A 69,829-nucleotide genomic window follows, 5' to 3' on the forward strand; every position below is an offset into this window, starting at 1 on the left:
GGCCTGATGCTGCACAGAGGAGGCCTCTCTTCCTGGCCTCATCCGGTCTCTGTTGGCAGGTGGGGTCTGTTTCCTCCCTCAGGCTCCAGCAGACCTTTCGTCCATAAGGTCCAAGGTGTTTTTATTTTATTACAGATACAGGTAAGGAAAATGGGTTAGACTTTGGGCAGGTACTACACAGGTTACACATGAGGATATGGCCCTAGATAAAATACTTTCAAAAATGAAACATAATGTCCAAGGTCCCAGGCAGGGCTCTGCCCCTGCCCAGAAGACACTTTTTCTCCAACCTGGAAGACCTGCCCCACCCCAACTCCTCAATGAATTAGGAACAGAGTCACACGGTGGTGGATGCGCCTCCTCGTAAGTGTGGAGTCTGCTGTTTCATGCACTGCAGCTGTAGAGGGAGATCTTGACTGTTGCTACGTGTTGTAGGGTGACTGTGTGGTCTAGCGCAGGGGTCTCAAACTCGTTTCATACAGAGGGCCAGATAGCATTCATGATGCCTGCTGAGGGCTGGAAGTGATGTCATCAGGCAGGAAGTGATGTCATTAAACAGGTCATAACCAAAAATAAGAACCTTTTCTCAGGAAATCATTAGCTTCAAATGACAGAAGAGGAATTACGCAAATCTTGATCATATTTCAAGAGAAAGGAGAGCACAATTTTCATGAGGGCTGCCCTTTCAGCAGCAACATCTCAGCACTGATCAGCAGCTGAAAGCCTGAGGGCTGGACAAACAGTGTCCTCGGGCCACATCCAGCCCCCGGGCCTTGTGTTTGACACCCCTGGTCTAGTGTATCTTCAAGCAAAAGGCTGCTGCACCACCCCCACCCCACCCCCACCCTGCACATGTGTTTCTGCCCTTGTCTCAGCAACAGGCCCTGGGAGCAGCAAGCTGCCTTTTTGCTGTGTGCCCTAGGAAGGGAGGGGAGCTGGGGCAAAATACAGGGACAGCAGGCCCAGTGCAGTGCTTTGGCTGAGATTGGGCAGCTGCTGTTCTGGCTGCAGACCCGACTACACCCGACGCTCCTTCCTTCCTCCATGAGGTCACCTACTGCATAGCCCATATATGGAGCAGGAAGGGTGCCGGCAATCCAAGTCCCTTCTTTGTCACCCATGCCAGGTCCCCCAAAGCCTCTACAGAACAGACTCCGTCTCCGCTCCCCATCCACGGTCTGGCATGAGTGTGCAGGTTCCTGTTAGCGAAAAGGGGAAGAGGGCCCTGGAAACCAGCCACTGAGTCACAGCCAGCCGCTCTGACACACCGATGGTCACAGGGAATCCCCTCCACCCCCACCTCAGCCAGGCACCCATGGAGGAGCCCTTGCCTGGTGGCTGCTGACAAAATCCGCGAGGACCAAGACGCTGCAGGGGCTTCAAATGGGATCGAAAGGCCTCGATGCTCCAGAAACACTGGCCAGATCGCAGGTGCCCCTGCCCTATTTGGAATGCCTCCCCCTTCCCAGGCAAGACACAGCACTGGGGATGCTCAGCACCCTTCTTCAATCACGGTTGCTCAACACAAGCACAAAACACAGCTGTTCATTCACTTCACAGCCAAGCTGTGCATACCCTTTCCAAGAGGGGCAGGATCAGAAAACAGGCCTCTTTCTGTGTGTGTGTGTGGGTGGGGGGGGGGGCTGGTTACTGGCAAAACATGGAGTGACACAAATCCACAAAAACCAGCACATAAGAACCTCAGAAGAGCCTGGCTGCAGGCCAACCTAGTCCAGCTTCCTGCATCTCACACTGGCCCACCAGGTCCCTCATCCCCAGATGCTGCATCCTGCCTGGGAGGGGGGAGGCATTCCAGAGCAAACAGGGCACCACCACCTGTGCCGTCTGGAGGCACCCCCCCAACCCCAAGTATGCATCTCAACCCAGAGCATTGGGTTCTCTGCATTCTCTGTGCTTCTCCTTGAACATAAGAAGAGCCCCACTGGATCAGGCCAAAGGCCCTTCTAGTCAAGCTTCCTGGATCTCACAGCAGCCCACCAGATGCCCCAGGGAGCACAAGAGACAACAGACACAACCTGCGGCCTGGTGCCCTCCCCTGTTCACTTCCCCACAGGCAGCTGTCCCACAGGCAAAGACACCACGCAGCCCACAAGAAAAGCCTACAGTCTGCCTGGAAGTGACCAGTGTGAGCCTGGCTGCTGCTCAGTGAGGTTGTTGACCTGCTCCTTCCAGTCAGGCCCTTGCGCTCTGGAAATTCCATGGCAGTCAGTGAACCAACCACTGCAGCCAGACTTGCTACTGGCCTGTCTGTTGGATCACTTGCAAGAGCACAGCATCCCTGCTGGGAAGAAATGGTTGGCAACCCAACTCAAGTGTTTCCCTTTCAGAGGCTGCTCTGTTGCTGATACAGTTCAATAAAAAGACTGAGGGTGCAATCCTAGGAGCGCAGCAGTCGCAAACGTGACTTAAGGCATGTTTGCACCTCCTCTGGAGTCAACTGGACAGGCGCAGGGATGCGCGCCCGCCCACAGAGGCTGAATCCAGTCTCCGTGCTGTCTTATGGGGAAGCCTTGCATCAGCCGAGCTTGGCCAACGCAAGGCTCTGGGGAGGATGGGGAGGAGGTGGGAGGGAGGTGTTCTGGGGCAGGGGGAGGGTGGTCCCAGGGGCAGGTGGGGAGTGGGAGGTGGGGCTGGGACCTGGCAGATATAGCCGGATCCTAGCCCCTGTTCCTGAGCAGTGCGGAGTGGCTGCAAGCCGCTCCGCTCTCCTCGGACTTATGCCACCTACAGAACTGGTACAAGTCTAAGGAGACCCATTGGAGCTGCAGTAGCTTACATGGGGGTAAGGGGAAGAGTTTCCCCTTGTCACTGGCTGAGCCACTTTGGGCCCCTATCTTGCGCTGGATACAGCGCAGACCTCCTGGCCTGCCTGTTCCAGCGCAAGATAGGATTGCGCTGTGAGTGAATCACATGTGTTGTCTCCTTGTGAACAGACACCTTTGTTGTTTCTTACCTCATCTGACCACAGGTTTGGACACTGCAAGGGGGAGAGACCCCCAGTACTGGCCCTATACTTGCCCCCCACCCCTGATGGACTCCGTGAGTGCTGCTGGGCATGGTGTTGTCCAGGCCTGCAGCAACCGTGTGATGGTGGTGCAGAGACCGAATAGGACTGGGCTGCAAATATCCTGCCCTAGACTGATTCACCTGCCAGACGCCGTGCACTACCCCACTTTCTGGGTCAGCATCCCCATGTCCCTGTATTCAGACTGGGGATCTCTCCCCACTTACGCAGGTTTCAACAGAGCTATCATTCTGGTCCTCCCCAAACAGAGTATCACAAAGGCTGAGCTGCATCTTGAGCCCTCCTGGCAGTTACAGCTCGTTCTACATGCCCAGAAAGGACCAGCTGCCCCTGCAGCTCCCATGAGCCGGAGTGCTGCTGCCTGCTGGGCCAGTTTCTGGGGCTGGTTAGCTCAGGATTGTCCACGCAGACGGGCTGCTGCTCTGCAGGGGTCAGGTAGCCCTAGCTGGAGATGCCGCCTAGGACTGCTGCACACAAGGCAGGGGCTGCCTCAGCACTGAGCCCCGGACTCCCAGCCCTCTTCCAGAAGAGGGAAATTTTTGCTTGAAACCTTGCTTGACTGCCAGCCGCCTTGTCCCCTTGTTTTATCCCACAGGTGGGACAGAAATGTTTTTAAACAAATACATTCCAGCAGATGCAGCTTTCCTCCCTCTTGCACCTGCCCACAGTTCCTTTTCTCCAGGGAGGCAGCACAGACGTTGCTCTTTCTCCCAGGATGTCTTGCTGCAGTCTGAGATGCTTTTTTGCAGAAGCACAGTTGGAAAAGCATAGTTGACAGTGCAACCTTATGCATGTTTCCTGAGAGCTCAGTCACACTGTGTTCCGGAGGGGGGGGGGGGAACTCACTTGAACTCAAGTCTTCTGAGAACTGCAGCTTCAGTTTGCAAAAAAGAAAAGAAAAAATTCCTCCTCGGCTCCACCTGAAGGCTGTAGAGAGGGGTGTTCATTGTGCCAAGCGACGTCCTAGACCTCCACAGAACGGAATCCTGGGCTGGAACAAACAAGGTGAAGTTCAACAGGGACTGCCCTTAGGCACAAATAATCAAAGACACAGCGCAGAATGGGAGATGCTGGCTTGGCAGCACAACGAGCAGCAGTGACCACAAGAGGAACAGGAGTCAGCCGAGTGTCGCGGCTGCAAAGGCGGCAAATGCCATTTTCTCCTGCATTAGCAGAACTGTAGCTTCCAAGTCCTGGTTCCACTTTGCTCTGCACTGGTCAGACCTCACCTGGAGTGCTGTGTCCAGTTCTGGGCACCCACTTTAAGAAAGATGGAGCCAAACGGGAGCGGGTTCAGAGGAGAGCGACAAGGATGATCCAGGGGCTGGAGGACAAGATCGGCGACAGTGTCTGGAACCTTTCTTCATTCCACAACCCCAGTCAGTCCACCAAGTCTGAGACTGTGGACCCAGCACCCTCCTGCCACCCCCACCCTGCCCCCCACCTCTTGTGCCTGCACAACAATGTTGTGAGGCAGCAGCCAGAGCAGGGCCAGCCTGAGGAGATGCAAAGCAAGACAGCAAGAAGAAGCTGTGCAGGATTAGATCAAGAACTCAGTTTTGATCAGCCAGGACCATTACTGGATTGGATCCAAGCCCTCTCTTGGCACTGGCTTTGAAGGGTTCCGCAACACCCCCGAAAGAGGCTCCATGATCCTGTTGGGTCACGACCCACAGGTTAAAGAAGACCCACAGCTCTCTGAGGAAAGGCTAAGGGAACTTGGTATATGTGGCCTGGAGAAGAGAAGGCTGAGGGGGCTGTGACAGCCCCCTTCAAATCCCTGAAGGACTGGGCCAAGGAGGGGGTAATGATTTGTTCTCTGCTGCACAGAGAGTAGGACTAGATCCTTCCTAATCCTCGACAAGCACTCAGACCTCCCGCACTTGAGCAGACTGCCTTCAAACGTGCAAAATTGGTTCTCTCCTGACACCTACATAAAGGCAGAACATGGATTTACGTGTGCATTTGAGGGGGTGCTGGAGGTGTGTGCAACAGCTAGTAGCCACCAGCCATGAAACAAGTGATTCAGCTGTGCCAAAGCCTAGCGAGCCTGTAATCATAGTCAAAGGCTTGGGAGGACCTTCAAGGCCATCTAGTCCAACCCCCTGCTTTAAGTAGGAACACCTGCTCTGGAGCATCCCCAAAAAGTGGCACCCAGGCCTGTGCTTGAAGACCCCAAGTGAGGGAGAACATACTACTCCCCTCAGTAATCAGCTTCCTTGTCAAACTGCCCAAGGAATTAAGTCGGATAGAGGTGAAAAAAGAAGATGTTTCAGACCTAATTGACAAATTAAAGATCAGAAAGTCACCCGGCCCAGATGGCATCCACACAAGAGCTTTTAAGAGTTATCCACTGCAGAGTGGCTGTGAACATCCTAAGAAGTGGACTGGATTGGACAAATTTCTGGAGGAAAAATCCATCACAGGTTACAAGGCATGATGGGTCTGTGCAACCTCCTGATTTTAGAAATGGGCTATGCAGTGGTGGCTAAGTTTGCAGACGACACCAAACTTTTCCAAGTGGTGAAGACCAGAAGTGATTGTGAGGAGCTCCAGAAGGATCTCTCCAGACTGGCAGAATGGGCAGAAAAATGGCAGATGCGCTTCAATGTCAGCAAGTGTAAAGTCCTGCACATTGGGGCAAAAAATCAAAACTTCACATATAGGCTGATGTGACAGATCAGCTGTCACGTCTAGTTTTGGAGATACAGTATAGCCTCATTAGTGAATGGTTCAAGCAGCTTCCTCATGAGGAAGCTGCTTGAACCATTCACTAAAGAGGCTATACTATATCTCCAAAACTAGACGTGATAGGACAAAACGGATGCCATTTTTGGAATCAGCACCCCAAATATACCCAGGAATTGGTATAGCATTTAAGGAAGCAAAATGTGTGTTGGCCTGTGTTATTCGGAGGACCGTCTTCCCCCACCTCCTCCTCCTTCAAGGGGCAGCCTTCACGGAGCAGTTACTGCAGAAACACCTTCAGGTGTCCTGTGCATTCTTTTCACAATGAGTCTGTCTGCTACTCAGGGAAGTGGGAGGTCCAAGATAATGCTTTTGAAAATAAAGGCAAGTGACTGACGTTTGCTTGGTCACACCACCCAATAATAATAATAATAATAATAATAATAATAATAAAATTGACAAAAAAGAACATGAAAAAGTTAGTAAATATCAGGATTTAAAAATTGAAATTCAAAGATTATGGCGCAAACCAGCAGTGGTTATCCCAGTGGTGACTGGTACACTGGGTGCAGTTCCAAAAAGGCTTGAACTGCATTTAAAACATCTGAAAGTTGACAAAATTACTATTGGTCAGACTCAAAAAGCTACCCGGCTTGGTTCAACAGACATCATTCGCAAATATATTATGACGTCCTAGGCCCCTTGGAGGGGCCTGATTAGTAATTAATGCCAAGTCCAGCTAAAAAATGGGCAACTGTGATATGCATGATGATGATGATGATGATGATGATGATGATGATGATAAGACTCAAGCCTTTGGATACCTTGGATTGGAAAACATGAAAACTTATGACAATACACTATGCTTTACACCCACAAAGTGATTTGGACAGATTGTACTTGCCTGAAAATTGAACTGCAGAGGGCTTTGGCCAGTAAAACAAACAGTGGAGGAAGAGAAAGATGCATTGACTGATTATGGAAAAGAGAGTCAGGAGCAAGCACTTGTTGAAGTAAAGAATAGGAACTTACTAAAAGCCTAGCAAATGAAACAAGAGTATAAGAAAAATGCTATAAAAATAAGAACTGAAAACTGGCACAAGAAACCACTGCGTGGCCAATATATAGAAAAGATCAAAGGTAAAATAATTTTTAAAACCTGACTTTGATTAACATCTGGAACTTTAAAGAAAGAAACAGAATCATTAATATTAGCAGCCAGGAGCAGACTATTCGAACAAATGCAATAACGGCCAGAACTGAAAAATCATCAAATGATGCAACATGCAGATTGTGCAAAGAAGCCGAAGAAACAATTGACCATATACAGGTCATCCCTCGTTATCCACTGGGGTTCTGTTCCAGAACCCCTAGTGGAGAAAAATAATCTGTGAATATAAAAACAATGGGAAAATTGATTGACAGACCCACTTCAGGTTCCCCCCCCCCCCCAATGCTCCTACTGGAATAAGGTCTTGCCTCAGCATCCACAGGGGTTTGATTCAGGGACTCCTTGCTGATACCATAAAATGTGTTAAATAAAAGCAGTTTAAAAAAAAAAGTGTGTCCCTTTACAATTGTAGTTTAAAAACAGCTTTGCTTACTGTTGTAGAGATAGGTATTGGCAACCTTCAGTCTCGAAAGACTATGGTATCGCGCTCTGAAAGGTGGTTCTGGAACAGCGTCTAGTGTGGCTGAAAAGGCCGATTCGGGAGTGACAATCCCTTCCACACTGGGAGCAAGTGCAGTCTGTCCCTGGTCTGTCTCCCTGGCTATGGGCCTTCCTTCTTTGCCTCTTAGCCTCAGACTGTTGGCAAAGTGTCTCTTCAAACTGGGAAAGGCCATGCTGCACAGCCTGCCTCCAAGCAGGCCGCTCAGAGGCCAGGGTTTCCCACTTATTGAGGTCCATCCCTAAGGCCTTCAGATCCCTCTTGCAGATGTCCTTGTATCGCAGCTGTGGTCTACCTGTAGGGCGCTTTCCTTGCACGAGTTCTCCATAGAGGAGATCCTTTGGGATCCGGCCATCATCCATTCTCACGACATGACCGAGCCAACGCAGGCGTCTCTGTTTCAGCAGTGAATACATGCTAGGGATTCCAGCACGTTCCAGGACTGTGTTGTTTGGAACTTTGTCCTGCCAGGTGATGCCGAGGATGCGTCGGAGGCAGCACATGTGGAAAGCGCTCAGTTTCCTCTCCTGTTGTGAGCGAAGAGTCCATGACTTGCTGCAGTACAGAAGTGTACTCAGGACGCAAGCTCTGTAGACCTGTTGTAGAGAGGCAGTCAGCAATTTGAAATGCAAAGGACCCCCTACCTTTGCCTGGCTCAACTGAAGAATGAAATGATTGCTTGCATGACTGTGTCTCTACACCAGTATGAAAAGCAATTATTTTTTTAAACTGATTTTAAAGGGATGCATTTTTCTCTTTCAGGGAGAAGGGATCCCTCCTAAAAGGATCAGCACATTCCTTCTCATTTGCAGTGGCCATTTGTTTTGAGTCAAATCCATGCATAAAAAATCTGAGTATAACAAGGTTGGACCTGTACTTAGTTCCTGCTAGAAGATTGCACAGACTGATTATAAATACAGAGCAAAAGCCCAGCACACATTGTTGAGCCATTGGGGGGGGGGGGGGGAGACACAAATTAGTCCAGCCACCTATCCACCAAACACCAGATGAAACACAGGTAAGTTTTGAGCCCTCACCAAAAAGCCATGTGGGAGGGATAGTTCTTAATTTCCCTGGAAGATAATTTCATCATTGAGGTGCCACTAAAGAGAAGGCTGCCCCCAGACCACTATCCCTCTAACTTGGGACAGATAGCCTGGACCCAAACTGTGAAAGGCCTTAAAGGTTGCAACCGACATCTTGAATTGGAACTGGAACCAAATGGATAGCCAGTGTAGCTACTGAAGCAGTGGTCCAAAGCATCAAGCCATCTAGCCCCTGTGACCACCCAAGCCACCACATTCTGCACTAATTGCAGCTTCCAAACTATATTCAAGGGTAGCCCCACATGCACCGCATTACAGTTGTCCAGTATTAAGTTATTAAGGCATGGACTACTGTGGTCAAATATGATTGGCTCAAGTATGGTTGCAGTTGGCACACCGGTTGAAGCTGGACAGATACACTGCAAGCCACCACTGCCACCTGGTTCTCCAGAGAGAACTGCGAGTTCAGCAGCACTCCCAGACTGTGCACCTGTTCTTGCAGGAGAGTGCAACCCTGTGCAGAGTGGGCCGTTGACTCAGTACTATGGCCAAACAATATCTACTGATGATAAGAACATAAGAACAGCCCCACTGGATCAGGCCATAGGCCCATCTAGTCCAGCTTCCTGTATCCCTCAGTGGCCCACCAAATGCCCCAGGGAGCACACCAGATAACAAGAGACCTGCATCCTGTCACCCTCCCTTGCATCTGGCATTCTCACATAGCCCATTTCTAAAATCAGGAGGTTGCGCATGCACATCATGGCTTGTACCCCGTCATGGATTTTTCCTCCAGAAACTTGTGCAATCCCCTTTTAAAGGCGTCCAGGCCAGATGCCATCACCACATCCTGCGGCAAGGAGTTCCACAGACCAACCACACGATGAGTAAAGAAATATTTTCTTTTGTCTGTCCTAACTCTCCCAACAATCAATTTTAGTGGATGTCCCCTGGTTCTGGTGTTATGTGATAGTGTAAAGAGCATCTCTCTATCCACTCTGTCCTTCCCGTGCATAATTTGGTATGTCTCAATCATGTCCCCCCTCAGGCGTCTCTTTTCTAGGCTGAAGAGGCCCAAACGCCGTAGCCTTTCCTCATAAGGAAGGTGCCCCAGCCCCGTAATCATCTTAGTCGCTCTCTTTTGCACCTTTTCCATTTCCACTATGTCTTTTTTGAGATGCGGCGACCAGAACTGGACACAATACTCCAGGTGTGGCCTTACCATAGATTTATTCAACGGCATTATAATACTAGCCGTTTTGTTCTCAATACCCTTCCTAATGATCCCAAGCATAGAATTGGCCTTCTTCACTGCCGCTGCACATTGAGTAGACACTTTCATCGAGCTGTCCACCACCACCCCAAGATCTCTCTCCTGATCTGTCACAGACAGCTCAGAACCCATCAGCTTGTATGTAAAGTTTTGCAAATTGATGCACGCTGTTGAGGCCTCGTCCATCAGGAGAGTGACTGGATGGTGACTCTAAGAGGACAGCTGGTCCCAGCTGGTGGACTAGCTCAGGCAGGCTCAGGGGCACCAGCGTGTGCACACACACAGAAACCACCACTCCCCACTGCCATCTTCTACAAACAGGGTGCTGGGGGGGTACCCAGGGTCACTGTCTCCATCCTTGTTTTAACTTCTGCCCCACTCGAGAGCCTGGCAGCTTTGGTTTCATTTGGAAAGATGCTGTTTATGTTCCTCAGCCATCAGAGATGCTGCCTTGGACCAAGAGGAAGAGGAGCCACCAGGGACTGCCCTCACCCAGGTCCCCTGCAGAGCCTCCGCACCAGGGCAAGGGTGGCAGAACTCACAGCACTGGGGGGGGGGCTTCTTTCCTGGCACACAGTAAGATTCCAGCCAGGCTTGGGCCTGAGTCAAAACCAAGAGGAAGTCGACATCTTCCACACATGATGGCAGCTCAGCAGCACCAGCGCTCAGGTTCCCACGTCAAAGCTGGCCTGTGCAACGGGGCAGCAAGGCTCCCGGTCTGGGGGAAGCCACTCTCTTCTCTGTGCCTTCCAGAACAGTGGCCCTGTGGGGCATGTCTACTCAGCTCCTTCCTCCAGTACCGTTTTGCCTGCCTGGAGAAGGCAAGAGGGCAGACCAGGTGACTAAGGTCTCCTGCCGACAGAATGAGCCGTGATTTCACTGGAGGTTGGCTGTGTGCTGTCATGACAGCACCGCCTGTTGATGAGGAGGGCAAGATGTGCTCTTTAAATGACAGCAGGCTCTCATCAGAAGGAGCCAGGACTGACTTGTGGCTCCAGCAGTCTGCAAACGAGGCTTTGACAAGGAGAAATTTGTCCTCATGATGTGCTGGGCTGGGCAGGGTGCAGTGTGTTCGCATGTGCTCCATGCAAAGCATGTGGTGGCCTCCTGGCCTGCGAAGCAAGGAAAAACCATTGCCCTTCCAGGTGACCTCAGGGACTTTCAGCTCAAGCCACTCCCCAAGGTAGGTGCACCAGCAAAAGTTCATTGACTGACGTGGCCCTGAAGCCAGCAGGACACCAGACAACCGGAGGCGGAGAGGAGTGGGAACAGGCAGGGGCGGAGAGGAGTTGTTGTTACACATCAGATCCTAACCCCGTTCCTAACTTGGTGAGGGCACTTGGCGCACCCGGGGGGCACTGGGCTCCCACAATCCGTACAGCATAACATCTTGTCAGCGATTGTCATCAGAAATGATGAGAGCCCAGCTCTCATCCCTAACCACCCCAACAGGCAGCAAGGACCGTGTGCCCCCCCAGGTCGGCGCAGGGGAGAAGGGACTCCCACGCCACTCCAGGTGGATGCCGCACCTCTCCCCCCTCCCACCCACCCCATGCATCAGGATTCTCACACGTCTCTGCTGTCAATCACATGGCCCAAACATTCCTTCCTTCTGCAATAGCCGGGAGCAGGGAAGTGCCTGCTCTCCCTTTGGGGGAATGCCAGGCTCCAACCATTGGTTCTGCTGGCCAAACATTCTTCTGAACCCTGCTGATTCTTCAGGACTGCACCTTTGCCACATGGGGGGGGGGTTCCCTGGACAGGGAGAGGCAATCTTCTGAGGCACAACATGCTTGCCCCAAACAGGGTGTCACTGCCTGTATCCCCTGGAGGCACCAGAAGCAAGCGTGTGTCTCCACCCAGATGATGGTGTGGTCAACTCTGTGTTTCTCCTTGTTCCCTGCTGTGGCAGCTGTTCCACAGGCAAAGACACCAGGCAGATCCCAAGGAAAGCCGACAGCCAGCCTGCCCGCCTGCTTGCAGTCGCCAGTGTGGGCTCAGCTGCTGCTGAGCTGCTGCTTCCAGGCAGGCCCCTGTGGCTTGGCAAACTCCAGTGCGCTGACTGGTGCAGCCAGACCTCACAGGCACCTGTGACCTGGGAGTCAGTTGGACCCCTTGCGCTATCCTTGCAGCGCCTTCCCACAGGTGTCAGCAGGTGCGACTGCTGCGGCCTGCTTGCTCATTCCTCGTGGCCAGCAAGGAGGCATCACTTCAGCAGTGGGCACTCAGTGGTGCTGTGCCTGCCCCCCTCTGCTTGGATCACCTGGTGGGGCTTCTCTGGCCAGCAGCTTTGGGGCTGGGTGGACGTGGCCACTGGCTCCTTGGTGTCTGGACTCTGCTCCATGGCGGTGTCAGGGTTTTCTTGCAGGCTGGGGGTGTTACTGGGAGAGCCTCTGCCAGTGTGACTGTGAGGGCAGCACCAGTCTGGCATTGCCTGGATGGGCTTAGGATGCAGCGCTCATTCCGCTGGTATGGGATCTGAGCAGGATCAGGCCATGCTTGTGTAGCACAGGCCAGGCAGGCAGGAGCAAGCAAGGGCAAGCAAGGAAACAGGTCATGTGACACGTGTGCACAAGCACGCGCACACACGGGTTGGGGCATTTTCAGACATGACACATGTCATTCTCACACATCTCCCTCCATGTCGTGATTCCACTTATGAGGACGTGCGTTTGGTCAAAGAACTGCCCTCTTTTCCTTGCCTGCGTGTCACGCGGCCAGACCTCAGAGCAATGGGAATAGGCTCCCTGTCGCGCTGCACCACTTGCCAGCACATTGACCCAGGTGCTGTGAGGCATAAGGGAGCTCTTTGGCTGTGGCTGCAGAGGCAGATGGACTCTGATCCAGGACAGACCTGAGTCCTGACCAAGCACCTTTCTGTCCAGAATCAGATGCAGTTAGGTGAATGGTTGGGGCAGGACTGAGGGGTCCAGGTGGCTTCCTGAGGGCCTGCTACTAGAGCTGGCAACTCACCCACTGCTCTGGTTGCCCTCTGGAATGGGGAAACGGCTTCACAGAGCAGAGGGTGGGACTGCCCTGTGAGACCTCGGCCAGGCCACAGAGTCCAGTCGGCTCCTTGGTTTACTGAGGAACTTCAGGCAGCGGAAAAACTGGGCAGACGTGGGGCGCAGCTGACTGGACACAGGCCAGAGTGCAACCGAGTGCCTGCTCTGCAGCAGGGATGGCCGCTCAGAAGGACTTCTCTGTAGAGTGTCCTCCACAGGAACCCTTCCACATTGTGTGGGGCTGGTTTCATGCGCTGAGATCGAGGAGGTTCTCCCAATGCACACTGTGATGCATTCATGAAGCGCTTTGCAGATCAAGTCACCCAGAATCAACTCAGCTCGGATTCCGCATGGACTGGAGAGGTCCTTCAGGCAACTGTCTGTCCAGTTATCTGGGTCTCTTTTCCATTCATATGGCCTGAGGATGTGAACCAGATTCTCTGGAGTGCGAGTCCTGCTGCTGGTCTTCTTGGTCCTTGCTCTGCATGGTTATTACGATCTGCCCAGGACTGGCTGAATGAGTGGGGAGGACAATAAATATAACTTTCAGGGGTACTGCCAGAAGCCTTAAGGGTTGTGGTGGTTCGCCCTCTCCTGAAGAAACCTTCTCTAGGCTCAGTGGACCTAGATCATTTCCAGCCAGGGTCCTACCTCCCGTTTTGGGGCAAGGGAGTTCTGAAAGAAGCAAATTGTCTGGACCCCTTTCAATCCAGTTTCAGGCCTGACTATGGGGCAGAGACAGCCTTGGCTGCCTTGATTGATGACCTGCACTAAGGACTAGACAGGGGGAGTATATCCCTGTTGGTCCTGCTGGTCCTCTCAACAGCCTTCAACACCATCAACCGTGGTGGCCAACTGGCTTCTGGACTGACTGGCTGTGTTGGGGTCTGGATGGGTGCACTCTTTTTGCAGTGGTTCCACACCTTCCAGAAAGATCGGACTGAGGTGGTGAGGCTGCTGGGGAGTACCTGTTCGGCAGCCTGGTCATTGACTTGTGGGGTGCCAGGGATCTATTCTGTCCCTCCTGATGTTTAATGCCTACTTGAAGCTGCTGGGGGAGGTTGTCAGGGACTTTGAGTGTAGCCTTGTTTTTGTTTGATTTCCCGTGTTGCCTGCTGCTGTGTCTTCAGAAAAACATCCATTCACGGCACTTGTGTTTTCCATGCTGCCAGCACCCCGCAAGTTCCCAGGCAGCCTCCTCGGGGAGAATACATGGAAACGCCAGTGGAAACCAGAGTCGGCACCTTGCCCAAGCAGCCCGGTGTGAATGGCGGGGGGGGGGGGGGCCTCCTGTAGACCAGAGTGCTGCTTGTTGTGTGAAGCTCCTGAGCCCCCCCAGTCCCAGCCTCAGCGTCTCCAGCCAGGCCCTCTTGTTGACTTGTTTTCCACACTGTGCTGATGTCTCCCCTTTGTCAACGAAGCTGAGTGATGAATCAGCAACCCTGAGGTGGGCCAGGAGCCAGAAGCCTGACACTGCTGGGGCTGCAGGAGACCAAGGCTGCAGACAGGAGACTCAGGGAAACCACAAGGCCTCTCCAGGGGGCAGGAGGAGGGCTCCGCTCCAAGCACCGAGGAAAGAGAGGGAGGACTCTCACGGAAGCTGCTTCCTCAAGAACCAGGCAGCTGCTCTGCCCCCGGCCCACACCAGGCCCAGAGAGCACCGCTCAGGGCATGCGCCCTGAGCACACACGGGCACAGGTCAGCATGGCCCTCCAATCTGACAGAGGCTGCCTGGACAGACCAAGGAAGTGTTGCCAGCCACTCACTCCCCAGGGAGCAGCACCTGTCCCTGAAATGAGGAGCCTCCTCCTTTTCCTTCAGGAACCCAGGACAGCACTGAGCTCTGGGGAGGCTGGGCTCATGCACAGCTAGGCCTACCATGGGAGGGGCTTCTTCCCCAGTTGGGTTTCCACTTTTCTCAAGCTGGCTGTCAAGTTTGAAAGCCATCAAGACAACTAAGCCCAGCAGCAGCAAGAAGCAAAATGCTGAGCAGAAGAAAACTGAAAAGCCACCCCCGGTTCCCAGAATCACCTGGATGGCCACAGCCCCTGGAAGGTAGCTGACGTTTTCAGAGGGCGTCACACCTGGCAGTCTTGACAACAGTCCTGTAAGGTAGGACACCTGATATTCCCCTATTGTGGTTGGAGACCTGAAGCAGAAGTGGTGGTGGCTGTCCTCAGTTCCCTGGGCAGCGAAGTGCCAGGTTGCTCTGGGTCCCAGGCAGGCAGGCCCACTGGACACACCTGCCACTGGGGGCTCCAGGGCCAGTCTGGCCAGTGCCAGTCCAAGTCTGGGGTGGAGGGGAAGTCTGACAGAGCCTGAGCCATGGCTCGACACAGCTCTCCTCCCCCTCCCAGAAGTTCTCTTGCACAAGCCCCACTCAATGGGAGCGCCACCAGAACGTGGTGGTACCGTGGGGCGCGGGGAGACAAACAGCAGCGCGGCTCCTGGGTCGGGGTTCCTTCCATGGGGTCACCAGAACCAAAGGGAAGGCACATCTGCAGCTGCTGCAAGTTCTCAGGGTGGTCAGGAGCCTCCACTGCTGCCACCGTTTTGTCTTCGTAGCCGTGTGGTTGGGCAGGTGAGGCAAAGTGAAGCTGACAAACAGGCTGGAAGTCACCCCAGTGGGTCACCTGGTCAGGTGAAGTCAGCTGGAAAGACCCAGGAAAGTCACCTAGGTCTCCACACTCCTGGCCCAAGACACACTGCCCACCCGGCACACCAGCGCCTGCTTCTGGAGCTGGAGACTGGCACCAGCTCCCCAGCAGGTTTCCTGACTCTGGAGCTTGGCTCAGCTGCCTGGGGCCCAGGCATGGACCACAGAGGCCAGCTGGGTCAGCAGCCCTCAGGGCTTCCCTGGCTTAGTGGCAGGAAGGAAGAGGGGACTTGGTAGAGCTGGGAACACGTCTTGGGAACATGGGGTGGCGCAAGAGCGGGAGAGAAGCTGAGGGCAGATGGTGATGGTGGAGCCAAAGAGGTGACTCACGGGTCTCAGGGGTGGCACGAGGCAAGAGTGGAGGGGCACAGAGTGGGGGGCTTTCCCAGCCCAGGGCAGGAGCAGCTTCTGCTGGATCTGAGAGTGGCTGAGCCGGTGACATGATCTGAGCAATGAGCAAGAGGAACGACCTTGGCAGCAGCTGCAGGGTGGGGAGGAGGTGAGAGAAGCAAGACGAGCTGGAGGAGGACAAATCACTGTGAGAAACGATCAGGGCACCGACTTAGGTTTCTGCTGAGGGGGCAGAGAGGAAGGGCTGTCCTTTTGCAGGGTTGCAGAGAGAAGGACCTGCTAAGACAAAGACAAGGCATGATGTCTGTTCAAGGAGGTGGGGTGACACTGTCAGAGCAAGAGGAAGGAGAGCTTGGGGTGAGGAGGAAGTCTGAGACATCCTGAGCTGGAGACGATGAGGAAGCCATCAGGGGCTGAATGCTGGGAGAGAGATCTGGGGTGGAGAGGTAGAACATAAGAACAGCCCCACTGAATCAGGCCATAGGCCCATCTAGTCCCACCTCAGGTGGACTGAGCCAGAGCTGAGGAAGACCTGGGGGGAGGACCAGCAGAAGGAGGACTCTGCCCCTCCCAGTTCCCCCTAAACCGGAAGGAAGAGACCAGACAGGCAGTGATGCAACTGGAATGAAGCAAAACCTGTTTTTTATAGCAGCAGTTGTTTTGCTCAACATCTGACAACACGGCTGCTGATGCAAGGGCCCACTGCTCAGGTGTCAATGAGGGAGCCACGTGCATAGAGCCTCCAGGCACACAAGCACCCAGCCTCTGGTACCAAACAGTTTAAGAACATAAGAATGTAAGAACAGCCCCGCTGGATCAGGCCATAGGCCCATCTAGTCCACCTTCCTGTATCTCACAGCGGCCCACCAAATGCCCCAGGGAGCACACCAGATAACAAGAGACCTCATCCTGGTGCCCTCCCTTGCATCTGGCATTCTGACATAGCCCGTTTCTAAAATCAGGAGGTTGCGCATACACATCATGGCTTGTAACCTGTAATGGATTTTTCCTCCAGCAACTTGTCCAACCCCCTTTTAAAGGCATCCAGGCCAGATGCAGTCACCACATCCTGTGGCAAGGAGTTCCACACGCTGAGTAAAGAAATATTTTCTTCTGTCTGTCCTAACTCTCCCAACACTCAACTTTCATGGATGTCCCCGGGTTCTGGTGTATGTGAGAGTGTAAAGAGTGTCTCTCTATCCCAGTGATTTTCAACCTTTTTCATCTCATGGCACACTGACAAGGTACTAAAAATGGTCAAGGCACACCACCAGGTTTTTGACAATTGACAAGGCACACCATGCTGCCAGTGGGGGCTCGCAACTCACATTGGCCCTATTAATAAATGACCTTCCACCAAATTCCTGTGGCACACCTGTGAACCACTCGTGGCACACCAGTGTGCCATGGCACAGTGGTTGAAAATGGCTGCTCTATCCACTCTATCCTTCCCCTGCATAATTTTGTATGTCTCAATCATGTCTCCCCTCAGGCGCCTCTTTTCTAGACCGAAGAGCCCCAAATGCTGTAATCTTTCCTCGTAAGGAAGGTGCTCCAGCCCAGCAATCATCTTAGTCGCTCTCTTTTGCACCTTTTCCATTTCCACGATGTCTTTTTTGAGATGTGGCAACCAGAACTGGATGCAATACTCCAGGTGTGGCCTTACCATCGATTTGTACGACATTACAATATTAGCTGTGTTGTTCTCAATACCTTTTCTAACAATCCCAAGCATAGAATTGGCCTTCTTCACTGCTGCTGCACATTAGTCGACACTTTCATCGACCTGTCCACCACCACCCCAAGATCTCTCTCCTGATCTGTCACAGACAGCTCAGAACCCATCAGCCTATATGTGAAGTTTTGATTTTTTGCCCCAATGTGCAGGACTTTACTTACTTACATTGAAATGCAACTGCCAATTTGCTGCCCATTCTGCCAGTCTGGAGAGATCCTTCTGGAGCTCCTCACAATCACTTCTGGTCTTCACCACTCGGAAGTTTGGTGTCATCTGCAAACTTAGCCACCTCACCACTCACCCCTGTCTCCAGGTCATTTATGAAGAGGTTGAAGAGCACAGGTCCCAGGACAGATCCTTGGGGCACACCGCTTTTCACCTCTCCCCATTGTGAAAATTGCCCTTTGACACTCACTCTTTGTTTCCTGGTCTTCAACCAGTTCTCAATCCACGAGAGGACCTGCCCTCAAATTCTGACTGTGGAGTTTTCTCAGTAGCCTTTGGTGAGGGACCATGTCGAACGCCTTCTGAAAGTCCAGATATATAATGTCTGCGGGTTCTCCCGCATCCACATGCCTGTTGACCTTTTTAAGGAATTCTAAAAGGTTTGTGAGGCAAGACTTACCCTTACAGAAGCCAGGCTGGTTCTCCCTCAGCAAGGCTTGTTCGTCTATGGGAGCAATCCTAACTGTCAGGTTGGCCCAAGTCCTTAGGAGGGTTGTAAAGCACGTTTGCACCTCCTCGAGGGGAAGCCAGGCTGGCACTCCAAGAAGCACCAGCCTGCGGAGGTTGACATAAGCCTCCGCGCCGGCTTCCCCTCAGCCACTTGTGTCGGCCCGCCTGCACTGACACAAGCAGAAAAGGTAGGTGTGGCGGAGGAGGGAGGGAGGCATCCTGGGTGGGCAGCCCTGGGGATGGGAGGGCAGGGAGCAGGAGACGGGGCTGGGATTCGGCAGTTATGCCGGATCCCAACCCCCATTCCTGGGGAGAACGGAACGGCTGCAAGCCGCTCCACTCTCCTCGGACTTGTGCCACCTCCAAAGGTCCCTCTCTGCCTGACTCTGCTTCTCCAGGTTCACAACCAAGCCTTCAGGGGAGCAAACCTACTCCAGGAGCGCCTGGAGCTCCTTGCACTGAGAGCACACCCATGACTTACGCCCCAGGGGCATCTAGTCATACACATGACAAAACACTTGTAAGCTCCAACCCTGCTGCTGGCTGACTGTGTCACTTGGTTTGTTTGTTTTGGGATTATCAGGAAAGCTTAAAGTAGTTTGCTGCCCCTGTTTTCAAGGGAAGTGAAGGGCAATGTTTGGGACCTGCTTCCTTGCCCTGCTGCTGAACTCGCACCATTGCTTAACTCGCTGTGTTTTCTCTTTTCCTGGCACTTCTGCTCAGTGAGGCACACTTGCTGCTCATGGAACAGGTAATCTACTTCTGAATGGAGACAGGTCAGGTTGGGCCTGCACCCCTCTGAGGGCCCACCAGCCAGCCCCTCCATGCAGGGCTTTGCCCAGGGACCCCCAAGGCCATTGTTCAAAAAAGGCTACGCAGAATTGTTTATTGGATTTGTAATTTTCCTTTCTCCCCAAAGGGCACCCAAGATGACTAACAGGCAGTACATAAAATATATAGTACAAAAATATAGTACAAAAATGTAGATGTTAAATAACATGGGGGACAGTATAGAACCCTGCGGCACCCCCCATCCCAAGGGCCAGGAGTTGCACAGAACCACCATCTGGGAACTATCAGTCAAGGAGCGGAACCACTGCAAGACAATGCCCCCGATCCCCAACTCAGCCAACCGTCCCAGAAGGACACTGTGGTTGATGGTGTCAAAAGCTGCCGAGAGGTCCAAAAGGACTCGCAAGGATGCACTCCCTCCATCCAGCCCTTGGCATAGGTCATCCACCAAGGCAACCATGGCTGTCTCTGTCCCAAAGCCTGGACTGAAGCCAGACGGAAAGGGTTTCAGACAATCCGCTTCATCCAGGGCCCTCTGGAGCCAAGATGCCACAACCAACTCAACCATTTTGCCCAGAAATGGGAGGTTTGATACTGGCCGATAGTTGTCCAATACCAAGGGGTCCCGAGAGGGCTTTTTCAGGAGGGCGCAAACCTTGAGTTGAGTTGGCATCCTTCAGTCTCGGAAGACTATGGTGTCACGCTCTGAATGGTGGTTCTGGAACAGAGTGTCCTCTCCAGTGCGCGAAGCCTGGCGCAAACCACTGCTTGCTTTAAAGCCAATGGCAACACTCCCGCCCTCAAAGGTGAATTTACTACCCTGTCCACTCAGCCAGTCCCTCCTGGGCAGATCTAATCAGCCATGCTGGGCATAGACCCAGTGGGCAGGCAGACAGTCTCTCACTCCAAAGGATCCTGTCCACATCCTCAGGTTCCACAAGCTGAAAAGCATCCCACAAACCAGAACTGACCGATGCCACGGGGACATCCCCAGACACTGTCAACGTGGACTCCCAAGCTGTGGTGAATCTGAGCAATTTTATCTGCAAAGTGCCTGGCAAACATGTTACAGCAGACTTCCCCCAGTCGACTGGTGGGGTCTGATGGAGAAGACTCCATGCAACACAAAACAGTTCTGCTGGTTGGCTCTGTACAGACACGATGGTGGCAGAGAAATTCTTTGCTGTCATCATCACCACAGAATAGGTCCAATAAAGGGTCCTAGCCTGTGTCCAGTTGAACCTGTCACAAGTCTTTCTCCACTACCACACAAGACTTCTACCCTGCCACTTCATCATTCATAGCTCCTCAGTAAACAAAGGAGCCTGCTCTTCTAGCTGGCAGATACCATTCATGAGCAATCTCATCCACAAGAGAATCAGAATTCTCTTGTGTGGGCTGCAACCTCTCCTGGTGTTTCCTTCCTGCCCAGAGATGGACACTGGGCTCAGCTGTCACCAGACCAAAATGGACAGGGCTAAGGGTTGCATCACTGAGGGAGCCATGCTGGCTTCAGTGCTGCCCCCTCGTGGACATCTGTGCTCTGATCCAAACACCAATTTCATGGCTAGGAAATATGAGTCAGGAGCCTGGGTAGGGAACAGCTTTAATCAATGATGAATGGCATGATGAGATCATGGACTCTCCTTGCTCAGGAACCTGGGCCCACTTGAGGACAGGAACTTGCTGTAGATCTGGGGTGTCAAAAGAAAGATTCCCCCCTCCACCATACAAGGTGGTCTGCCCTCATGGAGGCCCTCACTCCACTTGCGCAGCAGGGATCCAGGTAGCTCATGGATTGTCATCTTTTGTCATCATTTCACGGTTGCTGCTGTTCCATTGAATTGAGCATTCCATTTGTGTGGCTTCATTTTTCCAACTGGAACAGAAGGACCATAAGATTGAAAAGTGGCCTAGACATTTAATAACCACATCAATTAAGTGGTGCCAAGCCACTGACTAGCTTGCTCTTCAAGAAGAATCTAGTTTCATGAAGAGTGCAATCCATAAGGAATGGCCAGCTCAGGTCTACATTGTATTGGCAACCTTCAGTCTTGAAAGACTATGGTATCGCGCTCTGAAAGGTGGTTCTGGAACAGCGTCTAGTGTGGCTGAAAAGGCCAATCCGGGAGTGACAATCCCTTCCACACTGGGAGCAAGTGCAGTCTGTCCCTGGTCTGTCTCCCTGGCTATGGGCCTTCCTTCTTTGCCTCTTAGCCTCAGACTGTTGGCCAAGTGTCTCTTCAAACTGGGAAAGGCCATGCTGCACAGCCTGCCTCCAAGCAGGCCGCTCAGAGGCCAGGGTTTCCCACTTGTTGAGGTCCATCCCTAAGGCCTTCAGATCCCTCTTGCAGATGTCCTTGTATCGCAGCCCAGCTACAAGGGCCCAGCCTATCCTAGGCAAAAAGAGGAGCACCCTGTGAACAGAGACACAGACAGATGCTAGAGGTGCATGGAGAAAGAGTTCTGGGTAGAGAGCATTGAAGAGGTGGTTGCAAACCTGGCCAGGGACACTGTGTAGAGTGAGAACAGTGGGAGTGGGGCAGGAGATGAAGCCTCCTCCTCCGGGGTACTCCAGGAGTCACTAACAGTAGCAGGACTTTTCACAGGGATGACACCAAAGCTGTAAAGCACCCTTAACATAAGAAGAACCCCGCTGGATCAGGCTGTAGGCCCATGTAGTCCACCTTCCTGTATCTCACAGTGGCCCACCAAATGCCCCAGGGAGCACACAAGACCGCAAGTGACCTGCATCCTGGTGTCCTCCCTTGCATCTGGTATTCTGAGGTAACCCACTTCTAAAATCAGGAAGTTGCAAATACTCATCATGGCTTGTAACCTATGATGGATTTTTCCTTCAGACATTTGTCCAATCTCCTTTAAAAGACATGAAGGCTTGGAAAGACACAAAGATCCCAATGAAAGATGAATTAATAGAGAAAATAATTAATGTGGTGGAAATGGACAGATTTTTAGAGAGCTTGGATCAACAGTGAAACCGATATAGAGTAATGAAAATTATTTTATGTTTGGTTGAAAATAAAGTTGTAGAAGTATAAGATAGGGCATTTAGATGAATGTTTTATATATATGATATATTATATATGATATGATATATAAATATGAAGAGGCTAACGTAGAAGAGGAACTGGATTAGGAAATATGTAATGATTTATTAGTTACAGTGAAGTACGGCATCTTGCACCCTCTAATACTGTATTTATGTCTTGTATGATATGTTATGTGTGTTTGTTATTTTGTTTTTGGAAGAATTAAAAAAAAATTAATAAAAAAAATTAAAGGCATCTAGGCCAGATGCCATCACCACATCCTGTGGCAAGCAATTCCACGAACCAACTACACACTGGGTAAAGAAATATTTTCTTTTGCCTGTCCTAACTCTCCCAACACTCAGTTTCAGCGGATGCCCCCTTCTCAAGCCTCCCATCTGGTTCCATCGCTGCTGATTTCTGGTTGGTTGGCAACCTTCAGTCTCAAAAGACTATGGTATAAGCCTATAGCACACGGTATTCCCAGGCGGTCTCCCATCCAAGTACTAACCAGGCCGCACATAAGAACATAAGAACAGCCCCACTGGATCAGGCCATAGGCCCATCTAGTCCACCTTCCTGTATCTCACAGCGGCCCACCAAATGCCCCAGGGAGCACACCAGATAACAAGACCTCATCCTGGTGCCCTCCCTTGCATCTGACATAGCCCATTTCTAAAATCAGGAGGTTGCACATGCACATCATGGCTTGTAACCCATAATGGATTTTTCCTCCAGAAATTTGTCCAATCCCCTTTTAAAGGCATCCAGGCCAGATGCTGTCACTACATCCTGCGGCAAGGAGTTCCACACTTACCACACACTGAGTAAAGAAATATTTTCTTTTGTCTGTTCTAACTCTCCCAACACTCAATTTTAGTGGATGTCCCCTGGTTCTGGTGTCATGTGAGAGTGTAGAGTATCTCTATCCACTTTATCCTTCCCTTGCATAATTTTGTATGTCTCAATCATGTCCCCCCTCAGGCGTCTCTTTTCTAGGCTGAAGAGGCCCAAAGGCCGTAGCCTTTCCTCATAAGGAAGGTGCCCCAGCCCAGCAATCATCTTAGTTGCTCTCTCTTGCACCTTTTCCATTTCCACTATGTCCTTTTTGAGATGTAGCAACCAGAACTGGACACAACCAGGTGTGGCCTTACCATATATTTGTACAATGGCATTATAATATTAGCTGTTTTGTTCTCAATACCTTTTCTAATGATCCCAAGCATAGAATTGGCCTTCTTCACTTCCGCCGCACATTGGGTTGACACTTTCATCGACCTGTGCACCACCACCCCAAGATCTCTCTCCTGATCTGTCACAGACAGCGCAGAACCCATTAGCCTATATGTGAAGTTTTGATTTTTTGCCCCAATGTTCAGGACTTTATACTTACTGACAATGAAGCGCATCTGCCATTTTGCTGCCCATTCCACCAGTTTGGAGAGATCCTTCTGGAGCTCCTCACAATCACTTCTGGTCTTCACCATTCAGAAAAGTTTGGTGATGTCTGCAAACTTTGCCACCTTACTGCTCAACCCTGTCTGCAGGTCATTTATGAAGAGGTTGAATAGCACCGGTCCCAGTACAGATCCTTGGGGCACACCGCTTTTCACTTCTCTCCATTGTGAAAATTGCCCATTGACACCCACTCTCTATTTCCTAGTCTTCAACCAGGTCTCAATCCAGGAGAGGACCTACCCTCAAATTCTGACTGTGGAGTTTTTTCAGCAGCCTTTGGTGAGGGACCGTGTCAAACGCCTTCTGAAAGTCCAGATATATAATGTCTACAGGTTCTCCCGCATCCATCTGCCTGCTGACCTTTTCAAAGAATTCTATAAGGTTCGTGAGGCAAGACTTACCCTTACAGAAGCCATGCTGGTTCTCCCTCAGCAAGGCCTGTTTGTCTATGTGTTTTGAGATTCTATCTGCTGCCTCCGACGTATTCTCGGCATCACCTGGCAGGACAAAGTTCCAAACAACACAGTCCTGGAACGTGCTGGGATCCCTAGCATGTATGCACTACTGAAACAGAGACGCCTGCGTTGGCTCGGTCATGTCGTGAGAATGGATGATGGCCGGATCCCAAAGGATCTCCTCTATGGAGAACTCGTGCAAGGAAAGCGCCCTACAGGTAGACCACAGCTGGGATACAAGGACATCTGCAAGAGGGATCTGAAGGCCTTAGGAGTGGACCTCAACAAGTGGGAAACCCTGGCCTCTGAGCGGCCTGCTTGGAGGCAGGCTGTGCAACATGGCCTTTCCCAGTTTGAAGAGACACTTGGCCAACAGTCTGAGGCTAAGAGGCAAAGAAGGAAGGCCCATAGCCAGGGAGACAGGCCAGGGACAGACTGCACTTGCTCCCAGTGTGGAAGGGATTGTCACTCCCGAATCGGCCTTTTCAGCCACACTAGACGCTGTTCCAGAACCACCTTTCAGAGCGCGATACCATAGTCTTTCGAGACTGAAGGTTGCCAACTAACTTTGATGAGACATTCCACCATCTTACCTGGTATAGATGTTAGGCTGACCGGCCTATAGTTTCCCGGGTCCTCCCTCTTTCCCTTTTTAAAGATCGGCATGGCATTTGCTATCCTCCAATCCTCTGGCACTGTGGCCGTTTTGAGGGACAAGTTTTATATTTTAGTCAAGAGATCAGCAACTTCATTCTTCAATTGCTTAATAACTCTTGGGTGGGTGCCATCAGGGCCCGGTGACTTATTGATCTTTATCAATGAGATCTGAAACATCTTCTCTCTTAACCGCTATCTGACTTAATTCCTTGGTCAGGAGGTCTTCTGCCATGAAGACAAATGCAAAAAACTCATTCAATTTCTCTGCCATCTCCAAGTCTCCTTTTATCTACCCTTTCCCTCCCTCACCATCCAGAGGACCAACTGCTTCTCTGGCGGGTTTCCTGCTTCTAACATATTTGAAGCAGCTTTTATTATTCCCCTTAATGCTGCAGGTCATGCGTTCCTCACAGTCTCACTTCGCCTCCCGTATCACCTTCTTACATTTCATTTGCTTATGTTCATTATTTATGTTCCTTTTTATTGTCTTCATTAGGGCAAGACTTCCATTTACGGAAGAAAGCTTCCTTGCCCTTTATGGCCTCTCTAACTTGGCTGGTTAGCCATGCAGGCACCTCCTGGACTTAGTCGAGCCTTTCTTCCTTTGCGGTATACACTTTTGCTGGGCCTCTATTACTGTTGATTTGGGAAACCTCCATGCTGTCTGTAGAGACTAGACTCTTTTTACCTTCCCTTTCAACTTCCTTCTAACCAGCCTCCTCATTTGAGGGAAGTCCGCGTGTTGAAAATCAAGGGTTTTTGTGAGAGATTTGCCTGGTATTCTTCCCCCAATGTGCATGTCGAAATGGATCGCAGCATGATCACTGTTCCCCAATGGCTCCATAACACTGTCATCTCTAACCAGGTCCTGAGTACCGCACAATATTAAATCCAGAGTCACCTGTCCTCTGGTGGGCTCCACGACTAGCTGCTCTAAGGCTCAGTCATTTAACATGTCAAGGAATCTGGTCTCCTTTTCGTGACCAAAACACAAATTGACCCAGTTTATATGAGGATAATTGAAGACCCCCATGATTACAACTCTGTGCCTTCTTGTCACCTCCCTGATCTGTTTCCAAATTTCAAGGTCCCCTTCTAGTTTCTGGTCTGGAGAACGACAGCAGGCCCCCAGTATTACATCACTCCTCAGGTCTAGTAATTTAACCCATATTCTACAGAGTCGGACCCACCTTCAATCCCTACTTTGCTGGATTATATCCCTTTTTTAATGTAAATGGCCACCCCACCTCCAACATGCCCCTCCCTGACCCTCCTGTACAGTTCATAGCCCAGGATTGAAGTATCTCACTGATTCTCTGTATTCCACCAGGTTTCCATTATGCCCACTATGTCAATGTTTTTCCTTGTCACCAGACATTCCAGTTCTCCCATCTTTGCTCAGAGACTTCGGGCATTTGCATAGAAGTATTTGTACATGGAATGTCCCAGGATGGGCTGCTTATTCACTCCTTTATCCCTGAATCGTCTCATTGTGCCAAACCGTCTGCCACATCCCATCACGCTACCATTCCCAATTTCTTCTCCTACTCTGTCTTTGCCTTGTTGTTCTCTAACCTCCCCATCCTCATCCCATAGGGTCGAGGGAACTTTGACTATCCCCTCAGAATCAGGAGGAGAGAAAGAGATCGGTGTCATCAGCATACTGACAGCACCCTACCCAAAACCGCCGGATGACCTCTCCCAGGAGCTTCACGTATATGTTGAACAGCATGGGGAATAGAACGGACCCTTGTGGCACCCCATACCCCACAGACCAGGATGCAATATAAGCGTCCCCCAGCACTACCTTCTGGGATCTGTCCTCCAGGAAGGAGCAGAACCACCGCAAAATAGCAGCTCCAAGCCCCGACTCAGACACAGATGGTTCGCAGCTTGCGAAGAGGTCAAGCAGTCGGCCCACCAGCAAGTCTCTGGAGGACCGGAGGCTCATTGGAGACTGGGGTCCCTGAGGGCCGCAATCAGCCCTGGTCTGGGTCTGGCCACCCCTGCAGAAGCCTGAGAGCCCGGCAGCAGGGAGGCAAGATCAGGAGGGGCAGGAGGAACAGGCGGAGGCCGCAGCCTGTGAGACTCCAGGAGGCGCCCTTCGGGTGAAGGCGCCTCTTAGGAGGAGCAGGCTCAGCCCTTGCTAGACACCTGGGCGCCCTCCGCCCGGTCAAGGGCGCCCTCCATGCCAAGTCCGCCCAGAGGCTCCGTCCCCCTCCCTGGGAGGCCTCCATGCTGCCCCTGCCCGCAGGAGGCCGCACTCCCAGGCACCGCAGGCTGCTCAGCACTGGGCCCCGCGCGGAGGGGCGCGGGCAGCGACTCCCCACTGCGCCCTGCTCCCGCGCGGATCCTGCGGACGCGGCCTTCCCTCGCAGCCGTCCGCGGCCGCCCGTCCCATCGCGGGCCCCGCACGGCTCTGACGTCCGGAGCGCTCCCTGCACAGCGGCGCGGAAGGCCCAGCGCGACCCGCCTCCCTCCCGCCGGCCTCGTCAGAGCGAGGGAGGGAGGGTCCCGCGGGGGTCGTGCCCTCCTGGCCTCGGAGGCGGGAGGGGCGCAGCGGCCGCGGCCGCGTGCCGGGAAGAGGCTGCGGCGTCCGCCGAAGGAGACTCCGCGGCGCGGCGGAGCTGCAGCAGGCGGGCTGCCGTCCTTCCCTCCGGCAGCGTCCGGGAAACGCCAGCCACGCGCAGCCGTCACGCGCCCGCGGCCTCCGCGGAGGCGCCGGAAAGTAGTCCCGGCCTCGCCAGATGACGCGGAGGCGCAGCGCGGCCCCGCCCCGTCGACGAGCGGGGAGGGACAGCGCCGCGAAGGAAGTAGTCCCGGCGGGGCGATGACGCCGGGGCGGGGCGAGATCCCTCCGCCGGTCGGAGAAGCGGCGCTGGCGGCCGCGCGGCTGCCGGGCCGGAGCGCGTCGCGGCCGGGCGCGGGTGGTGCCGCGAGGACGGCCACGGTGAGTGCGCGCAGCTCCTCCGCCCGCGTCCAAGGCCCCCAAGATGGCGGCCCAGCGGGCGGGCAGGCAGCGCCGAGGGCAGCCCGCCTGGCAGGCCCCGCGGGGGGCAGCAGCCGGGCGGGCGGAGGGGCGGGGCGTTGCCGGGCTCGGCCAATGGAGGAGGGAGGGCTCGCGGTGCATGCTGGGAGGACGGGCCGGCCAGGGCTGTCCCGCAGGTCGAGGCTGGCGCCGGCGGAGCCCGGGCTCGAGGAGGGACCTCCCTCCTGGCCTGCAGCCCGCGCGGAGCCGGCTCTGCTGCGGGGGTGCCGGCCGGGGGCAGCTCTGGCCCCGGGGGCTTTGTCCAGGGCGGGGGGGCAGGTGAGGCAGAGCCTCCCCGCCGGAGTCCTGCGAAGGGCGCCGCCGCCGTGCGGGTGCCCAGGGACCCCCCGCCACCCGCACGCGCAGCGCAGGAGGAGAATGCAGCGCGCGTGGGGGGCGCCCGGCCCCTCGCAGGCAGCAGCGCCCTTCGCAGGACTCCGGACGGAGGCTCTGCCTCGCCCGCCGGCCCCTGCGGAGCCACGGCAGGCCTCTGGGTGCTCCGCGGGCTCGGCCCGCTCCCCGCCCCTCTCCCCGCACAGCCCCATGACCCCCGGAGCTCGGCCCTCCTCCGGCCTGCGTGAAGCGCCGGCACAGCAGCTGCCTGCGAGCCCAGCCGGCGCCGCTCAGGTTCGTGTCGTGCGGCTCAGAGGCAGGAGTGTCTGCGGCTGGACGGGGTCCCAGTGGCTCTGCCCGTCCAGGGAGCTGGAGGGCTGCGCTGTGGCCCTTCTGCACGGTGAAGGTTGCCGCCTGGCAGCTGTAGCGCCAGAGCTGCTTTCTGCGCAGGCTGCTGTTCCCCCACCTCGGGAGGGGAGCTTTCGGAGCAGGCACTGACTCTCTTCTTTGAGCTCCTTCTGGTAGCCCTGCTTTTTTCTCCCTCCCCAAGCAGGTGTGGCCATGGAAGCAGAGGGTGAGGTGGAGAGCAGCAGCGATGCAGCCCCTCGGCTGGAGCAGCGAGAGGAGCCTTCGGAGAGTGGCCTTGACCCGGAGACCTCTGAGGCCATGTCTGCAGATAGTAGCGTTGCTGCCTTGGTGCCTGTTACCCTTTCAGAAGCAGATGAATCTGGTGTAGGCCAGAGCTCAGAAGATGGAAGGATCTCCTTGGTACGCGGCAAGTCCTTTCTGGTGGAGGCCCTAAGCTGTCGGCAGTGGGGGGGGGCACTGCAGGTTATGGGAACCTGCTAGACAAGCGAGCGGACAGCAAATGGGGCTTGAGGGAGCAAATATGAGCAACTGGAAAGGCGTATCTTGCTGTGTAAAGAATGTCTTTCTGTGGAGAGAGGTTTCTTCACATTCACTCTGTCTTTCAGGTTGAGGTGTCTGAGAGCAGCTCCAGCACAGACGCCTTGCCTAGGGCCTACTTGCCTGACTCCTCCTCCATTGCACAGTCCACCCTGGTCTCTAGCGTGTCCACAGTGAGCCAGTCAGTCCTGAGATCTCAGTCTCTGCAGGGCCTGGTTCACTCTAGTGTCCTGGCAGAAGGGGCTCCTGCCGTGTCCGACTCTACAGCCTCCACCTCCTCCGACTTGGGTCCCGCTATTGACAAGGTCATCGAGTCCACTGTGGGGCCCAAAGTCATTCAGAGTGAGCATTTCCAGCAGGGCCTTGTCGGGGGGGGGGGGAGGGCAGGCTTCCACTTTCCAGGCTGCCACCCTTGCCCGTGTGAGTGGGCTGTTGTGCTTTGGCCCTGGTGGTGAGCAGGCCCAGACCTTCTCCCAACTGCAGACCTGGAGAAGTGGAGCATCCCGCAGCTTCATGTCCATCATGCTCCAGCTCCAAGTCTGCAGGGAAGGCTGGGAGTGAGTTTGCAATCATGGTGCTTGGGTGCACGCTGCTCATTGACTGCCTGCCCAAGGCTAAGTCAGGCTGTCCCGTGCTTCCCTGCTTTGGGCTTGGTCACAGCACTCCCAAGAACTTCAGCGCCCCAACAGCCTGTTGTTATCCTCAGAACGTGCGCACATGTGCGTGCTCCTTGGGTGGCGACAGGGTGACTGCAGTTTTGTGACCAAAGTCTGTTAGTCAGCAGTTTTGCCTTTGAGTGTCTGTTTCTTGGGTGAGGGGATGCTCTTACTGCCTCTCTCCTCACTCAGAATATTTTGGGGACTGCCACTTTCGGCAGACTTTTATACAGGTTTGTACCATTGTCTTTCTCAGAGGAGCATTAACTTTCCCTCTTTGTTCTTTTGGCACAGGATGCTTTGCTGTGACAAGCCAGGAGGACGGTGGGGCACAGACCACCCAGTACTTAGTCCTACAGAGGCCAGATGACGGTAAGAAAAGACTCTCTCCAGTGAGGGGAATAAATCCTTCTGGTTGAGCAGTCTTTCTTTCTTCCTCCTTGGGTGGGAGCTTGGAGCAACTGTGCCCCCACTGGCGCTGTGGAGCTCTGCTGGCTTCAGGGGACTATTCATGGGCACTTTCACTTTCATGGGGCAGGAGGTCTGGTCTAGAGGGTAGAGCCTCCATTTGCCTGAAGATTAACATCCACAAGGTCGCCAGTTCGAGGCCACTGGCACCGTGCGACCTTGAAGCAGCTGGCAAGCTGCAGCTGAGCTGTTCCATCTGCTCGGAGCGTGGGAGGATGGAGGCCAGAATGTTAAACCAGATCGGAGCGTAACAGCTTGAATGTGGTAGTTCTTGAAAGAGAGAACCTTCTTTCAATTTGTAAAAATCCCTGCGTGGATTTAATAAGCCTGCCTGTGTAAACCGCCTTGAATAAAGTCTTGAATAAAGACCAAGAAAGGCGGTATATAAATACTGTATATTATATTATATTATTATTATTTCACTTTCTCAAAGGAAGCCCAGCGTGGTTTAAACTAGAACGGGAGTTTTTGAGGGGGTATTGGGGGTGGGCACTCAATCAGAATTACAGGTGGAACTTGTTTGTTCACAGATTATGCATCTTCAGATCTGGCTCAGCCTGAGCCAGAGGGCTTTCTGAAGAGTCTGCTGCTGGGGGGCATCCTGAGGGAAACTGGTAGTGACTTATGGCCATTTAAGGCATTCTGAGACCCAGGTGGGCGCGCATTGCCTCTTCAGACTTCAAAAAGCCTTCTGGAGGGGAAAGGACCACAACTTTGGTCCTCTTTGAAGGGGTTGATGGGGCGAAGATTGCAGATTTGAGTACCTGGAGTCTTATGTCAGCGGGGGGGATCCGAGAACAGTCAATAGTCTGAGGCAAAGAGGCAAAGAAGGAAGGTCCATAGCCAGGGAGACAGGCCAGGGACAGACTGCACTTGCTCCCAGTGTGGAAGGGATTTTCACTCCCGAATCGGCCTTTTCAGCCACACTAGACGCTGTTCCAGAACCACCATTCAGAGCGCGATACCAGAGGCTTTCGAGACTGAAGGTTGCCAACACATAGGAGTTCTATGTCGGGGGGGGGGGATCTGAGAACGGAGTACCCAAAGGTACCGAGGCCCCACCTGGCTCATGTTACCAGGATGGTAGTGCTTTCTTTTTTCAGGAAGGGGCCTGTAGGGGAGGGGTTCAGTCCCTGGCAGCATCTCCAGGTCGAGCTGAGGATGTCTCTGAAGGGCCTTTTGGCTGCAGTCAGAACAGGGAATTCTGAACTGGGGAAGTTTGAGTGGCCTGACCCTGTACAAGGCAGCCTTTTTTGGTCTTTTACCCTTAGGTGCTACAGGGGTGTCCCATGTTGCCAGCTCTGCTTTGAGTAGCAGCTTGACTGGGGACACCTTGGCAGAGGGTCCCACCTCCACTTGCGTAGAGCATACTGGTCCTTCAGTACCACCGGAGCAACTTGCCCAACTGGGCCCGTCTGGGGAGCCTGACCTGGAGAACCTGGAGGAGCTGATGGAGGTGGTGGTTGTGCAGCAGTTCAAGTGCAAAATGTGCCACTACAAGAGCGCCTCCAAACAGACTCTTCTCAGCCACATGCGGGAGCGACACTTCCAGCAAGGTGTGTGCATTTGTGGCCTTTGCTGGGAGGGGGTGCAGAAGAGGGTTTGCATACTTGACATAGGCTGCTGGCGTGCGAGGAGGGGAGCTGCCATAGCCAATGTGCAGTTGGTCTGTGGAACTCCTTGCCACGGTGTGGAATGGCATCCGACCTAGGTACTTTTAAAAGGGGATTGTCCAAATTTCTGGAGGAAAAATCTATCACTGGTTACAAACCATGATGTGATGTGCAACCTCCTGATTTTAGAAATGGGCTGTGTCAGAATGCCAGATGCAGGGGAGGGCACCAGGATGCAGGTCTCTTGTCTGGTGTGCTCCCGGAGGCATTTGGTGGGCCACTGTGAGATACAAGAACATAAGAAGAGCCCTGCTGGATCAGGGCAAAAGCCCATCTAGTCCAACTTCCTGGATCTAATAGTGGCCCACCAAATGCTTCAGGGAATGCACTAGACAACAGACACAGCCTGTGTCCTGGTGCCCTCCCCTGTATCTGGCAATCAGGCAGCATACCTCTATCTTGCACATACCTACCACGACTTGTAACCCATGATGAATTTCCTCTAGAAATTTGTCCAATTCCCTCTTAAAGGCGTATAAGCAAGATGCTGTTGTTACTTTCTGTGGCAAGGAGTTCCACAGACAAATTACATGCTGGGTAAAGAAATACAGTATTATCTGCCGTAACTCACCAAAATCTCAGCTTTAGTGGATGTCCCCTGGAAGCTGGACTAGATGGGCCTATGGCCTGATCCAGTGGGGGTGTCCTTATGTTCTTATTAGCCAGGGCTGCTTGCTGTTTCAGAGCTCAGTGAGTGAGTAATTGGGATGGGGGGGGGTTCCAGTTCTCATGCAAGTGCCTTCTGCTACTTTAGGGTGGAGAAAGAAAGAGCTCTGGGAAGGTTTGTTCATGCCCGCCTGGTTTCCCAGGTCTTATGAGGCAGCTCAAGTGTCATCTCCTCTGGGGTGGGGTGGGGGAATTGGGATTCTTGGGATGTAGAATGCTGTGCTGTTTTGGAGTTCTGTGCTTGTGCAGGACTGCCACAAACACAGAGCACAGGAGGGGATTTTGCCTCGCGTGGTGTTGCATATTGTCATCAAGGTGCTCTTGAGCCTTTGTCTGTTATGTGAAGCTTTGTGGATTCCTCTTCTCCAGCATCAGCCACTGGCCTCAAAAGAGGGCGTCCGTGCAAGGAGGTTTCTGTGCCAAAGGCCCCAGAGGAGGGTCAGCCAGAAGGGGAGGATGAGGACGATGATGATATTGTGGATGCCGGAGCAATCGATGACCCAGAAGGTATTTCGTGCATTTTGCATCTGTGTGAAATCTCTGGGAGGAGCTGGCCAGAAGCTGAGGGTGCAGTTCTGTCTTGCTCTGTCTGGTGCTGGGGGAGCAACGGTGACCTTGATCTGGTCCTGAAGGGGGCAGCACTCTCCTGGAATGATCAGGTTGCCCCTGGGTGTGCTTTACAGACCTTGGGCTGTTGCTCCGGCTGCACTCTTTTGACACACAACCCAGTTGCATTGGGGCCCGACTAATGTAGTGTTCTACATGTGAGACTGATAGTAAAGTGGTTGGAAGTGTGGGTGATTCAGAATGTGGTGTGATTAATCTGCGGTGCTCCTTGCTACCAGATGTGGTGATGGCGCCTGCCTGAGATGCCATTAAAAGATGAATGGAAGAAAAGTCCATCATGGATTAAAAGTCATGCTGACTGTATGCAGTCTCTAGGGTGTAAAAATAGCCTCTTTCTAAACGCTGGATGTAAGTGAGTGGTGACCTGACTGTTGGTGGGTTATGAAAGTGACGGTTTGGTAGCTGATAAGGAAAATCTTTTGAGCCCTACCGATAGAGGTGTTTGGAAATTGTGTAATTTGTTTTACTCAGAAGTAAACCCATTGTGTTCAATAAGGCTTAAACTGTAATCTTCTTACTGAAAACAAATGAGACCCAGCTTTGCATTTCTTTTCTGCTAAATACGGGGGGAGGGCTGTTAAAGTGCTACCTGGAAGCAGCTGGGAACTAGATGCTAAGATGCTGAAAGGAATCCAGACATAACTGAGGTTCTCTTGATCTGGAAATCCATGATGCAGGTGTCAGACTATCGACTTGGTCTGAACAGAGTGCTACTCTTTCTGCAGTAGCAAGTACACAATTTGGGTTCTTAGCGGCTCTTGGATCTCCAGGGGGCGGCTTTTGCCCAGCTTTGGCTGGTGCACCAACTGCAGCGATACGTAAGTCAGACCTGACCACAGTAGTCCATGCCTTGGTGAGATCTCATTTAGATTAACATAGTGCACTCTATGTGATACTGCCCTTGAAGGCTGACTAGAAAGGTCAGTCTATTATACTGTATACCTGGGTTTTCAGAAGTCATTGTACATCTGGACTTTCAGAAGGTGTTTGACACAGTCCCTCACCCAAGGCTACTGAAAAAGCTCCACAGTCAGGGAATTAGAGGACAGGTCCTCTCATGGATTGGGAACTGGCTGAAGAGCAGGAATCAGAGAGTGGGTATCAATTGACATTTTTCACAATGGAGAGAGGTGGAAACCAGCGTGCCCCAAGGATCTGTCCTGGGACTGGTGCTTTTCAACCTCTTCATAAATGACCTGGAGACAGGCTTGAGCAGTGCGGTGGCTGAGTTTGCAGACAACATCAAACTTTTCCGAGTGGTGAAGACCACAAGCGATTGTGAGGAGCTCCAGAAGGATCTCTCCAAATGAATGGGCAGCAAAATGACAGTTGCGTTTCAATGTTAGTAAGCGTAAAGTCATGCACATTAGGGGCAAAAAATCAAAACTTCACATATAGGTTAAGAGGTTTTGAGCTGTAAGTGACAGATCAAGAGAGAGATCTTGGGGTGGTGTTGGACAGGTCAATGAAAGTGTGCAGTGGCAGTGAAGAAGGCCAATTCTATGCTTGGGATTGTTAGAAAAGTTATTGAAAACAAAACGGCTAATATAATGCCATTGTACAAATCGATGGTGAGGCCACACCTGGAGTATTGCATCCAGTTCTGGTTGCTGCATCTCAAAAAGGATATAGTGGAAATGGAAAAGTTGCAAAAGAGAGTGACTAAGATGATTACTGGACTGGGGCACCTTCCTTACGAGGAAAGGTTACAGTATCTGGGGCTCTTCAGCCTAGAAAAGAGGTGCCTGAGGGGAGACATGAGTGAGACATATAAAATTATGCATGGGAAGGATAAAGTGGATAGAGAGACGCTCTTTACATTCTCACATAACACCAGGACCAGGAGACATCCACTAAAATTGAGTGTTGGGAGAGTTAGAACAGACAAAAGAAAATATTTCTTTACCCAGCACGTGGTTGGTCTGTGGAACTCCTTGCTACTGTATGTGGTTATGGCATCTGGCCTAGATGCCTTTAAAAGGGGATTGGACCAATTTCTGTAAGAAAAATCCATTACGGGTTACAAGCCATGGTGTGTATGTGCAACCTCCTGATTTTAGAAATGGGCTATGTCAGAATGCCAGATGCAAGGGAGGGCACCGGGATGCAGGTCTCTTGTTACTTGGTGGGCTGCTGTGAGCTTGGTGGGCTGCTTGTTACTATCTGGTGTGCTCCCTGGGGCATTTGGTGGGCCGCTGTGAGATACAGGAAGCTGGACTAGATGGGCCTGTGGCCTGATTCAATGGGCCTGTTCTTATGTTCTTATGAGATACAGGAAACTGGACTAGATGGGCCTGTGGCCTGATCTAGTGGGGCTGTTCTTATGTATACGTTGTTATGATGCTGAATGTGGTGGCTCGTGTGGCTATCAGGGCTTGGCAGTTGATTCTGTTGGACTGTGGCTTCAGTGAGGGCTGTGCTGCCAGCTGGCTGCTGGTTCCTGAGTCCCTTCTGGGCCCAGTTCAAAGGGCTGACTTTGCAGCCCTGATGGCTTGGGGCAGGAGTCACTGAGAGGTTTCCTTCCCCCATATGTTCTGGCCTGCTCCCTCTGGTCATCTGAGGGACCCTCTGAGAAAACCCCAGTCCCACAGTAAAAGACGGACTGGTGGCAAGTAGGAGGGGCTTCTTGGTTTTGGCACTGCAGTGCTAGAGCCTCCTCCCTTAAGAGCTGCAAACTGCCCTGTCCCTTGGAGTCTTCTGGTGGGGGCTGAAACACCTTTATTGGGGTTGGTGATGGGTAAGGATTTTTGCTTGACGTTGCCTTGTTTTGTATTGTTCCATGTCTGCTTTTATACCACTTTGTCTTATTGTTGTTAACAATTATTACCATTTGTTAATTCTTTTATTTTTTTTGTGCTGCGACTTGTGTGTTGCTGATTTGTGTTGCTGGTTTCCACTTGTTGCTGTGTTGTCCTACGTTGATGGCTTTTGGTATTATGTTAAGGTTCTGGATTTTACGCAAGCCAGCTTGGGCACCTGTGATACTGAGGGAAATACGTAAACCTTTTGTTGTAGATTGGAAGTGTTAACTGTTTTATATTTATGTCGCAAGAAGTCACTTTGGGGTTTGAAAGGCAGGATTAAAACAAAAAAATCTCCAAATCCTTGGCGGTGTCCCCAGCCAGCAACTCTTGGCTTGGTTCATCTCCTGTTCCCTTTTCGCCATTGACTTGTCTCCCCTTTCCCCACTGCAGATGATAGTGACTACAACCCAGCGGAGGATGAGCCCCGAGGACGTCTGCCCAAGCTCAGCCTCCTCCTCCCCACCTCCAGTGCAGAGCGGCTGCGCCGGCGTCCAGGAAGACCCCGCAAACTCCCACGCCTGGAAGTTGAGCCTCATCCAGAGGGTAAGGACCTGTCACAGCATTCTGTGCCGACTCACTCAGTTGTCCTGCAGGGGAAACTGGAAATCCTGCCAGGCCCAGTCATGGGTTCACTTGAAAGACTGCAAGTGGGCTAAACCTGGCCCAGGCATGGATCTGTCACTGTCAGGCCTCAAGCCCAGGGCAGGGGAAAGGCCTGCAGGTTTCCCAGCTACTGAGAGGAACAAGAGCACTTGAGCTTTGGAACGCCCCTTCTCCCGAGTACTAGCAAAAAGTTTCAGCAGAGAAACCGTGTTCAACACCAGATCAGGCTGAACCAGTAATTGCCCACCAAGTCATGCGCTGCTGTGAAGATTTAGAATTTATTAGTTATATGACATGACTTCGTTAAGAGTCTTGTGCTGCTAACACAGGAATTAAATATTTAACTAGAACATAATTCAGAAAGCTGTCTGACCTGAGAACTACCCCCTTCCTGTAGGAGTTCCATTGTGGGCTTGGCATTTTTCTTTTTCAGTTGGCATTTTTGTAGAGATTAGCTGTTTCCCACTGTCGTATAGTTCAGGGGTTTGGGGGTGCTCAGGATTCTTGGTTCTCGAACCCTAGAGCCCTCAAAGCTCCCCCGTCCAGTAGTACTGCCACCACCCTGTATGTGCCAGTGTCTCCGTTCAGGGACACTGAGACCCTCTAGGCTTAATTCTATCCCTTGCAGACACTGAGCACTTTCTTTAACTAAAGCTTCAGTCCTCGAGTTACTAGTCCTCAATGAGGGTTTGGTAGCTTGCTGAACGGCTAGGCAGGATTCTGAATCTTTGTCCCCAACAGACAATGAAACAACTTAGTAAAAGGATTTTTACTTTATTAAGTACATCGGGTTACATAAAGTTACAAAAGGCAGCAAATGCTAGAGGCATAAAACTTCTAGGAAACATATCAGCATTAAAATAACAAAGTTAGCTGGCTATCTCTATTATTCCCTAATTCTTACCTGGGTCAGCTTTCTTTTGTAGATCTTTGAGCTCCAGGTTACGTCTGAGGCCACATGGCCCTGGTGGACCAGGCTCTCAACCTGCAGGATGTTGCACCTACAACCTTTTCCACCAAAAAAGACCCCACCACACCCCTTGGGCTTTGTTCTTATACTTCTCATGCTAACAGGATGGAGGCGACTCTGTATTTATTTAAACTGTCCTATCAGAAACTCTTGGGGACAGAATCTTCCTGAAGTGGGGCTGGATGCTAGCCCTCTCAGCTCTCCCCTCCCCACTGGAGGTCCACAGCTGCATTCCATCCTTGAGGGATGCCTTTCTGTCTGCATAGGTGCTACATTATCACCTCCCATTGAGTTGTTAATTCCGTTGACTGTTGCTACTCACATCCTTGCAGCTAGGAACTCAAGCCACTTCTCTGTTACTGGTTTAGTTTGGTTCAGGCTCTACATGCTATTAGGCCGAAACTGTACATATTCATGACACCTACCACTTAGGTTCACCTGTGCTGTTGTCTTTATGGTCTTCTCGTCAATCCTGCTGCCCTGTTATCCTTTTATTTCCACTCTGGACTGCTTTAATGGTGGGTCTTCTTCTGTGGTTCTTGGTTGTCTGATGGTTCTTACTGTTGCACAGCCTCCGACATGGCATAAAGGTTCTCCCACTCCTGGTACTCTAAATGGTGGTGTATTGGGGGGTCTGCAGGGGGGCTGCCTACTGCAGCACTTGTTTCCTCTGGGACCAGCCAAGAGCAGGGCTCAAATCGCAGGTGCCTGTCTTTTGGGAGCTCTGAAAACCTCTTCCGGAAGAGGAAGGCAGGCCAGTCTGGGCCGCGCTTGGACCCTACTGAGTCACAAGTGGCGCAGACTTGGGCTGATGGGCCAGCACTGTGACACTTGCAGCTTGATGGCGGAGAGGCCTTGTGCGGAGCACCAGTGGAAGTCCCTTTTAGCACATTGGGGCACAGTGTGAACTGGACCCAGAGTTTCATCAGTTGAAAATGCGCATAGTTTGGTGTTTGGCTAGGCAGTCTTGTTTTTCCAGGTCTGATGAGAAATACATTTCGCAGTAAGGGCTATTCTGTACTGTGCGGTTGACTGAACTGTCTGGGCCCTGCAAGGTGTAAAGCTCCTGCTTCCAATTCTGCCATGCTAGAACTAGGGGCATCTAATGTTCTGATTGGTGGGAAATCTGTGACAGATAGGAAGAAGGAGTTCTTCATGCAGCAGGTTACAAGGTTGTGGAATGCACTGCCACAAGAGGTGGGGCAGTGGCCACTAGCGTGGTTGACTTTCTGAGGGAATTCGACAAGAGACCTGAAGGAGGGCAGCTCTGCTGTTGACTACTAGTCACCGTAGCTGTGTGCCACCTTTGGGCTTGAGTGGTGGTCAGTTTCATGGAGCAATAGCAGCAGTGGGGGGGGGCTGCCTTTCTCTTTCACTGTGTCTTACCCAGAGCTGATTGGTGGGAAACAGGATGGGGGAGTGGATGGGCCCCTTTGGCCTGACCTGACAGGGTTGATACTACGGCTTCCAGACCAGTTTGGAACTGAGGCTGCCTTGGTCACCCTTTTGGCTGATCCATGCCAGGGACTAGACAGGGAACACAGTTGCTCCCTTGTACCTCTCCGCAGCCTCTGATACCGTCGGAAAGCCCTGCTGGGATGGGTGGGGCTGGCTTTAGGCAGCTCCTCTGTTTCCTGTGTCACAGGGTTTAGCATTAGGTGTCATGGCACCCAACTCCATCTTTGTTGTTTATCTGCAGGTAGGGAGAGAGGTGGCATTCTGGATCAGTGTCTGGAGTCAGCAGTGGGCTGGATGAGAACCTACAAGCTGTAGTTTGGACAAGATGGGAGTTGCTGTTGGTTAGGAGACCCCCGGATTCTGTGGCAGAGTCTGGCTCTGGATGGAGCTGCAGCTTCCTTAAATGATCAGCAGCTTGAGGCTGCCCTGGACCCAGTAGGGCCTGTGGGGAGCCACTGTCTGCTGCTGTCAGGCTGCTTTCCTTGCCATCTCTGGCTGATGCACCAGCTATGGCCATTTCTGGTCAGTCAGACCTGGCTGCAGTCAACAACTGGACTACTGTCGCATGCTCTGTATATAGCTTCTTGTGAAGACTGCCTGAACATGTTGGTTGATACTAGGCATGGCTGGTGACAGAAGTTGTCCGTTTTGCCTCCTGGCTGTCTCATCTGCACTGGCTGCTGGTTTATTCTGGGCAGAAGGTGTGAGGTGCTGGAGATTGCCTCCAGAATAGGCAATGTTTTCAGGCAGCACCCAGAAGATTGTCCCTCCCCATATGAGACCACCCGTGGAGGCCCTGCTTTGCCTTGCTTTCTTTCTTCCTTTCTTTCAAAAAATCTTAATCCAGGAGGCAGCTTTCTCCACTGCGGCAGCTGCCCTGCCAGAGGACATGTGTATGGCCCCCAACTTGGCTCTTCCTTCCAGAAAAGTTGTTCAGACACTCCTGTTTGGCCTGGTTCAGGTTGTGCCTGGCAGAAGTGCCTCCTCTCTTTCTGTTGTAGGTTGACTGTAGCACACAGATTTTTGATTTATTTTGTACTGTTTTGTGGTGACTATGTGAGGGGCTTTAAGCCCCTGGTGGGGAGGTAACTGTGAGGGACTTAAAGCCCCTGCTGAGGGAGAAGAGAGATAAGTTATCAGGGCTCTAAGAACTGAATCCAATGTGGAGAAGAAATGCGTGGGCTGGATGTGTGTGTGGTTCTCTTCCCAAAGGCTTTGCAGCCTGATCCTCCTCTCCTCCCTGAAGCAAAGTGGTGCCTGGCATCCACCCGGGTGGCGCTGTGGGACCGCTGGCTCTGGGCCTGGTCTCCTGGTGGGGCTGCCTGCTGGCCTGCCCCTTCAGGAGTGTGTTGCCATGGGGTGGGTGGGGAGGACAGTAGTCTAGGCGGCACAAGGCACCTCCCTCCCTCCCTGTTGCTGTCCAGGAGATGGCAGGAAAGAGGCCATGCTGCCAGCCCCCTACAGGCCCCTCCCCTGCCCTGCCCCCAACTGCCGCCCTCTCCTGCAAAGGAAGAGGCTCCTTGCTGCTGCCCCTTTCCCATCTTGGTGGTGGGGTCTTGAGGTGCTGTGCTTGGGGACAGCTTAGATGGAACTGCAGTGCAGGTTGTGACCTTGCAAGAGTTGCTTGTTCATGTTTGGACCCTTGCCCAGTGTTTCCCAACGCTGATCTGCATGTGCCTCCGGGTTTGCTAAGAGTGGTTTTACTCAGTTCAGGCCCTATTGCTGCATCAGGTGATGAGATTTTGTGTCTTGGCATCATCTTCCTTACAACCCTCCATATGAAGGAAAGTATGGATCCCAATAGAGGTCCTGGGACACAGGCCTCTGCTCCCGCTTACAGGTGATGAGTGGATGCTCTCAGAGTTGGTTTTGGAACCAGCATCCCTGGCAATAAAGCTGTTCTAGCTTTGGGGGGGGGTCCACACTTCCCCCTTGGAGATGTTTGCCACCTCTTGGCACAGGGTTACCCCTGGAGGCTCCTTCGTAAGAACCTCTAGTCCTTCTCCACACTGAGCAGCATCTCTCTTTGCTGGGCAGGTGCTGAAGCGGAGCCGGTGGTGTCTTCGCAGGGTGCTGAGGCTGCCAGCTCCTCCGGCTTGTCATCCGTTGGGGGAGAAGGTCTGGCTGAGCCTGCTGTGAGCCAGTCAGATTCAGAGAACAGGGACCCTTCTTCCCAGGTAGAACCAGAAGTGATTTTCCGTCGGCGAGGCCAGCCCTCCCTTCGCTTTCTGGGCAAGAAATACCGGAAGTATGGAGGGCGCAGGTGAGAGAATGGGCAGTGGGTTCCTGCCTGCTCCTTGGAGTGAGTTCCCGTAGGTGGGACTGGCCCCAAGCACTCAGTGTCCCTGCAACCTGCTGCAGGTACTGCCATAAGTCTGCCAAGCCCTTGATGCGTCCCCACCTGTGCCGGATCTGCGGCTCCCGCTTCCTCACCCACGATGACCTGCGCTTCCATGTCAGTTCGCACGAGGCTGGCGACCCACAGCTCTTCCGCTGTCTGCAGTGCAGTTACCGCTCCCGGCGTTGGTCGTCTCTGAAGGTGGGCCCCCTGTAGCCTGCCGTGTCTTCCGTGGCTCCTGTGGCCAGTGGGGGCTGGTGCCGTAAGTCTTTTCTCTGACCCTTTCAGGAGCACATGTTCAATCACGTAGGGAGCAAGCCCTACAAGTGTGAGGAATGTGACTACACCAGCGTGTACAAGAAGGATGTCATCCGTCACTCTGCTGTGCACAGCCGGGACAAGTAAGTCCGGTCTGGCCTGTGCCTGCCTCCCACAGGCCACAGAGGGGAAGCTTCCTGTCTCGTGGGGATCCAGGCTCCTGCCGCTGTCTAGAGCCTCTTGTGGCACTTCTTTGGCCAGTGGGCTTTTCAGCTTTCTCTTCAGTTTCTTTTCTCTTTCTTTCAGGAAGAAGCGAGCTGACCCGGTGAGTGGACCGTTCCCAGCTTGTGCCTCTGTCTCACTCCTAGTGCTGCTTGAGGGGTTTGCCGTGTAGGGCAACTTCCTGCTGACACGCAAGTGGGAGCTGAGAGACGGACTGTCCCGTGGCCACAAGAGCTTTCCCTGGCAGGACTGAGTGAACCCGACTGCCTTCCTCTCCAGTTGGGTTGTGCTGCTTACACAGGGCGTCTCTCCCTCAACCCGCAGCCCCCCAAGCGGAGCGCCTTCCCTTGCCCTGTCTGTGGCCGTGTCTACCCGATGCAGAAGCGTCTCACCCAGCACATGAAGACCCACAGTGCTGAAAAGCCCCACATGTGTGACAAGGTGAGTGTGGGAGCGAGGCTTCGCTGGGGTGGCACAGCAGCCGCTTGCAGCAGGAGTGAGCGCCCACGATGTCCTTGCAGTGTGGGAAGTCCTTCAAGAAGCGCTACACCTTCAAGATGCACTTGCTGACCCACATCCAGGCTGTTGCAAACCGCCGGTAGGTCATGGGGTCGCTTGGGGAGGGTGATTGGGGAAAACCGCTCCAGTCCTTTGTGACAGCCACTCCTCCCGGGCAGCTTCAAGTGTGAGTTCTGCGACCACGTCTGCGAAGACAAGAAGCTGCTCCTCAACCACCAGCTTCTGCACCTGAACGACAAGCCCTACCGGTGCAGCCTCTGCTCCTACGCCACCATCCGAGAGGACTTCCTGCTTTCCCACATGGCAGTCAAGCACACAGGTGAGAGGGAGTGGGCGAGGACCAGGAAGGTGCCCATGGTCTGGGCAGAGCACCCAGACTAACAGTAGGAGGGGGGTGGTCATTTGGAAGTGCTCCCAGGCTCTTTGTGGGCAGCTCCTGGGGAGCTGGCAGATGAGTGCACTTGCTGCTGGGTCAAGTTGAAGGGGCCCCGCCTCAGCCAGGATCTCCAGGAAGTCAGCAAGCGGATGCGACAGTTGTTGTTCCACTGTGGCTGGCATCCGGCTGGAGCGGAGGCGTGATCAGCAGCCATTGGCAGCCCCCTGCCCTCCAGTGAACTTGTCTGCAGCCACTGAAGTGAGTGGCCGTCCTCGTGCCCTGTTGACTGTGGCTTTCCCAGACAAATTTCACGTGTGAAGAAGCCCCTTCCTTTGTCTGTCCCAGACTTCCCAGCAGTTTCATTGGATGACAGCCTGGCTGTAGTGTTGAAAGAGTATCACAGGGTAGGAAGGGTCCTTCAAGACCCTTGTCCAAGCCCCCTCCCCTGGAGGCTACCTGCCCACAGCAGCAATGTCCCTGCTAGTCAGCTAGCCAGCCTCTACTTAAGAACCACCAGTGATGGTCTGGGAGGAGGAAGCAGGATTTCTCTCCCTTCGTGCTATGTGTAACTTTAATAAACTTCAATCATGTTCTTCTCGTAGTCTCCCCCTAAAAAAAAATTAGCCTTTCCTCATAAGGAGATTGCTGTAGTGCTAGTCTTTTAATTGTCCTCCTTTGCTCCACTTTTCAGCTTGACAACAATTCTTTTCAGTGTCGCGGTCAGAACTGTGTGCAGTTTTCTAAACGTAGCTGCGCTAGATTTGTGCAGGGCTGTAATAATGGCAGCAGCCTTGCTCTCAGTTCGCTTCCTGTTCCTGATGAGTCCTAGCGTGGAATTTGCTGCTTTCAGCATGGCCACGCACGGGATCGGCACTTTCCTTATAGTTCAGGTCCCATCAGTGTGTTGGTGAAGTTGGGATGTTTTGCCCCCGGACACATCACTCACCCCGGAAGCGCACTTGCTGCTTGGTTGCTCTCGGCCTGTTTGGAGAGCTGCTCTTCATGCTAAGTATTTGATTTCTGCACCTTTAATCATTTGGCGTTGCCTGCAGAGTTGGCCACCTTGCTGCTCACCCAAACTTCAGAAGCTTTGCAAGTAAAAAGCAGATACAAACCCTTGGGGGGGCTGTTCTTTCCCTCCAGTGTGAAAATTGCTGCCCTCTTTTCTTCTTGTTCAACTTTCTTATTCCTAAAAGAACCTTGTAACAATGACAGAGAATGCCGCTGTCTTTCTGTTACGGTCTAGGTTACACACCAATAACCAGCATGTCACCATCCACAGATTAAACTCAGTGAAACTGAGGGGATTACTTGTCCTTAACCCTGGCAAGATGCAAACCACACCACTTCCAGCCAAAACAAGCCTCTCTCAGCCCTCTGAGTGAGTGTAGTTAACTTATCAGGCACAAAGCCTTGCTTTCCACCACTTTCTGGGTTACGATGTCCCCTAATTTAAAAGGGGGGAAGTAGCCTTACAGGTTCAATCCAATCAGTAGCTACAACAAATTTCCTGGAGGTCACACATCTCTGTCTTCCAAAGAAGAGCTTTATTGTTATAAGCGTATTAGTATATCGGGGAACTTCGCGTCCTTCTCCCAGCTCCACAAGGAAGTGGAAGGGTCACAATAATACCTGCATCTCGTGCAATTACAACATAAAAGGCTAGCTTATTTAAAACCATGTACTACTTATGAAGGTGCCCAGAGCTAAAAAGCTTCAGCCAGTGAGTGCCACTCCCTGTCCCGCTGTGCCCTGCAGCGCCTTAGCATACAGTTCAAAAGCACAGTTCTCGTTTGTAGTTCCAGTGGAGTGGTTTTGCTGCGTCATTCTTGGCCAGTCCCAGGCTGGCACCTAACATTAGATACCCTGGAGTGATCCCTCATAAGGGCCTGCCTGTTATTTCGCCTTAAACCGCTTTGGGAACTTCTTGTTGAAAAGCAGTATATAAATACTGTTAATAATAATTAAAGGTAAAGAAACGCTTAATCAACAGTCTTCCTTTCTCTGCCCAACAACAGGGTGCTACACTTTTACCCCAAGATCCTTGCTTTCATCTTAACATTTCCCTTTCTCCTATAATGGTCATAGGGCACAATCCTAGCCAGGTCTACTCAGAAGTGAGTCCTGTTTTGTTCAGTGGGGTTATGTAGAGAACTGAGATATCCTGTGCATTCCTTCCTGCTTGAGAGGTGTTGAAGGCAGCACACAGTCAAGTCATAGAGCAGGTCAGGTGTCTGCCATCTTCACTTGCCTCTTCCTTTCTCTGCTTGTTCTCCCTCGCAGGACAGTTGGTGTTAAATGGCTCTGTGAAATGAGGGGGAGAGAAAGGTGTAGCCCCATTGAAGCAGAGCAGGCTGGTGTCTCGGCCGGCTGCCTCTTGGTCTCTTTCTGCCTGGCCATGTGCTCATTCCTGTATTTTGGCCTGCTCCCTTTTGGATGATGTGGAATAGCTGCACTCTCTCCTTTCAGGAATGAGTTATCTTAACCAGAAGCTGCCCAGCTCCTGTCTAGGTTTTCGAGGGAGTCTATCTTTGAATGCTGGATGGTGTGATTGGACCTGGAAGATCCAGGTTCAAATTTCTGCTCAACCACGAAGCTTCCTGAGTGGCCTGTGGCTAGTCACCATCTCTCAGCTGCACTTACTTCACAGAATTGTCCTGAGGGCCAAAGGAGAGAAGGAACCTTTTACACCACCGTGAGCTCCTTGGAGGAAGGCTGATACAGAAGTGTGATAGATAAATGAATAAATAAGGGAGTGGCACCAGGATCCAAGTATCTTGTTGTCTTGAGTGCTCCCTGAGGCATCTGGTGGGCCCCTGTGAGAGGCAAGAAACTGGATGAGACAGGCGCTGGGCCTGATCCTGCAGGGCCTTTTGTCAGTTTGCCCTCCAGGTCTGTTTAAAAGCTGCTCTGCATTGTTTCTGAATAGCCAGCAGTTGGGTTCAAGGGAATCTCCCTGTTGTAAGGCTCAGCTTGTCCCCAATGTTCCCTGGGCCCAACGCTGAGCACCTCCTTCCAAAGCTCCTCATCTGCCGCGCCTCGTAAGCCATCAGGTGCCCTGTCTGGGTAAAGGAAGTGGGGTGAGGTACTCCAACAGAGTCCATCTCTTCCAGAAAGTCCCTTCTAGGTTGCCTTGAGGTTCCCAGCCAAGTGCCCTGGGCCAGAACAGAGAAAGTGCCTGCATGCCATGCTTTGTTCTGCATTGTGCCTTGGAGAAGAAGTTCAGGAATGGGTCCCAGACCGTGTGGACAGTCAGGTGCATGCACATCTCCCACCTGCCTTCCCCGGCTTCCCAGGATCTCTGCAGGTCACCTTGTGGCTGAAGCATGTGGGAGGGTGGAGAGGGGAATGGCAGGGAAAGCTGCTGCGCTCTCCCTCTGCTTGTTGGCAGTGCTCAGGGTTCCCTGTATGTTGCTGGTCATCCCACACTCCAGGCTGGAGTGGTGGTGTTGAAATTGGAAGGCCCCATGGGTGGGGTGGCACAGCAGGCATTGCACGCCCCTCTGAAGTACCAACAGCCCCACTGGATCAGGCCATTGGCCATCTAGTCCAGCTTCCTGTATCTCACAGCGTCCCACCAGATGCCCCAGGGAGCACACAAGACAGCAAGAGACCTGCATCCTGGTGCCCTCCCTGTCATCTGGCATTCTGAGGTAACCCACTTCTTGGGTTACAATCAATAAACGCTTGATTGTTTCTCGGCAGCCCCTGATACAGGGTGGTTCTTCTGCTAGATAACAGAGGCCTACAAAACTGAAGGTCAGAAAAGTTTTTCCCAAACTTTACAGTGGTTTTATATGACTTTGGGGTCCAAAGTCCAAAAATGGCATCCATTTTGCCCTACCGCATCTAGTTTTAGAGATATAGTATAGCCTCATTAGTGAATGGTTCAAGAGCTTCCTTATGAGGAAGCCTACACCATGGTATAGGAAGCCTTGGTATAGGCTTCCTCATGAGGAAGCTGCTTGAACCATTCACTAAAGAGGCTATGCCGTGTCTCCAAAACTAGACAGGATAGGGCAAAACGGATGCCATTTTTGGAATCAGCACCCCAAATAAATCCAGTGTATATTTGGTGTAAAGTTTAAGGAAGCAAAATGTGTGTTGGCCTTTGTAACTGAATGAGGCTGTGTGCTAGAGAGAGCTTTGGTGGGAACCAATCCTCCCTGTTTTGGGGGGAGGGGAGAGGCTGTGGCACGACCAGTGATCTGTGCAGCTTGATGGTTGCTGGCAGCCACAACTGTTGGTCATGAAAAATGTTTTTATCTTGGAGAGGTCTGTGGGCAGGTGGTGAAGGTGAGCCCTGCTGCCCCTGCACTTTTCCACTTGGAAGTAAATACTGCTGGCTGCTGCACCTTTCCTGTGGGAATGAGCCCACTCTGGCCAAGCACACGGGCGCTCCTGTGCCTCTGTGCGGTGGCAGGCTGTGAGTGCTGGCTAGTGCCAGTCTTCGACGTGCTGCTGTTCTGCCACTGCAGGGGGCAAGCCCTTTGCCTGTGAGTTCTGCCACTTCACCACAAAGCACAAGAAGAACCTGCGCCTCCACATCCAGTGCCGCCACCCGGAGGACTTTGAGGGGTGGCTGCAGCGGCACCCAGAGGAGCCCCCTTGCCGCCGTCGCCCTTTCTTCACCCTCCAGCAGATCGAGGAACTGAAGCAGCAGCACAGCCAGGGCCAGGCTGCTCCTGAGGCTGCTGTGCCCAGTCCACCGGTGAGTGCCCGGGGGGTGGGTGTGTGTGTGTTGCTGGAGTCCTATAGCTTCTCACCTCTGTGGCCTTCTTTCTGCAGATTGCCTTCCAAGCCACACAGGCCTCACCCTCCCTGGAGCCCCCCCTCCTCTCCCAGGAGCCTTTGGAGGGAGCCACCATCATCTATGAGGCAGGTGTGTGTCCTGGGACTACTGAGAAGCTTGGTGCTATCAGCAGGGGGTACTGTCAGATGTCCAGGTGCTGGAGGCCTCTTTGACACCTGGCAGAGTATCAGAAGAGGCCTCCACCTAACAGGGTGGCCTTTGGACCAGAGCCCTGGCTCCTTATGGCTTCATCTGTGGAGTTGAAGTTGGAAGCAGTTTTGGGTTGTACGGGAACTAGAGGTCTTCCATACCAATTTCACAGCGTTTGATCTCTGCCACTTTTGTAAAGATGGGGATAGACCTGGAATCGTGATTGGCGAACTCCCCAGTGCTGTCCCTCCCCCACTAGCTCTGGTGCAGCCGGGCTAACAGAATGTGCACTGCATCCAGTGGGGGGCAATTCGCCTGCCAGAGGTGTTTCTTGCTTACCTCTGTGTAGGTCCCCAAAGGTTTATGGGTCTTCTCAGACCTACGCCAGCTATGGGGGGAAGGGGGCAGGCCAAAAACAGGGAGAAGGATCTGGTATATGTGTTTGCTGCGGAGACCATCCCCCTCTGGCCCGCCCCCTGCCCTGTGGCCAACTGACTGGCACTTGTTGCAGCAGTGACCTGGCAGCAAGCAGTGGCTCAGCTTTCGTGCCACTGTGGTGCCTTCTATCTTGCACTGCTGGGTCATGAGTTCAGCTGCGCAAGACCGCAGTAGGATTGGCGCTGAAGGGCTCTGCATACTTGGCAACCATCTTCCTTTACTGCCCTGAGTGAACACAGAGGGCGGGTGAGTAAGTGATGTGGCACATCTCCTCCCCCACCAGGCATCGAGGGCTCAGCTGAGCTGGCGACGCAGACCGCGCTGGACCTTCTGCTGAACATGAGCAGCCAGCGACAATTGCCTGCTGGCGGCCTGGAGGTAAACAAAATCTGGGTCTCTGGTCTGCCCTGTGCTTTGGCCTGCCCCCTGTGAGCCAGCAGCCCCTGAACCTAAGCGAGCTCTTTCCCTGCAGGTGGCCGTGGTGAAGGCGGGAGACTACTCCAAGGCCCCCGAGGCTCAAGCCCGGCCGGAGGAGCCTCAGTCCGAGGTGGTGACGCTGCACGTTGCTGAGCAGGGGGAGGCCGCCATGAGTCAGGGAGGCTACGGGGAGGCTGCTCTGGGCAGCCCTGAGCTCCAGCAGGTCACTGTCCCCTTCAGCAGCACGGCGGAATACAGCATCGTCGCCCCAGGCGGGGAGGCCAGTGGCCCGCTCTACGGGTGAGGGGGCTTAAGAACATAAGAATGGCCCCGCTGGATCAGGCCATAGACCCATCTAGTCCAGCTTCCTGTATCTCACAGCGGCCCACCAAGTGCCCCAGGGACCATGCCAGATAACAAGAGACCTCACTCTGGTGCCCTCCCTGGCATCTGACACAGCCCATTTCTAAAAACAGGAGGTTGCGCATACACATCATGGCTTGTAACCCGTGATGGATTTTTCCTCCAGAAACTTGTCCATTCCCCTTTTAAAGGCGTCCAGGCCATATGTCGTCACCATATCCTGTGGCAAGGATATGTGGACAGACCAACCACACGCCGAGTGAAAAAATATTTTCTTTTCTGTGTCCTAACCCTCCCCCTGTTGGCAACCTTCAGTCTCAAAAGACTATGGTATCGCCTCGCAACACTCAATTTTAGTGGATGTCCCCTGGTACTGGTGTTGTGTGAGAGTGTAAAGAGCATCTCTTTATCCACTCTGTCCCCTGCATAATTTTGTAAGTCTCAATCATGTCCCCCCTCAGGCGTCTCTTTTCTAGGCTGAAGAGGCCCAAACCCCGTAGCCTTTCCCCGTAAGGAAGATGCCCCAGCCCCGTAATCATCTTAGTCTCTCTCTTTTGCACCTTTCCCCGTAAGGAAGATGCCCCAGCCCCGTAATCATCTTAGTCTCTCTCTTTTGCACCTTTTCCATTTCCACTATGTCTTTTTTGAGATGTGGCGACCAGAACTGGACACAATAGGCTTATAGACACAACGTGCTTCCCTCTGGACCGTGCAGAGAAAGGGTTGGAGCACTGCTTGGACTGGTGGGAGGGGATGCTTGAGAGATGGGCAAAGGGGCTGCGTTCGCTTTCTTTAAAAAACCAAACCAAATGCTCTCTGGAACGACGTCGACAAGATGCCCCCAAACCCTGAGCTTTCTAGTGCTGGGTGCCTGGTTGGTCCTGCCTGGCCTGGCGAGATGCTCCCCCAGCCCTGATCTCGGGAATGCCTGGCCTGGTTGCGCGTTCCTGCTGGGCACTTGCATTGCAGGGGTGTCTCTTCTTGGCTCTCATTCCTCGGCTGTTTCTCTTGGAAATGTCTGCCTTGTAGTGGGTGGGGGAAGCCTGAGCTCCTGGTCTGGGAAAACGGGGGAGTGGAGGAGAGGGTGGCAGAGCCCCCAGCCTCATTCTCCTGTGTCTCTCTTGACAGGGAAGTGGAGGAGAGCGCCAGTGAAGCTGTCCAAGCAGTGATCAGGGACACCCTGCAGGAGATGATGCCCCGCAGCAGTGCCCCTGCGCGCCAGCCGCCCGCAGCAGAGGTGAGGGAGTTGGCCGTGGAGAAAGAGGTGCCGGGCTCCAGGAAGCCTCCTGATGCCTGTTCTTGTCTGCAGCAGATGAGCAAGGAGCAGGTGGAGACACCGCCTGGCCTCAGGTGGCCCGTGGTGCAGTGCCTGGCCTGGCAGGCCCCTCAGGCTGTCGCTCTGGCCTCCGAGGATCAGGAGCCTTCCCTCAGCCAGGCCGAGCAGCCCATGCAGCAGCGAGGCGTGACCCAGACCATCTCCTGGAAAGCAGCCTCCCCAAAGAAGCCATTGAGTAGCGGCAGCAGCAGCACGACGTCAGTAGCCAGGAAGTTCTCTTGCAAGATCTGCGCAGCGCCCTTTGCTGGTCGAGCAGAGATGGAGAGCCACAAGCGAGCCCACGCAGGGCCCAGCGCCTTTAAGTGCCCCGACTGCCTCTTCACAGCAGCCGGGTGGCCAGAAGTCAGGGTGGGTGTTCTGCCAGTCCCTTCGGGAGGCTCTGGGGAAGGGGAGATGCCAGATTTTTGCTAGATGCAGGGGAGGGCACCAGGGCGCAGGTTGTGCCTGTTGTCTTGTGTGCTCTCTGGGGCATTTGGTGGGCCACAGGAAGCTGGACTGGATGGGCCCTTGGCCTGATCCAACAGGGCTCTTCTTGCGTAGGACGCAGACTGGGTCAGGTGGGCAGCAGCCAGATGCCACAGCCTCTCCGCAGGCTGTTTGTCAAACAGTGGAGGTGGGCAAGCACTTGAGGGGAGCCTCCCCTAGAGAGGGCCGTGTGTGGAGGGGGGTGCTGAGTGAGTGCTTTGGAATACCAAGTCTGAGGGTTGTGGGTCTTGGGAGGGGTGTGGAGGTGCCTGCCTCGTGAGCTTGGCCATCTCTTGCCTCTATTCTGCTGTTGCCCCAGAGTCAGAAACAGTGGGGGGAGGAAACCCGGGCACTGAAGTACCTTCCTGCCTCTCCCCTGTAGAGCCACATGGAGCTCCATGCCAGCCTCCGGCCTCACAAGTGCCAGCACTGCAGCTTTGCCTCCAAGAACAAGAAGGACCTCCGGCGACACACCTTGACCCACACCAACGAAAAGCCCTTTGCATGCCGCATCTGTGGGCAGAGGTGGGGGGCACTGCGGCTCATAAAGGGGGAGGGCACCTCTTGTGCCTGTCGGAGCCACGTGCTTGGCGCAAGGCATCTGAGCTTGGTTGTGGAGGGGGGCCTCTCCCCCCCCCGTTCTGGCCTCTGCTCACAGCGTGTCTGACACAAAAGCTCTCCCATTGTTCCAACTGCAGGTTCAACCGCAATGGACACCTCAAGTTCCACATGCAGCGACTGCACAGCTCGGAAGGGAAGCAGGCGCCTGAGCTGGCCCCCAGCAGTGCCTCCCAGACAATCGTCCTGAGCAGCGATGATGAGGCGTTGGCCACGCTGCAGAGTGAGCCACGGGGGAGGGGAGAGAATCAAGCATACTGTTTAAGGGGGCTTTGCCACAGGCCTTTCCTTGTCCCTGTGGAGCTGACGGAAGCAGAATGCTCCCTGGAGGGTTCTGAGCAGAGCATCTGGGACGGCAGGCCAAGCAATGCTGTGACTGATTCCCTCCCCTTCTGCAGCGGCTCTGCAGTCCGGACAGGCTGTGCTGACTCCAGAGAGGCTCCAGCAGGCTCTGGGGCAGGAGCACATCATCATGACGCAGGAGCAGGGCCTCCCTAGTCAGGTAAGTGCCTGCAGCAGGAGCAGCAGCACTCGAGTCTCACCTGGAGCTCATAGAGCACAGAGACCATCTCGGCTCTGCATTCTTGCAGCGGGGGGAGGGGGGGCCTTGAGGGCAGTTGCCAGGGCTGAGCGTAGTGTGTACGTATGTGGCCAGTAGCTGCTGTGTGGGGCAAATACTGTTCCGTGGTGGCAGCCCTGGGGGATAGAGTACAATCCTGCAGTGTAGACGCAGCATCTTACGGCTGTCATCTGATTCCATGACAGCAGGTGTTCCTTTCTCTAGACTGTATGTGGCTTTGCGAACCTGCCTTGATGTTGCCTCTGATTGCTCCAGAAACCGGGGGGTGGGGTGGTAGTGATGGGTTGAGGTCCAGAGCCTTGTCCTTGTGATTTCTCCTCCTTCCAGGAGGAAACTGCCTACATCCAGGAGATCCTGACGACGGCCGATGGGCAGATGGTGCAGCACCTGGTGACAGCTGAGAACCAGGTGGGTGGACTGCAGGGACTGGGTGGGAGGCAAGTGGGCAGGACAGGGTCAGAATGGTGAGGACTGCCATGAGCAGAACTCAGCTGCCTGCCTGTCTTGGCTCCCCCCTTCAAGGTCCAGTACATCATCACTCAGGACGGCGTGCAGCACCTCCTGCCCCACGAGTACGTAGTTCTGCCAGAGGGACATCACCTCCAGGTGAGCTGTGGCGGCTGCTGCTGGGGCAGAGGCAGAACTGCCTGCCTGCCTGCCTGCCTGGGCCTGGAGCCTTCCAGACTCCATGCAGGAGCCTCATTGGAGCCAGGGGTGGACCCTTCAGTTCTGCATGTTCTGTGTGGGAGCCACTCTCTCCTGGCTCTCCTGCCAACTTGCGGCAGTAAGGATTCCTGTTCAAGGCTCGTGGAACTAGAGCTCCCTCAGATGGCTAAGCTCGACGGCATGGGCTCTCCCTGCCCCTGCCCCTCAGATGGGGCTCATGGGCAAGGGACACCTGGGTAGGTGACTGCCCACACTGTCCCCTTGTTTGCTGCTTTTAGCTGTGTTGAAGAAGCCCCGTTATTTGCCTTCCCTGTGATCTGGGGGTGGGGAGGTGCTGTGAGTGGGGGGTCATTCTGCCCAGGAGAAGTTGCAGTGTCCCTGCTCCATTCCCAGGAGGCTCTGGCAGCCAAAGGGGTCTGAAGGGGCCACACACTGCCAGGCCACGCACTCCACCTGGAGCAGGTCAGGCATGCCGGGACATGTGACAGAAGGTCTTCCCCCTCGGGCCCCTTGTGGAAGTCACAGGAGCAAGGAGCGCTGCTTCTCATGAGTGCTTGTTTTCTGTGCCTTCCGAAGGCAACCCACAGGCTTCTACCTTTGCCTCAGGTGTGGGGAGGTGCTCCCATGGGGTTTTTGACCCAGGTGTCTCCTCTGGGAATCCCTTGAGGCAGCAAAATAGTAGAAGGCAGGAGGCTTCCCCCAAAGAGGGTGTGAAGAGGTGAAGAATGTCCCCACCCAACAGTCTCAGGGGAGGAGGCACTACCCAGAGTGCCCTCTGGGAGATTCGGAGGTGGGGGGGGGTTTCTGCTGCAAGAGCTGTTTCTTCCTCCTAGGCCTGCCCACTCTCACTGTCCCCTTTGCCTCTCCAGGTGCAAGATGGGCAGATCACCCACATCCAATACGAGCAGGGCGGCCAGTTAGTGCAGGAGCCTCAGGTACAGGGGAGGAGACTCGCACAGCAGGCAGGGGGGTGGCAAGGGGGTCCAGGAGGCTGTGCCCCTCTGGCCGGAGCGCAGGGGACTGGGCTGTGGGAGCTGGTGCTGCAGCGAGAGAGAAGTGGGACAGGGAGCCTGAGAGCGCCGGACAGAGGGAGGGGAACTCACCTCTTTCTCCCTCCTTCCCATTCCCCCGCTGTCCTCCCAGATCCAGTATGTCCCTGTGGCGTCGGGACAGCAGCTTGTGGCACAGGCCCGGCTGGAGGCGGCAGCCCACTCTGCAGTGGCAGGTGAGGGTCTCGCTGCTTTGGCGAAAAGATTCCAGCTTCCATTTTGGAAATGGGGAAAGTGGGAGAGCCCAGGGTGCGTCTTTCCCCAGCCCAAGGGATTTTCGTGGCCAACGCTTTGCAGGAGGCTGGGCTGCACTGGCTGTGGCACGTGCCCCACTGCTGGCTGACCCTCCTCTTGGCAGAGGTGGAAGGGAGGGGTCATGTTGCTCTGCCTCCCTCCCTTTTTGCTTCCAATTTCCTGTCAGCAGCCCCCGCCCCCCCACCTGGTGTAGCCAGTTAAGGCCAGCGTGTCTTTTCTGCCCCTGGCCACGCCCTTGTGTATGGGGAGGGGTGTGGCTAGCAGTCTCTGGTCTCCCCCTCACTCCCTCTCCTCACCTGTCTGGTTTCTCTTTGCAGCAGTAGCTGATGCTGCCGCAGCCCCAGGAACATTCGGCCCAGACCCCGCCCACCAGCTGCAGCCAGCAGTCCACTATGACATCGTCACCCTGGCAGAGTAGTGGGGGGGGAGTCTTCCTCCGACGGATGGGTTTCCTCAGGGTGCTGGTGGGTGGCAGCAGGACCAGCCCTGCACCTGGATTGTGCCTTCTGCAGTGACCTGGACTCTGACACAGCCCCCTCCCCGCTAGACTGGTACGTTGCCCCCTGGAAGGGGCAGTTGCACAGGAGGGACAGGGCCCGGTCGTTTGGGGCTGCCTTTGGATCTGGGGCTCTGAGCAGAGACTGTGGAACGGGAGTTGCTCCCTTTGCTGGGCGAGTGGAGTACAGGCTTGCTGGCCTTCAGTGTGCTGGTGAATAAAGACACCAAATCCTGTACAAGGGAGCCGGCCCCTCGCCTTGCTTCTCACCCCTGCTGAGGTGACCTTGGATCTGCCAGGGGAAGTCATTCTCTCTCTCCCCCCCCCCCCCCAACGCTTGAGCAGGAATTAATCAGCTGGTGGACAGGCCAAATCCCGTGTAACTCTTTCTGCTACAACCACTGCTGCCTGCCTGAGCCGCTTGCTTGGCAGTGTTTACATGGGATTATAACAGCTAATCTCAGAGTTTTAACGAGGGCTGTTTGCATTATACTGATTATCTTCAAGGGGACAAAAGGCTTGACCCACCCAGCTTGCGCAGGAGGGCGCCCAGAAAGTGTGTCGTGAAAGCAGGAACTGGCAGCGGTACGTAGCCAGAAGAGAGGAGTCCACGCTCCTAGGAGCACACAGCTGTTCTTGGGGGCAGGGAGGTGAAAAACTGTGTGCCCCGGAGTGAGAGCTTTTCCACTTGTTCATGAATGAGCTGGAGTTGGTGATGAGCAGTGAAGTGGCCACGTTTGTGGATGACAGTGAGCCGGTGGTTCCCAAACTGGGCCATGGAAGGTTTGCAGGGTTGAGCGGGCTGCAGTCCCACATGGGCGTCTGGGCGCAGCATGCCCGCTCCTGAATGAGCTTGAGTTGTGTCAGGTCAGCAGGGGAAGATAGCCCTTGCTTTCTCGATAGTAGAATGGCATGGGAGCGTAGGGACATGGCACAAGATGCAGGCGCTCCCAAACAGAGCCAGAGAAGCAGGCACAGGCTTGTTTGTTGCAGCAGCAGGTGCTGGTAGAGGAGCAGGCAGAAGAGGAGTCAGGCAAACGGTCCAGAGGTCAGGGATGCAGCAGGTCACAGTCACGAGAAGGCAGTCCAAGTCAGTACACAAACCAGCAGCACGACACACAGAAACTCCACCACAGCAACCCGCACTTGGAGTCTGCTCTTGTCCCCGTATATACCAGGGCCAGCCAATCAGAATGGGGAGACCTCATAGTCACAAGACAGTCTTGTGACCCACTCTGATTGGCTGTCCAGTGGTGCATTGCACCATTCCTACATAGCCTACGTGACTCAGCACTCATCTCTCCCCAAGTCACATGACTCCCAGCTGCAACAGGTGCAGTTGATTGCATCAGCTTCACACCAGGCCCAGATATCAGGGTCTCCTGCCACATCATGGCTAATAATCTCAAGCCTGGGATGCCAAAAACCTGACAAGTTGGCTGGGTGGCAGCTACCACAGCTACCTGACTGATGTGGCCAACACTAACCAGCCACACCAAGCAACTGGTACTGGCTGTGCTGAACGAACCAGGAGGCTGCAGCTCTCATCTCATCAGTATGGGACTGCAGCAACTGGATTGTCCACAAGCAGCTGGTCTTTCCCCTGGACAGGCAACAGGGAGGGCAGAGCATGAGAATTGGAGAGGGGGAGGAGTCCTTTTTAGGCTAGAAGTGGGCCATGGTGCTGAAATGTTCAAGAAGTGCTGTACTAAATTTTGCCAGGTGGTGAAGGGATTGTGAAGAGCTCCAGATGGGGCTCTCCAAAATGCGGAAGTGGGCAGCAAAATGGCAGATGTACTTCAGTGGAAGTGTAAAGTGATGCACATTGGGGCAAACAATCAAAACTTCACATATAGGCCATTGGGTTCTGAGCTGCTTGTGATGGATCAAGAGAGAGACCTTGGGGTGCTGGTGGACAGCTCGATGAAAGTGTCAACCCAGCAGGCAGTGGTGGTAAAGTAGGCCAGTTCCATGTTTGGGATATTAAAGGAGATTGAGCTAAAATGGCTAATATATCATTGTACAAATCACCAGTCACATTTAGAGTATTGTGTCCAGTTCTGCTTGCAGCATCTCAAAAGGATATAATGAAAGTTGAAAAGGTGCCAGAGAAGCGACCAATATGTTTACTGGGCTGAGGCACCTCCCTTACGAGGAAAGGCTACAGCATTTGGGGCTCTTCAATCTTAAAAAAAACAAAGGTGCCTGAGGGGGGACATGATTGAAACCTAGAAAATTATGCAGGGTGTGGATAAACTGGATTGGGGGATGATCTTTTCGCTCTCACACAACACCAGAACCAGGGAACATCCACTGAAATTGAATGCTGGGAGAATTAGGACAAACAAAAGAAAATATTTCTTTATCCTGCGTGTAATCACTGTGCTGGGGCAGCTCCCCTGTGAAGAAGGGCCAGAAGTGTTTGGGGCTCTTCAGTCTAGAAAAAATGCACCTGAAGGACATTGAGACATACAAAATTATGCAGGGAGTGGATAGAGGGATGTTCTTTTCCTTCTCATACAACACCAGAACCAGTGCGATCCACTAAAATTGGCTGGCAGGAATAAACAAAAGGAAATATTTCTCTACTTTGTAATTAATCTGTGGAACTCCTTGCCATAGGATGTGGTGACGGTACTGGGCCTAGATATTTTTAGAAGGGGATTGGTCAGGTGGAGAAAAAGCAGGACTCCACACTTGGTCCCTGAAAGGCCCTAAACCGAAACAAAGTTCCTTAAAGTCCCTTTTCAATCCAAGGTACCTGAAGACCCTAAAATTGGGTATACAAATTTTTTTTTGAATAATTTATGTAAACTTTTGATTTTCAGTATAACCCAGGAAATCTGGCAGTCCCTGGATGTGAAGAGGGTGGTGTGGGACCCGGAAGTCAGACAGTCTTTTCATGCCTTTCCAGGGGTCAAGAGTAAAACCGAAGGACTCCACAGCTGCCTCGCTGCACTGGTTGGGCGCCTGCATTGAGTTGGCTTATCAGTCAGTGGGAAGGTCACCTCCTGAGGGAATCACTGTGCATTTGATGGCCTCCTTTGTTGGTGGAAATATGCAGGGTGACCACCTGGTTGTCACTTCATACTTGCAGTGTTTAAGTATGAACATAGATAAGCCCTCTTCAGTTGATGCATGTTCAGCATGTGGGTCCTTCAGCAGGTGGTTGGACAGTAGCCTGTTCCATGGCCTGGCCCTCTGCTGCACTGCTGTCATATCCCAAAGGGTCAAGGAACGCCCCCCTTTGTCTTCCAGAGAAAAGCAAAGTTCTTGTGGATTCTTGTTCTGGGGAAAGAAGGGGGGCATTCCAGCCACCTCTTCCACCAGGTAATGCGCCTCATCCTCCTGGCCTCAGGTGGGGAGATACCTAGAGATTTCCTTAACATTTTGGAGGGCTGATTATCCCAGGTAGCATCTTCTGTTGTGTGTGCAAATGTATTTGTGTTGCCAAGTCTTGTGTTTTTGAGGTGTAATGAACAACATGCACCATTAGCACCCGTGGATGGGTTGGAAGATTGAAGGGTGTTCTGGCTATCCAGTTCTGCTCTGGAGGTGGGATGCCCTCTGAGAGAGGAGGGGACACCATCTTTTGACAGGCCCTGCCTCCTGAAATTGTAATTTCAGGGTCAAATTTTTTTAGAACACCCTTATTTTTGGTCATTTAATATGGCTAAAATCAAAAACTGAGTTAAAGTTGAAAGACAAGCTAAGCATTGAACTTAAAGAGTTAATATGCATTAAAAGTGTTTTTGGTTTGAACCTAACTGAACTTAAGAGTAGCCCCACTGGATCAGGCCATAGGCCCATCTAGTCCAGCTTCCTATACCTCACAGCGGCCCACCGAATGCCCCAGGGAGCACACCAGATAACAAGAGACCTCATCCTGGTGCCCTCCCTTGCATCTGACATAGCCCATTTCTAAAATCAGGAGGTTGCACATACACATCATGGCTTGTACCCCGTAATGGATTTTTCCTCCAGAATCTTGTCCAATCCCCATTTAAAGGCATCCAGGCCAGCTGCAGTCACCACATCCTGTGGCAAGGAGTTCCACAGACCAACCACACTGGCTTAGTGGTGGGGTTTTTTGTTTTGTTTAAAGCATTCTTTTGAGTGATGTCCCATAGTTTTTTTGAGGTCCCTCTTTTAGTCCCTTTTTGACCTGAAAATACCCTCAAGTCCCTAAACTGGGCCTGAACATGGAGTATGAGCCCTAGGAAAAGTCCATCACAATGGTAAGCCATGACAGTATGCAACCTCCTGGTTTTAGAAGTGGGCTGTCTCTGAATGCCGGATTCAAGGGAGTTGGCAACATCATATGGGTATCTTGCTGTCTTGTGTGTTCCCTGAGGCATCTCCTGCGTTCCTGTGAGATTGCAGGTATGTTAAGAACATAAGAACGGCCCCACTGGATCAGGCCAGAGGCCCATGTAGTCCAGCTTCCTGTATCAAGAGCCCTCCCCTGGTCCATGAGGTGGGCCCTGGGCCTGATCCAACAGGGCTCTCCAGATGCTCAGGACTGAGGAGCAGGCATTTGGCATCACCTTCTGAGCCTGTTCTGCCTTGCCTTTGTTGACTTGAGGCACATGTGGCCTGCCTGCACAGGGGGGACATTTTCTAACTTCTGACCAACCACCGCCCTCTTCCAACAGCTGCTACAGCACACAACCGCTTGACTGCTGTGACTTCACGTGCAGTGGCTTGCATCCTGGGCCCTCCCACCTGCCCTTAGGAGCCATTCTGGAAGCCAAATTGCTAACCAGGAGGGTGGGAGGCCTCTTCTGGGTCATGCCACGTCAATGCCACTGGCCTCTGAAAGCCATTTCTGGTTCACTCTCAAAAAGCAGTAACAGCTTTTCTGAGGCCTTTGTGGTCAGTTCTGAGACCCACAGAGTGGGTTGTTGGTTTGGCACAACTTGGAAGAGCCCCCCCCTTCCCCGCAGTATGACCCACCACGGAGGCAGACAACAAGGAGGGTTGCGATGCTGAGAAGATTGGGAAGTGCTGTCCCAGAGGAATGGTGCTTCCCTGCTCCAAGGCGTTCGCTGAATGCCTGCTGGGTAAACCTGGAGTTGGGAGAGGGATTCAGACCATTTCTGTCTCTGCTCTCCACTGGAGGCAAACTGTCCGAGCCTCCATCCAGTCTCCCCAGAGCAGCCCTTCCTTGGAGGCTGGCTCCTCCCTTCCCCTGTCTGCAGCTGGCTCAGGACTGCTGAGTGTATTGAAGGGTGGGCATGGGGAGGGGAGGGTTTGTGGCCGGAAGGGGCTTCTTGCTAAGGCTGAAGCTAGCCTTCACCCCCCTCCCTGGGCCAGCAGCAGTGACTCCAGGCTTACCAGATAGTGCCTGCCCCCACGTGGGGTGTGGCGAGGAAGGGTCCCTCTCCTCCCCAGCCAATCTGCTCCAGCTGTGCTGCAACCCCTAAGGCGGGCTGCCCCCCAGAGCCTGCTGTAAAACAGGTCCAATCTGTGGTGGGAAGGGGCTCACATAGATTAGAAGCCATTATCTAATAAATCTGGATTGTGGAGCAAGGGTGGAAGTTGCCAAGTCCTCTGGGGACAAGGTCATACTGCAGGCCTGCCAGCTGTGGAGGGTTCTGCACCAGCACCAAGCCTGCATCTCCAAGCTTGGTGCAATGTTGAGCAGAAGAGTGCAGAGTCCAGTGATTTCTGGAGGAGAGGGTGTGAGAGAGTGGCCTGAAGGGACTGGCAGAAAGGCTTCTCCTCAAGCCCTGGAATAGGGCAGCAGCCTGAGAACGTTTTGGAGCCACCTCAGGAGGAGGAGGAGCGCAGAGCCCTCCGGAGAGGGGGAAGTAGCAGTAGCTATGCGACCAAAACAACTATGCGATCTCTAACAAAAACCCTTGACTTCCGACGGGCGGACTTCCCTCAAATGAGGAGGCTGGTTAGAAGGAGGTTGAAAGGGAGGGTAAAAAGAGTCCAGTCTCTCCAGAGTGCATGGAGGCTGCTTAAAACAACAGTAATAGAGGCCCAGCAGAGGTGTATACCGCAAAGAAAGAAGGGTTCCACTAAATCCAGGAGGGTGCCCGCATGGCTAACCAGCCAAGTTAGAGAGGCTGTGAAGGGCAAGGAAGCTTCCTTCCATAAATGGAAGTCTTGCCCTAATGAGGAGAATAAAAAGGAACATAAACTGTGGCAAAAGAAATGTAAGAAGGTGATATGGGAGGCCAAGAGAGACTATGAGGAACGCATGGCCAGCAACATTAAGGGAATAATAAAAGCTTCTTCAAGTATGTTAGAAGCAGGAAACCCGCCAGAGAAGCGGTTGGCCCTCTGGATGGTGAGGAAGGGAGATAAAAGGAGACTTAGAGATGGCAGAGAAATTAAATGAGTTCTTTGCATCTGTCTTCACGGCAGAAGACCTCGGGCAGATACCGCTGCCCGAACGGCCCCTCCTAACCGAGGAGTTAAGTCAGATAGAGGTTAAAAGAGAAGATGTTTCAGACCTCATTGATAAATTAAAGATCAATAAGTTACCGGGCCCTGATGGCATACACCCAAGGGTTATTAAGGAATTGAAGAATGAAGTTGCAGATCTCTTGACTAAGATATGCAATTTGTCCCTCAAAATGGCCACAGTGCCAGAAGATTGGAGGATAGCAAATGTCACGCCTATTTTTAAAAAGGGAAAGGGGGGACCTGGGAAACTATAGGCCGGTCAGCCTAACATCCATACCGGGTAAGATGGTGGAATGCCTCATCAAAGATAGGATCTCAAAACACATAGACGAACAGGCCTTGCTGAGGGAGAGTCAGCATGGCTTCTGTAAGGGTAAGTCTTGCCTCACGAACCTAATAGAATTCTTTGAAAAGGTCAACAGGCATGTGGATGCGGGAGAACCCGTGGACATTATATATCTGGACTTTCAGAAGGCGTTTGACATGGTCCCTCACCAAAGGCTACTGAAAAAACTTCACAATCAGGGAATTAGAGGACAGGTCCTCTCATGGATTGGGAAATGGTTGGAGGCCAGGAAGCAGAGAGTGGGTGTCAATGGGCAATTTTCACAATGGAGAGAGGTGAAAAGCGGTGTGCCCCAAGGATCTGTCCTGGGACCGGTGCTTTTCAACCTCTTCATAAATGACCTGGAGACAGGGTTGAGCAGTGAAGTGGCTAAGTTTGCAGATGACACCAAACTTTTCCAAGTGGTAAAGACCAGAAGTGATTGTGAGGAGCTCCAGAAGGATCTCTCCAGACTGGCAGAATGGGCAGCAAAATGGCAGATGCGCTTCAATGTCAGTAAGTGTAAAGTCATGCACATTGGGGCAAAAAATCAAAACTTCACATATAGGCTGATGGGTTCTGAGCTGTCTGTGACAGATCAGGAGAGAGATCTTGGGGTGGTGGTGGACAGGTCGATGAAAGTGTCGACCCAATGTGCGGCGGCAGTGAAGAAGGCCAATTCTATGCTTGGGATCATTAGGAAGGGTATTGAGAACAAAACGGCTAGTATTATAATGCCGTTGTACTAATCTATGGTAAGGCCACACCTGGAGTATTGTGTCCAGTTCTGGTCGCCGCATCTCAAAAAAGACATAGTGAAACTGGAGAAGGTGCAAAAGAGAGTGAGTAAGATGATTACGGGACTGGGGCACCTTCCTTATGAGGAAAGGCTATGGCGTTTGGGCCTCTTCAGCCTAGAAAAGAGACGCCTGAGGGGGGACATGATTGAGACATACAAAATTATGCAGGGAATGGACAGAGTGGATAGGGAGATGCTCTTTACACTCTCACATAATACCAGAACCAGGGAACATCCACTAAAATTGAGTGTTGGGCGGGTTAAGACAGACAAAAGAAAATATTTCTTTACTCAGCTTGTGGTCGGTCTGTGGAACTCCTTGCCACAGGATGTGGAGTCTAGCCTAGACGCCTTTAAAAGGGGATTGGACGAGTTTCTGGAGGAAAAATCCATGACAGGGTACAAGCCATGATGTGTATGCGCAACCTCCTGATTTTAGGAATGGGTTAAGTCAGAATGCCAGATGTAGGGGAGAGCACCAGGATGAGGTCTCTTGTTATCTGGTGTGCTCCCTGGGGCATTTGGTGGGCCGCTGTGAGATACAGGAAGCTGGACTAGATGGGCCTATGGCCTGATCCAGTGGGGCTGTTCTTATGTTCTTATGACCATTGCTGCCTGCTTGGGGTGGCTCTCCTACCCACCAGGGCACTTGAAGTGGAGGAAGGAACGGGGGGGGTGTCATCCATGCACCTCCCCTCTGGATGGTCCACCTCTGGAAGTGCAAATGTGAAACACCTTTGCCTCGCTGTGTGTCCTCTCTGCCTCCAGGGTGTAATTCTGCACAGAGGCGGGTGGCAGAACCCATCCATTGCTAAAAAAAAGGTTTACAAAGTGTTTAGAGAGAAAAGCCCATAGCTGGCTCCCTGTCCCACAAGGGCTCATGCTCTAAGAGATGCAAAAGAACCCCAGCAAACAGCCACTGGCAGAGACACTGTGCTGGGCGGAAGAGGGACAGTTATTCTCCCCCCTGCTAAATCTAAGAGGAGTGCCTCTTGAAAAAGCACCTCTTTGCCCAGTTAGCAGGGCAATAATAAAAATAAATCACCAAAGGCTCTTGAATAAAATGTGATGGCTGGGAACAGAAGGAAGAACGGGGAGGGGCAAGTTTGCATGGGGGTCATAAGGGGGGTTCCCCAAGGACCTGTCTTTGGACTGGTGCTTTTCACCTGGTTCCCAGGTGATCTGGGGTTGAAGGTGAACAGCGAAGGGGGAGGGTTGCAGAGGGCACCAGATGAGTCAGGGTGGGGTGGCAAAGTCAGAGCTGCTGCTGAATGGGCTGCAGCGTGGGGATGGGGTGGGGTGGGGAGTGGGGACCATGTGTCAAGAGCAGCTCAGTGTCAAGCAAGGCCCACTTGGGCCAGTCTCCATTCCCCGTACAGGCTGGTGGCGGTCTGAGGTGATGAGCCAGCCAAGAGCTCTCCTAGCGATAGTGAAGAGTTTGGCAAAAGCTGCTATAACGAAGGCGAGTCCCGGGCAACGGTCATCAAGGCGCGGGCTGAGAATGAGGCTGCGACGGTTCTCGTGCACCTGGGCCAAGAGCCAGCCTGGCTCATCCCGTGGAACAGATTGGCAGCAGGCTCAGGATGGACTACAGCACATCATTAGTTGTGGTGGGGGGTGCCTTCATCAACGTCCTACAAGAATGATAGAAAGGGACCTTTGGTGTAACTGAAATGCCCCAATTTGCCAACCCGCATTCATGCTGATTTCTAGTAGGGTCTGGTCTTCTTCCAGCCTAGTTACCTCTCCTGGCATCAGGGTACAAAATTATGCAGGGGATGGACAGAGTGGCAGAGTCCTTGCAATAAGAATCCTGAGAAGAAGACCGGAGTTAACACCATCTCTTGCCATATGTGTTGTGCGGGATATGAGGTTGTTTGTGCAAAGTGCTCCCTTTTTCACCACGTGCCCTCTCACCACCATTCCCCTCACCAAAGAACCCCTTTGGGAGACCAGCGAGACAGAGCTCTGTGCCACACCTCTCCTAATCTGGGCAGGAGGTCTGGTCTAGAGGGTAGAGCCTCCGTCTGCCTGAAGATAACATCCACAAGGTCGCCAGTTCGAGGCCACCGGCACCGTGCGACCTTGAAGCAGCTGACAAGCTGAGCCGAGTTATTCCATCTGCTCTGAGCGTGGGAGGATGGAGGCCAGAATGTGCGACCAGATCAAGAAAGTAACACCTGAATGTTATGGTTTCTTGAAAGATAGAAACCTTCTTTCAAATTGTAAAAATCCCTATTTAATAAGGGATTTAGATAAAGCCTGCCTATGTAAACCGCCTTGAATAAAGTCTTGAATAAAGACCAAGAAAGGCGGTATATAAATACCTGTTGTTGTTGTTGTTATTATTATTAATCTGTACTGCAGCCTCCTTGGCAGGGGCGTCTCTCCTGGAACGCGTGTGCTGCACTGGCTGCCACCTGTAGTCCGTATCCTATACTCTGTCATAGGGAGGAAGGTCGGATGGGGGGAGCAACTCTGCTGTCTTCCCCTCCCTTGGGGTTCCTCCTTCCTACACCAGCTCCTCATTAGCACAGCATTCTCCCAGTGTTGGGGTATGTCCTTTGTCTACAGAGGGATGTGCAGGATATGGTGTACATTGTTTCCCCCACACTTCTCCGCCATCATGACTCCATCGCTCATCATGCCCCAATCTTCTCCCTGCTTGGCATCTCTCTCCATTGGCAGAGTTGTGCCGGCGTACAAGCTACATTGCTGCAGGCCTGAGGAACGGGGTGCAGGGAGCAAAATCTTCCAGGGCACCTGGAAGCACTACACAGACTCAGTTGTTGGCAACCTTCAGTCTCGAAAGACTCTGGTATCGCGCTCTGAAAGGTGGTTCTGGCACAGCGTCTAGTGTGGCTGAAAAGGCCGATTCGGGAGTGACAATCCCTTCCACACCGGGAGCAAGTGCAGTCTGTCCCTGGCCTGTCTCCCTGGCTATGGGCCTTCCTTCTTTGCCTCTTTGCCTCAGACTGTTGGCCAAGTGTCTCTTCAAACTGGGAAAGGCCATGCTGCACAGCCTGCCTCCAAGCGGGCCGCTCAGAGGCCAGGGTTTCCCACTTGTTGAGGTCCACTCCTAAGGCCTTCAGATCCCTCTTGCAGATGTCCTTGTATCGCAGCTGTGGTCTACCTGTAGGGCGCTTTCCTTGCACGAGTTCTCCATAGAGGAGATCCTTTGGGATCCGGCCATCATCCATTCTCACGACATGACCGAGCCAACGCAGGCGTCTCTGTTTCAGTAGTGCATACATGCTAGGGATTCCAGCACGTTCCAGGACTGTGTTGTTTGGAACTTTGTCCTGCCAGGTGATGCCGAGAATACGTCGGAGGCAGTGCATGTGGAAAGCATTCAGTTTCCTCTCCTGTTGTGAGTGAAGAGTCCATGACTCGCTGCAGTACAGAAGTGTACTCAGGATGCAAGCTCTGTAGACCTGGATCTTGGTATGTTCCGTCAGCTTCTTGTTGGACTATACACTTCTTGTTTTGTGTTGGACAAAACACATTTATTACAAAATAAATGTAATTTATTACATGTCTGGAGTACCTCAAGACATGAGGGATGCAAACATCATCACGCTGTACAAGAACAAAGGCGACAGGGGTGACTGCAACAACTACCGCGGCATCTCTCTCCTTAGCGTTGTAGGAAAGTTGTTTGCCCGAGTTGCACTAAAGAGGCTCCAGGTACTTGCAGAGAGCATCTATCCAGAATCACAGTGCGGATTCCGAGCCAGCAGGTCCACCACTGATATGGTATTCTCCCTTAGACAACTGCAGGAGAAATGCAGGGAACAACGACAGCCACTCTTTATAGCCTTCATAGATCTCACGAAGGCTTTCGACCTGGTCAGCAGGGATGGCCTCTTCAAGATTCTCCCCAAGATTGGATGTCCACCCAGGCTCCTCAGCATCATCAGATCCTTCCACAAGGACATGAAGGGCACTGTTGTTTTTGATGGCTCCACATCAGACCCCTTTGATATCCGAAGCGGCGTGAAGCAGGGCTGTGTTCTTGCACCAACCTTGTTTGGGATCTTCTTCGCTGTCCTGCTGAAGCATGCCTTTGGAACTACAACAGAAGGCATCTATCTCCGGACCAGATCAGATGGAAAGCTCTTCAACCTCTCCAGACTGAGAGCAAAGTCCAAAGTCCAGCTGAAATGTCTGCGTGACTTCCTCTTTGCTGACGATGCAGCTATCACTACCCACTCTGCCAAAGATCTCCAGCAGCTCATGGATCGTTTTAGCAAGGCCTGCCAAGATTTTGGACTGACAATCAGCCTGAAGAAAACACAGGTCATGGTTCAGGATGTGGACTCACCTCCCTGCATTACAATCTCTGCACATGAACTGGAGGTTGTCCATGACTTTGTGTACCTTGGCTCAACGATCTCCGACACTCTTTCTCTCGATACCGAGCTAAACAAACGCATCGGTAAAGCAGCTACCACGTTTTCCAGACTCACGAAGAGAGTCTGGTCCAACAAGAAGCTGACGGAACATACCAAGATCCAGGTCTACAGAGCTTTCGTCCTGAGTACACTTCTGTACTGCAGCGAGTCATGGACTCTTCACTCACAACAGGTGAGGAAACTGAATGCTTTCCACATGCGCTGCCTCCTACGTATTCTCGGCATCACCTGGCAGGACAAAGTTCCAAACAACACAGTCCTGGAACGTGCTGGAATCCCTAGCATGTATGCACTACTGAAACAGAGACGCCTGCGTTGGCTCGGTCATGTCGTGAGAATGGATGATGGCCGGATCCCAAAGGATCTCCTCTATGGAGAACTTGTGCAAGGAAAGCGCCCTACAGGTAGACCACAGCTGCGATACAAGGACATCTGCAAGAGGGATCTGAAGGCCTTAGGAGTGGACCTCAACAAGTGGGAAACCCTGGCCTCTGAGCGGCCCGCTTGGAGGCAGGCTGTGCAACATGGCCTTTCCCAATTTGAAGAGACACTTGGCCAACAGTCTGAGGCAAAGAGGCAAAGAAGGAAGGCCCATAGCCAGGGAGACAGACCAGGGACAGACTGCACTTGCTCCCAGTGTGGAAGGGATTGTCACTCCCGAATCGGCCTTTTCAGCCACACTAGACGCTGTTCCAGAACCACCTTTCAGAGCGCGATACCATAGTCTTTCGAGACTGAAGGTTGCCAACTACTACTACAAAATAAATTGGGGGGCTCCTTAATCTCAGCCTTTCCAAGGCTGCATTTCCACTACACCTTTAATCCTTTTGCAATGCACTTCTATCACCCCAATGCATCAAGGTGGGGGGGCAATCTGGCATCTTGCCCCAGGCTCATTGCCGGCTCTCAGTTTACCTGCACTACATGGCATTTTTACATTGTTGCACCTGTTTTCCATGGTGTGCCTGTTGGTGGGCAGGCTTCTTCAGTGGCTGTGCAGGTGTATCTAAAGGACAGGTTTGGGCCATCCTTGAATGAGTCAAAGGGGCAGAGCAAGCTGCAGGTGCTGGTGAAGATGGAGGAAGCCAGGACTTCATCAGGGAAATTCTGCAGTCAGAGGCACATCTAGCGAAAATGGCTCCCATGGCAAGCACTGAAGGTGCACCCCTGCCCAAACAGAGGAGGGAAGATCATGGGGTGTGAAGTCAGCCCTGCCCATCCCACCAAGTGAATTTATTCAGCAGGTTACATAGAGAAGGGAGGATCATGGGGTGAGTGAATTTGTTTGCTCAGTAAAACCATGGGTGTGTGTGTGTGTGTGTGTGTGTGTGTGTGTGTGTGTGTGTGTGTGTGTGTTTAATTTTCTTGGGTGAGGTTAGCTTGACTATGATTTAGATAAAGATCAGCACCCTGGACAGTACTACAAAAAAATGATTCCCTTTCCTACTAGTGTTCTGCATTTGCAATGCCTGTTTCAGGTTTATGGGAAGATAAGAAGAGCCCCACTGGGTCAGGCCAAAGGCCCATCTGGACTAGATGGTTTCCTGTACCTCACAGTGGCCCGCCAGATGCTTCAAGGAGCACACAAGACAACAAGAAAGCTGCATCCTGGTACCCACCCTTGCGCCTGGCATTCTGAGTTCGAATCAAATTATCCATTTGTTCATTTCCGACCCTTGGCAATTCTGTGAGCCAGTTCTCTCCATGATTTCCAATCTTGTACAGTTTCTTTCAATTGCTTTATATTTTGACCTGTGTCTACTTTGATTACAGGCAACCAGCACGTTCTTTGGCTTCCTTGTCATCTTTTGCCACTGACCATTCCAAGCATAACCTCTTTCTCCAATGATGTTGACCACATGACATGGTTGAACTAACTAAGGGTCCAATCCTATCCACCTTTCCAGCACCAGTGCAGCCACAATGTAGCTATAAGGTAAAGGAACAACATTCCCTACCTGGACGAGTGCTCCATGTTTGCCCTTGCACCACAGGATGTAGCACATGCCCCACTGCCATGCTGCATCAGTGCTGGAAAACTGGATAGGATTGGGCCCTTGGTCTAAGTTTTAATATTTTGCCTTCCAGTGACATGTCCGACTTTATATGCTGCAGCACTTTTTTATTTGTTATCTTTGCAGTTCGCGGGATGCACAAGAGCCTCCTTTGTAAGGGTAAGTCTTGCCTCACATAAGAACATAAGAACAGCCCCACTGGATCAGGCCATAGGCCCATCTAGTCCAGCTTCCTGTATCTCACAGCGGCCCACCAAATGCCCCAGGGAGCACACCAGATAACAAGAGACCTCATCCTGGTGCCCTCCCTTGCATCTGGCATTCTGACATAACCCATTTCTAAAATCAGGAGGTTGCACATACACATCATGGCTTGTACCCCATAATGGATTTTTCCTCCAGAAACTTGTCCAATCCCCTTTTAAAGGTGTCCAGGCTAGACGCCATCACCACATCCTGTGGCAAGGAGTTCCACAGACCAACCGTAAAGAAATATTTTCTTTTGTCTGTCCTAACTCTCCCAACACTCAATTTTAGTGGATGTCCCCTGGTTCTGGTGTTATGTGAGAGTGTAAAGAGCATCTCCCTATCCACTCTGTCCATCCCCTGCATAATTTTGTATGTCTCAATCATGTCCCCCCTCAGGCGTCTCTTTTCTAGGCTGAAGAGGCCCAAACGCCGTAGCCTTTCCTCATAAGGAAGGTGCCCCAGCCCCGTAATCATCTTAGTTGCTCTCTTTTGCACCTTTTCCATTTCCACTATGTCTTTTTTGAGATGCGGCGACCAGAACTGGACACAATACTCCAGGTGTGGCCTTACCATAGATTTGTACAACGGCATTATAATATTAGCCGTTTTGTTTTCAATACCCTTCCTAATGATCCCAAGCATAGAATTGGCCTTCTTCACTGCCGCCGCACATTGGGTCGACACTTTCATCGACCTGTCCACCACCACCTCCAGATCTCTCTCCTGATCTGTCACAGACAGCTCAGAACCCATCAGCCTATATGTGAAGTTTTGATTTTTTGCCCCAATGTGCATGACTTTACACTTACTGACATTGAAGCGCATCTGCCATTTTGCTGCCCATTCTGCCAGTCTGGAGAGATCCTTCTGGAGCTCCTCACAATCACTTCTGGTCTTCACCACTTGGAAAAGTTTGGTGTCGTCTGCAAACTTTGCAACCTCACTGCTCACCCCTGTCTCCAGGTCATTTATGAAGAGGTTGAAAAGCACCGGTCCCAGGACAGATCCTTGGGGCACACCGCTTTTCACCTCTCTCCATTGTGAAAATTGCCCATTGACACCCACTCTCTGCTTCCTGGCCTCCAACCAGTTCTCAATCCATGAGAGGACCTGTCCTCTAATTCCCTGACTGTGGAGTTTTTTCAGTAGCCTTTGGTGAGGGACCGTGTCAAATGCCTTCTGAAAGTCCAGATATATAATATCAATAGGTTCTCCCACATCCACATGCCTGTTGACCTTTTCAAAGAATTCTATTAGGTTCGTGAGGCAAGACTTACCCTTACAGAAGCCATGCTGACTCTCCCTCAGCAAGGCCTGTTCGTCTATGTGTTTTGAGATCCTATCTTTGATGAGGCATTCCACCATCTTACCCGGTATAGATGTTAGGCTGACCGGCCTATAGTTTCCCGGGTCCCCCCTCTTTCCCTTTTTAAAAATAGGCGTGACATTTGCTATCCTCCAATCTTCTGGCACCATGGCCGTTTTGAGGGACAAATTGCATATCTTAGTCAAGAGA

At 52.8% G+C, this 69,829-nt stretch overlaps 1 protein-coding gene across 1 annotated transcript; it reads left to right on the plus strand.

Moving 5' to 3' along the window:
• The first annotated feature begins 27,970 nt into the window (after positions 1-27,970).
• On the plus strand, positions 27,971-54,680 carry ZNF335 (zinc finger protein 335). The gene is made up of 28 exons (XM_066624761.1): positions 27,971-28,215; positions 28,475-28,689; positions 28,896-29,169; positions 29,778-29,855; positions 31,223-31,507; positions 32,660-32,797; positions 36,112-36,264; positions 40,790-41,015; positions 41,114-41,291; positions 41,379-41,491; positions 41,655-41,673; positions 41,895-42,011; positions 42,092-42,168; positions 42,248-42,408; positions 46,944-47,176; positions 47,254-47,347; positions 48,129-48,223; positions 48,318-48,565; positions 49,754-49,862; positions 49,935-50,309; positions 50,809-50,951; positions 51,125-51,267; positions 51,443-51,546; positions 51,952-52,032; positions 52,147-52,230; positions 53,160-53,225; positions 53,434-53,515; positions 53,912-54,680. The coding sequence occupies exons 2-28, from the start codon at positions 28,483-28,485 to the stop codon at positions 54,010-54,012; spliced, it is 3,984 nt and encodes a 1,327-aa protein (XP_066480858.1). The 5' UTR covers positions 27,971-28,215; positions 28,475-28,482; the 3' UTR covers positions 54,013-54,680.
• Positions 54,681-69,829: the final 15,149 nt, after the last annotated feature.

Source organism: Tiliqua scincoides, chromosome 4 (genome assembly GCF_035046505.1).
Source record: "Tiliqua scincoides isolate rTilSci1 chromosome 4, rTilSci1.hap2, whole genome shotgun sequence".
Classification (NCBI taxonomy): domain Eukaryota; kingdom Metazoa; phylum Chordata; class Lepidosauria; order Squamata; family Scincidae; genus Tiliqua; species Tiliqua scincoides.

Coding starts and splice junctions, on each gene's coding strand:
- ZNF335 (XM_066624761.1), top strand. CDS start 28,483: ATGGAAGCAGAGGGTGAGGTGGAGAGCAGCAGCGATGCAGCCCCTCGG. Junction 50,310..50,808: donor CCGGGTGGCCAGAAGTCAGG/GTGGGTGTTCTG, acceptor TCTCCCCTGTAG/AGCCACATGGAGCTCCATGC. Junction 51,268..51,442: donor GGCGTTGGCCACGCTGCAGA/GTGAGCCACGGG, acceptor CCCCTTCTGCAG/CGGCTCTGCAGTCCGGACAG.